Source organism: Primulina huaijiensis, chromosome 11 (assembly GCF_012295235.1).
Source record: "Primulina huaijiensis isolate GDHJ02 chromosome 11, ASM1229523v2, whole genome shotgun sequence".
Lineage (NCBI taxonomy): Eukaryota > Viridiplantae > Streptophyta > Magnoliopsida > Lamiales > Gesneriaceae > Primulina > Primulina huaijiensis.
Genome location: NC_133316.1, coordinates 18299142 through 18371230, shown reverse-complemented (window position 1 = coordinate 18371230; position 72089 = coordinate 18299142). Strand labels below are relative to the sequence as shown.

The 72089-nt window shown below is 33.4% G+C and overlaps 7 protein-coding genes and 2 pseudogenes across 10 annotated transcripts; 6 read left to right on the top strand and 3 right to left on the bottom strand.

The window, feature by feature from the left end:
- The window catches only part of LOC140988661 (serine hydroxymethyltransferase 7-like), a 3733-nt pseudogene extending 3244 nt beyond the window's left edge, over window positions 1-489 (top strand).
- A 426-nt stretch (window positions 490-915) lies between these two features.
- Window positions 916-11545, bottom strand: LOC140988447 (potassium channel AKT2/3-like; annotated as a pseudogene).
- LOC140988919 (uncharacterized) lies at window positions 4767-10629 on the top strand. The gene is made up of 2 exons (XM_073458010.1): window positions 4767-5114; window positions 6095-10629. The coding sequence occupies exons 1-2, from the start codon at window positions 5099-5101 to the stop codon at window positions 7057-7059; spliced, it is 981 nt and encodes a 326-aa protein (XP_073314111.1). The 5' UTR covers window positions 4767-5098; the 3' UTR covers window positions 7060-10629.
- Window positions 11546-17751: 6206 nt separating the features above from the next.
- LOC140988918 (uncharacterized) lies at window positions 17752-20521 on the top strand. Of its 2 annotated transcripts, none has more exons than XM_073458008.1 (3): window positions 17752-18262; window positions 18483-18922; window positions 19326-20521. In XM_073458008.1, exons 1-3 carry the CDS (start codon window positions 18077-18079, stop codon window positions 19768-19770), a joined length of 1071 nt encoding a protein of 356 aa, XP_073314109.1. In that variant the 5' UTR covers window positions 17752-18076; the 3' UTR covers window positions 19771-20521. The 2 variants fall into 2 exon arrangements, with proteins under 2 accessions (XP_073314109.1, XP_073314110.1); XM_073458009.1 differs by having other exon boundaries at window positions 18042-18266.
- Window positions 20522-22447: 1926 nt separating this feature from the next.
- Window positions 22448-26558, top strand: LOC140988446 (transcription factor bHLH160-like). The gene is made up of 3 exons (XM_073457458.1): window positions 22448-23158; window positions 23693-24043; window positions 26484-26558. The coding sequence occupies exons 1-3, from the start codon at window positions 22682-22684 to the stop codon at window positions 26556-26558; spliced, it is 903 nt and encodes a 300-aa protein (XP_073313559.1). The 5' UTR covers window positions 22448-22681.
- Window positions 26559-27221: 663 nt separating this feature from the next.
- LOC140987993 (uncharacterized) lies at window positions 27222-31231 on the top strand. Its single transcript, XM_073456818.1, has 7 exons — window positions 27222-27450; window positions 27870-27969; window positions 28080-28200; window positions 28298-28419; window positions 29515-29636; window positions 29713-29872; window positions 30908-31231. Exons 1-7 carry the CDS (start codon window positions 27324-27326, stop codon window positions 31020-31022), a joined length of 867 nt encoding a protein of 288 aa, XP_073312919.1. The 5' UTR covers window positions 27222-27323; the 3' UTR covers window positions 31023-31231.
- Window positions 31232-31380: 149 nt separating this feature from the next.
- On the bottom strand, window positions 31381-32540 carry LOC140987992 (probable 3-hydroxyisobutyrate dehydrogenase-like 2, mitochondrial). The gene has a single exon (XM_073456817.1). The coding sequence runs from the start codon at window positions 32485-32487 to the stop codon at window positions 31564-31566; it is 924 nt and encodes a 307-aa protein (XP_073312918.1). The 5' UTR covers window positions 32488-32540; the 3' UTR covers window positions 31381-31563.
- A 2011-nt stretch (window positions 32541-34551) lies between these two features.
- On the bottom strand, window positions 34552-48123 carry LOC140987945 (pentatricopeptide repeat-containing protein At1g10910, chloroplastic). Of its 3 annotated transcripts, none has more exons than XM_073456739.1 (11): window positions 47816-48123; window positions 41733-41817; window positions 39891-40154; window positions 39021-39323; window positions 38649-38753; window positions 37858-37957; window positions 37201-37520; window positions 35953-36129; window positions 35743-35871; window positions 34952-35204; window positions 34552-34820 (listed from the first exon to the last, which is right to left on the bottom strand). In XM_073456739.1, the coding sequence occupies exons 1-10, from the start codon at window positions 48097-48099 to the stop codon at window positions 34974-34976; spliced, it is 1998 nt and encodes a 665-aa protein (XP_073312840.1). In that variant the 5' UTR covers window positions 48100-48123; the 3' UTR covers window positions 34552-34820; window positions 34952-34973. The 3 variants fall into 3 exon arrangements, with proteins under 3 accessions (XP_073312840.1, XP_073312839.1, XP_073312841.1); XM_073456738.1 differs by having other exon boundaries at window positions 34552-34777; XM_073456740.1 differs by lacking the exon at window positions 41733-41817 and having other exon boundaries at window positions 34552-34777; window positions 47816-47955.
- Window positions 48124-58418: 10295 nt separating this feature from the next.
- Window positions 58419-66791, top strand: LOC140987769 (phosphatidylinositol 4-phosphate 5-kinase 1-like). Its single transcript, XM_073456425.1, has 10 exons — window positions 58419-58570; window positions 59805-59849; window positions 59965-61026; window positions 61167-61334; window positions 62155-62320; window positions 62584-62694; window positions 62827-63014; window positions 64767-64921; window positions 65440-65608; window positions 66265-66791. The coding sequence occupies exons 2-10, from the start codon at window positions 59833-59835 to the stop codon at window positions 66542-66544; spliced, it is 2316 nt and encodes a 771-aa protein (XP_073312526.1). The 5' UTR covers window positions 58419-58570; window positions 59805-59832; the 3' UTR covers window positions 66545-66791.
- Window positions 66792-72089: the final 5298 nt, after the last annotated feature.

The window sequence follows — 72089 nt, the reverse complement described above, 5'->3', positions numbered from 1 at the left end:
ATTCGATGCCTAAGGTTGTTGGAATACGTTGGCAGAGGAATACTTTCATGTGCCCAAGCATGTCATCCGCTAGACGTACTAACATGACAACGCTGTCAAATTCTTGTTGATCATTATGATGGTGATTTTATCTGATCTTGTGGCGGATCTTATACACGCTTCTGCCTTTCGGTTTCGGATTATTATAGGCCCAATCTGTTCTGCATCCTGGCATAAATTGCACATATAAACAGATAACTGAGCATGACAACATTGTAGCGTGGCTGAATTCTTCCAACATCTAATCCATGGAGGTTTCGGTCGTCTGGGTAAATTATACGTGAATTTATGCGCAACTGTTCGGATAGGGTCAAAATTTTGTTTTGAAACGTTTCACTCTGTTTTTGTGTTTGCATGGTACAAAATAAACAGAAGCACATTTATGTTCATATTATTCTGGTTTTTTTTCCACAGTAAATGAAAATGAACTTCACCTTTGTTCATCATATATATATATAATTTTAAGTTTTTCTAGTTTCCCATCTGTGTTTCCCACTGTTGCAGAATCTCAAGTTTGTTATTTGACAAGTAATGAACGGGTGGTTTCACTTTGGCACGTTTTTGTTAAACATGCAATTAAAAAATGATGTGTGTGGAATATTTTTTTTTTTTTTTGATAAATACTATATAGAGTAGTTAAAATTTTAATAGTTTGTGAATGTTCTAAAATTTCGAAACCATAGTTTATTGGGTTAGAAATATAGTAATGGGATTATTTTTATAAATAGTAACTCTAAAGAAAAAATGACCTGTTTTTATTTAAGAGGGAAATATCATACAAATTTTGGATCAAACTTTCAAACAGAGTTATGTTTCTATATTCTATGAAAGTATTCATATGGTTTCAGTTATTATCGATCATTTAATTATTCTGCATCAGATGCTCATCAAATTATGCCAATTCTCGACTACAAACAGCTTATCATTATCTCTTTATCACTTCGATTGAGTCGATCTCAGCGCCTTCTTCATTAGATAATGATGCAGTAGTGGCATCGAATCCAAATTTTTGACCTGCCAGAATCGTTGAGATGAAGCTAAATAACACATTTCAACACTCAAATTCTTTTAACTCATGGAAAAACTGCTGAAAAGAATGCACATATTTTGATCAAAATACCTGCGACAGTCTTGAGCTCAGCCACTGAGCTTGGCAACCTAATCAACCTCCCTGGTCCGGCGGGGGACTTTTTCTACAGTTTTCGGGATTTCCTTTGTATATAAATGATCCCCAAAGAACATCGCGACTTGGATATTTCCCAATTGCATCTATCCTGTAGAGGTACTCAAATTGGATCAGATGTATTATAAAATAAAACGAGATCGTGAAATGATCGTTTCCTCTTGATGAAACAGCTCTTTTTGACGCCTTGGGCATGACTACACGATGTCCTACCTCGAATTCTTGAAGTATTTCATTCCAGTTTAATGGAGAGAACTTTAACTATTTCATAAGCTTCAGCTCCATTTATCAAAAGAAATTTCATCGTTTCCACATGGTTTTCAATGTTTGCAACCTGAATCGGAGTCGTTCCAGAGCTATTCTTGGAGCACATTAAATCCATGTTGGAGAAAATCTTTCATCACTATTAGGTTATTTCTTTTTGCTGCTGTACATAATGTTGAGATATCGTATTCTCGCACCCAAGACGCAACGGAAGTTTAAAATTTTTGTTTTTGGGCGTCGTGTGTTCAAAACATTCATAGGACGTTTAATATCATACCTTGCGTATATTACGCCGGACTCCAAGCTATTCCGGATTTTAAGCTTATATAGCCCTTCTTGTATATCCCTACGAACGGCTTTTCAACCTTGATCGTTTAATTAAGTCCACGATCATAAGCTTTGTTCCTCGCTTGGGTTGCACTTGAAATCGCAAGCGATTTGTGCGTTGAGACTATAGACTCCGAATTTCCAAAATCCAGAGATAACGCAGCGATGGCTACAGAAGAAAAGTGCAGACAGAATTTTAGATGAAATTTGTTGAATTGGCCGTGACTTTTCTTGGTGTAAGATTATTGATTCTTAATCAATAATTACTTGAAGCTAATTAAACCATTAACCATTAATAGCTTGCATAAATTGATTCTATCATATCCTTCAATTCAACATGGCCGAATTTTCTTTCTTCAAAACTTGTGAAGTGGCAGAGAGCTTCAAGGGGAGGGAGAGGAGGAGTTCTGTGTTGGTGATATGCAATTTTTCATTATTGAATAATGAGCCTTAATGGTGTATATATAGAGTGAGACTCTTAATCTAATCAGGAGTCCCTCTCCCACTATGACTCTACATGTATCATTATATTAAAACTCCTATATAATTAATATATAATGTATTTATTAACTTTTAATAATACATGATATAATAATACCATATACACATATTTTATATCACCATATAAAATATATACATGTATATGTACATTAAATTAAACTAAATAATCATTATTTAATTTATAAATTAACTCCGTGGTTAATTTAATTCTAGACTCCTCTAGAACATTTATGAGAATTTTTACATGTTAGTAGTCGCTATTTAATTAGTAAATTTCAAATTCACTAAATAAATAATTATGAACTCATTATAACCTCGATCGACGATCCGAGAACGCCGATGTATCAAGGATACAGTCTTGTTCATATAATGAAAATCGAAAATTTTGAAGATCAAAATTTTCACTTACCATATTGGGCAGCTGCCAGTTTTAGTGAAACCCTTCACAAAAAAGACAGTTTCACTCTCATTCTTTATTTAGCAATCATGCTAACTTTCATTTCTTTCATCCTATGAAATCAGCTAATAAACTCCTTTATAAGCATCCAGTTTGATCTCAATCAAACTGTAGTCGTTAAATTTCAACTCCTTAAAATTTGACTACTCAACGGAAACACAGAATCCGATATTTATGTGACCCTCAATGGTTTAGGAATACAGCTAGCTGTGGGTTTACATCTCCATGTGATTCAGAATAACATTTATTCTTATTCGAATTTGCCCTAGTTAAACTCATTCTTTACATCAACTTCTTGATCAAGAATGTCAGAACTCATTTCTGATTGCATTCATCAGATCATGGTAAGAACGTCTAGTAGTATCGCCTCATGATCCCCTAGGTATCACTGATAGTATCTGCAAGAACCTTTAGTCATGGTTAGTCCACAGTACGGTCCCTTCAACACATATATCCCGATCAAATCTGCAACCATTGGTATATCGAGGTTGCATATGAATTCGATAGCGATGTGATTTATCTTAGAGTAATAGTGTCATGGTATGCGCAGCTGAGAAAACACTTTTCCAAACTGCACATGTCTTACTCCGATCATAGATTTCTTGCACTATTGACTCATCAGACCACATAGGATATCTTTATCCGTAGGCAAACGGTGAATTCCTGACTACAATGCATTTGCTCCTACGTATTTCGAAACTACACCCAACATCGCCACCTGATGACCCTCGATGGAATCGGTAAACGGATCAAAGTGCATGCTAGTATGTATAGCCCCAACATTGTCCCGGGTCAAAGGACGACTAATGGTGTACAACCATAACTACGGACTATTCCACTCGATAAGTGAGAACCACTTGGACAGTCCGAGAGAAGGTTGTTCAGTGCATCATCATATGATCACCTATCTGTGTGAATGGACATCTCCATGCCCTTACAAATGAAACATGGCGTTTACATAACATATACTAGTCTCAAGCTCGAGCGACATTTATCCTTGTTTTAGGCGGTTGAATCGACTAGGAACCTGTTTAAAATATAAGTTCCACGATATTACGTTGTGACGCAGACCTCATGGTACCTATTGTATATTGAAGGACTTTATCTATACAGCTTGCATGTGTATACAGATAAAGCATAATGCCATAATCAAATAAAATCGTAAAATATTATTAAAATAAAGATTGTTTTACATTAGAGTCAATAAAGCCCGAGCCACAAGTTGACTTGTCGGACACCTACTCTAACACATAAAAGGTCACCGGCCACATGAAGATCAGAGATGGAAGCCCAATGTTACAGAATATTGAACATGGAATGTCGCTGCTATGGCATCCCATAAAACTGTGTTTTCCTTCGAATCTGTGGTAAAAATCTTATAGTTTCTGACAAAATAAAAGATTATTTGCCAATTCAGACAGAAGGGCTGTACTTTTACCTCTCAGATGTAAACTACAAGCATGCTTCAGCAGCACCAAATCACAGACACCATCAGGATCACAGGATTGGAGTATATTATTTTATTTCTGATTGGCACATTTGGCTTCTTTCCTCTTGAAATCATACATTCTATTAGTACTTCTCATGTTTGGTTGCCAACATAAATCTTAACAAACAAACACGTTTTCGAGAAACATACCAACGGGGTCCTTCCATTAACATCTCCAACATAAGAGTCAAATCCTGAATCGAGTAACTCATCAAGAAACACATCATTTCCGGTACAAGCTATACTCAACATTTTAATCGACACGTTAGAGTCAACAATGCCTTCCACGTCTTCTAGAAAAGAATCCTGAATATGTAAATCTTCGAGCATCTTGTGACGCCGAATTACCATGACAATACATTAGTTTTCCAGCCAAAGCTGTTTATTACTGGTGCAATATATAGGCAAAATGTAAATTTTTCGAGGGACTGAATGATCGATCTATTATGAGTAGATACTGCATCTTAGACTCTTAGTTACACGGTTAATAAAGTCCTAAGTGTTAGAATTTTTGGGACACTTATATAATTAAATGAATGTATATGGTCATCAATTATAATAAGTCAAACATTATGTGGCCTATTTTGAAATAAGGAATTTGAATTAGGGCATAAATATCATGAATATTTATTGTGGATACCATATACGGAATTTCTAATTTGATGAAGGGGTCAAATTAGAAATAGGCAAAAGTTTTATAACTGCTTAAAAAGGCAGTTAGGTTATGGTCCCCAGATGTAGAAAAAAGGTATCTCTTCGTATCCCCATCAACAGAGAGAGAGAGAATTAGGAACCATAAGGAAATTCTACATTTTGGAAGATCAAACCGCTATAAACCATGGCTAAAGATTCAGGTACGCTTCCGTATTCGTTTTTATATTTAATTAAGAACAGGATTGTGATTCTCTAGTGTAGTTTCATTTGGGATTAGGAACACGGAAAATCTAGAGAAATAATTTTAACAATTGGTATCAGAGCCCTTAATCTTGTTCTTGATTTGAGGATAAAAAAAAATTTAATTTTGGTGTGATCTTCCAAAAATTTTTTTTTTCTTTCTTTCTGTTGATGAAATCCTTTCTCCATTGAAGCCCTTTCTCTGTTGCCCGATAAAACTTTTTTTTTTCCTTGCAAAGAAACGCCGCAATCTGTTTTTTGGATAAAAAAAAAAGGATAAGGTGCAATGGTTTGTGTTTTATCTCACTGCTTTGTCTTTTTCTGTCGGGCAATGGCGGATGAATCCTAGCCTTCCCAGAACAATTTTTGATGGAAATTTATTATTCTATTATTAATTTTCATGCAACTTTGACCAATGATTCAGTTTTTTGGGATTTATTTATTTTATTATTATTTATTTAATTCGATTGAATTCATTTAATTGGCATACTATATAATAAAGTTATTATAGTTCATCATTCCGATTGGATAAATTGAAATAAGATGTCGTCAAAATGACCTCTCTTTTGTAGATTGTTCATGACGAATTTTGAATGTTTGTAAGTTTGTAAGCTCATGCGATTATTAATCGGCTCAAAGGAAGGTTAATAGTTTGCCGGACTACATAATTACCTGTGATATTAAACACGTAACGATTATAAGGATTTTACATGAGAATAATAAATCAATCCGAAGAGAGGTTTGTTATTTGTCATGCATTATTGTTAGTGTTTGATTATTACAACAAGAATATCACTTGCAGTTAATTTTAATGTCCAAAGACTTGAAATTAATGGTGCGTTAGGTATCTTGAGATGGGATTTGCCAATTAATTTTGAATTTTATTGATAATTATGGTTGTGAGCACGTTATTTATTTATTTTTTAATGTTCTCTTTCAGTGAATGTTGCTAATATTTCTGCCAACTTAAGTTCAGTACCGGTCCTTAATGGTACTAATTTTAAGGACCGGAAGGAGAACATTGAGATAGTTCTCAGGTGCATGGACATGGACCTTGCGATTCGGATGGAGAAGCCCACTACTCCTACGGCAATTAGCTCCTCTAAAGAGAGAGATAGATTTGAGAAGTGGGATCGTTCCAACCGCATGAGTCTGATGATCATCAAGCGTGCCATTCCGGAGGTGTTTAAGGGTGCAGTGTCTGAGGACATCACCAATGCCAAGGAGTACCTTGCAGAAATCGAGAAGCGCATTGCCAAAAGCGATAGGGCTGAAACAAGCACTATTCTAAAGAGCTTGATTTCAATGAAGTATAAGGGCAAGGCAAACATAAGGGAGTACATCATGGAGATGTCTAATCTTGCTTTGAAATTGAAGGCACTAAAGTTGGATTTGCACGAGGATTTACTTGTGCATCTCATCCTGATTTCTCTTCGGGTTCAGTTCAACCACTTTAAGGTCAGTTTTAACTGTCAGAAGGAAACGTGGAGTTTGAATGAACTGATTTCTCACTGTGTCCAAGAGGAAGAGAGATTGAATCAAGAGAAGACAGAAAGTGCTCATTTGGCAAGCACTTCTAAGGACAAGGGCAAGAAAAGAAAGAATGTAAATGTTGCGGGTCCGAGTGAGAAGAAACAACATAAAGGTGGTGACCTTTGTTTCTTCTGCAATAAACCCGAACACATGAAGAAAGAGTGTGCCAAGTATCGCGCGTGGCGCGAGAAGAAAGGTACATTTCTTAATTTGGTTTGTTCTGAAGTTAACTTAGCTTCAGTACCTAGAAATACTTGGTGGTTAGATTCCGGTGCTACTACTAACATCAGTATTTCAATGCAGGGTTGCCTGAGATACCGAAGCCAAGTGATGCTGAAAGAAGTATCTATGTGGGCGATGGAAAATCGGTAGATGTGGAAGCAATTGGTCATTTTAGATTGTTGCTTTGTACTGGTTTCTATTTGGATTTGATGGATACTTTTGTTGCACCGTTGTTTAGACGGAATTTGGTTTCTGTTTGTTATTTGGACAAATCTGGTTACAATTGTTCCTTTGGAAACAATCAGTTTATGTTATCTATTAATTCTAATGTTGTTGGAACTGGTTCACTTATGCAATATGACAATCTCTATTTGCTTGATACAAATGCTTCATATCATGAAACCCTGAATCGAAAGGTACAAAACGAAAGCTAAATAATGATAATTCGGGTGCATTATGGCACAAGCGCTTAGGTCACATCTCTAGAAATAGAGTTGAACAACTTGTGTCGGATGGAATTTTAAATTCCATTGATTTTACGGACTTTAATGTCTGTATTGAATGCATTAAAGGAAAAAAAACCAAAGGCAAGAAATTAAGTGCATATGGGGCTACGGAAGTCTTAGAATTGATACATACGGATGTTTGTGGACAGTTTTCAACACCTTCTTGGAATGGTCAACGCTACTTTGTATCATTCATAGACGATTTTTCGAGATATGCATACATATTTATTATTCATGAAAAGGCTCAAACATTGGACGTGTTCAAGTCATTCAAGGTTGAAGTTGAAAACCAACTCGACAAAAGGATAAAGAAAATAAAGTCCGATCGTGGTGGTGAATACTATGGTCGGTACGATGGTTCGGGTAAACAACGTCCAGGGCCTTTTGCCAAATACCTAGAAGAGTGTGGTATCGTCCCACAATACACCATGCCGGGCTCTCCAAGCATGAATGGTGTAGCAGAAAGACGAAATCGCACTTTACAGGACATGGTAAGGAGTATGGTTAGCCATTCATCTTTGCCGGAATCACTCTGGGGTGAGGCACTAAAGACGGCAGCGTACATTCTAAATAGAGTGCCGACAAAAGCAGCTGCTAAAACATCTTTTGAGCTTTCGTTGGGGCGAAAGCCCAGTCTGAAGCATTTTCACGTTTGGGGATGTCCAACTGAGGCGAGGCCTTATAGGCCACATGAGAATAAGTTGGATCCCAAGACTGTGAGCAACTACTTTATTGGCTATTCTGAGTGATCAAGGGGCTATAAGTTTTACGAACCCAAATCAAGGTCAATTTTTGAGACGGGTACAACTATATTCTTCGAGGATATTGAGTTTGGGGGGAAGAATAAAATAAAGGACTTTGTCTTTGAGGAAGAATCAACTTCCACTACGATTAATGAGGAGTTGATTCCTATTCCGATTGCTTTAGACAATGATCAGGGTCCCACTCTGGTCATTTAATATCGGAATTCCAGAAAATCAAGACATCGTTGATCTCCCAGAGGTACAAACTCAACAACCTCTTGAAGAAATGATTGAGGTCCAAGTGCCATTGCGGCGGTCCACGAGAAAAAAGAGAAGTGCTATTTTGAATGACTATGTAGTATTTCTTCAAGAACATGAGGATAATGTTGGCATGATGGAAGATGACCCTATCAAATTTCGTCATGCCATAGAAAGTTCCAATTCGGTAAATTGGGTCGAAGCAATGAATGAGGAATATAAGTCAATGCAAGACAATAAAGTTTGGGAACTTGTCCCACTACCGGAAGGTACAAAACCTGTTGGTTGTAAATGGATTTTTAAGACCAAAAGGGATTCAAACGGTAATGTGGAAGAGTATACAGCTCGTCTTGTGGCAAAATGCTTTACTCAAAAATAAGGGGTTGACTATAAAGAGACTTTTTCTCCTGTTTCAACTAAGGAATCTTTTAGGACAATCATGGCACTTGTTGCACATTTCGATATGGAGCTACATCAGATGGATGTAAAGACGACGTTTTCAATGGCGACATTGATGAAACGATTTATATGGTACAACCAGAAAACTTTGTGTCGGGAGACCCAAAGAATATGATTTGCAAATTAAAAAAATCCATCTATGTGCTTAAACAAGCGTCTCGTCAGTGGTACCATAAGTTTCACGAAATAGTTCTCTCATTTGGTTTTGAAGGGAATTTAATCGATGATTGTGTGTATCACAAGTTCGGTGGGAGTAAGCACATATTTTTGGTTATATATGTGGATGACATTTTGCTTGCCACAAACGATATAGGCTTATTGCACCAAACCAAGAGTTTTCTGTCAAGAAATTTTGAGATGAAAGATCTTGATGAGGCCTCATTTGTATTAGGAATTCAGATACATCGAGATCGTTCTCGATGTGTTCTTGGATTGTCACAAATGAGCTATATCGATAAAGTACTTAAAAGATTTGACATGCAAGATTGTAAACCAGGAAACACCCCGGTCGCTAAGGGAGATAAGTTTAATCTCAAACAATGCCCTAAGGGAAGTCTTGAAATTCAAGAAATGCAAAAGATTCCCTATGCTTCGGCGGTAGGAAGTCTTATGTATGCTCAAGTTTGTACGCGTCCGGATATTGTGTACATAGTAGGTGTGTTGGGCAGATATCTAAGCAACCCAAGCATGGATCACTGGAAAGCAGCCAAAAGGGTTATGAGATACCTGAAAAGAACTAGGAATTACATGCTCACATATAGGAGGTCAGATCATCTTGAGATCATTGGGTATTCTGACTCCGATTTTGCGTGATGCCAAGACAGTATGAGATCCACTTCGGGTTACATTTTTATGTTAGCTGGTGGAGCCATTTCTTGGAGAAGTGCCAAACAGGCACTTACAACTTCCTCCACTATGACGGCAGAATTTGTTGCTTGTTACGAAGCATCAAATCATGCGATATGGCTGAAGAACTTTGTCACTGGGCTGCGTATTCTGGAAGGGATTGAAAGACCCCTTGGATTATTTTGTGACAATAGATCAGCTGTGTTATATTCCAACAACAATAGGAGCTCGACAAAGTCGAAGCATATTGACATCAAGTTCCTTGTTGTGAAAGAAAGGGTACAAAGTGGACAGATTTCTATAGAACACTTAGGTACAAACTCCATGGTAGCGGACCCCCTGACAAAAGGTTTGCCGCCTAATGTCTTTCATGAGCATATTGCTCGTATGGGTGTCGTAGAAATGGATGATCTCTAGTTTTAGTGGGAGTTTGTAGTTTGGTTGTTTTATAGACAGCTATTTATGTATTTTTTATTCTGATCAGAAATGAAGTATTATTCAGTTCATTACACTTTGTACAATTATGTTTAAAAGTTTGATCTCACTAAAGTTAAGTAGGACCAGTTGAAAATTGACATGAACAGATCACCTTGCATGTAATTTTCATGCCACTAATTCATGTTTGATCTATGTCATTTAGTGATGTTGATGTACGTGACCATTGATGAGTTTAGTTGTGATTGATCCAACGAAGACCACTTTGATCCTATGTCAATATGATTAATGGACGAGAGTGTTTGGAATGTCCTCAGATTTGATGACACGACATGTGCACACTAAGGATATCACATTCATTATATTGTATATGTGTCCAGTGGGAGATTGTTAGAATTTTTGGGACACTTATATAATTAAATGAATGTATATGGTCATCAATTATAATAAGTCAAACATTATGTTGTCTATTTTGACTTAAGGAATTGACTTAGGGCATAAATATCATGAATATTTATTGTAGATACCATATGCGGAATTTCTAATTTGATGAAGGGGCCAAATTAGAAATAGGCAAAAGTTTTATAACTGCTTAAAAAGGCAGTTAGGTTATGGTCCTCAGATGTAGAAAAAAGGTATCTCTTCGTATCCCCATCAACAGAGAGAGAATTAGGAACCATAAGGAAATTCTACATTTTGGAAGATCAAACCGGTATAAACCATGGCTAAAGATTCAGGTACGCTTCCGTATTCGTTTTTAACACTAAGTTGATACATCATATTTAACCGGTTATCTCGTATGTGAAATTATGTATAATATTATGGTAATATATACTTATCAACCAAACTGAAGAAAGTTTTCAACCATGGTTACATGATCTTTTTCTCTGGTCTTCACTGCTTCAGTTAGTGATCTTGTTTTGAGCCCAAGAAGCTGCGAAAATCATCTTGGTTCGGCATGTACGTTTACACAAAATGCTCCAAAAATTTCTCCGGATTTAAAAACCCGAAAAACTAGTTCTTTCTCCATCTCACAATCTATCATTTATACTTCTCCGGACACGATAACATAAATATATAATATCATCCGATTCCTCATCCTGTGCAATAATAATGTCCTCTCTTGGAGGCAGATATTCTGCTTTCATATCTGCAACCTGATCGTTAAAGTGATGAAACTTTATTTAGAAAAAAAATCCTGATATCGAGCTGAGTACTCAAATAGACATCGGTGCATGAGCTCGGCCAGAAGAATGTATATTGCACTTTCTTATAAAGCTACTAAAACCCCTCCCACAAACCGAAGTAGCATGATGTATTTCAGGCACAGACAAGAAAACTTGCAAACTCCATGGTTCTTCGTGTGCCCTCGACTACCAAGTTCGTCATGTTACCGATGATGTAAGATGTTAGGCCGAGATTCAAGAGGATGTAGAGGATGATGAAAACCATTTCTAAAGAGTTTACTGCATGGATCATTATAGTGCTGAAATGTATCTAATCCAAAGGCTTTCGTTCTTGAAATCTTGGTGACAGACTTTTTGAAAGAAATAATATTTAATCGGTGGTTCTAAAATAAGATGTTACGCTAGAAGGGGTCTAGGATTAATTTAAGATGTTAAAAACATGTGAACTAAAATCATATGCATGAAACTTTAATTGTTATTGCGTTTCTCAAAACAGCATATTGTGTGTGTATGTGTGTGTATATATATTATAATTTATTTATATTTTTTAAAGATATTTATAAAATAAGTTATTACATGTGCTATTATCTTTGGTACTAAAAGTACAAGCAGTAGGTCTCTTGTAATACGATCTTATAGATCTTATTCGTGACGCGAATCAATTCTGTCCATATTTATAATAAAAAGTAATGTTTTTGACATAAAAAGTAATACTTTTTCATAGTGACATAAATATAATATATGTCTCACAAAATTGACCTATGAGACCTTCTCACATGAGTTTTTATGAAGTTGTCAGATTTATTGACAATTTTTTTCTCAAATATTCAGAGAGCAGGATAATTACAATGAAAACTAATCCAAATAGTGCGCTGCGAAAAGCTATTTTTGTGGTAGTGAGTAATTTTTCTCATAATGCAAATGATCTGCCTCCCCATATATCTGAATATTAGCTCTTTTTTTTTAATCGATGAAGATTAATTGTTTTGTGGTACTTACAAACAAGAGTCTCGTACAGCTGACCCAAAAATAGCTGAATCTGTTATCCTTTTCAATTCTGCAATAAAGGTAATGCATGTAATATTTAAGAAGTGTGTTAATCTCTGTATAGTATTATATCATGTTATAATGTTCTAAAACGTTTAAAAAAATGAATTTTTGAAAGTAATTTCACAAATCCGAAATAATACTTTTCAAGCAAATTTTTTAAAGGCTATATAAAGATGTAATTTTTTCGTACCGATACAAGATTTTTTAACTACTCAAAGAGTACTCACGATTTTCCAATTCATTTCAGTTTGTATTTTTTAGAACATTAAAGTTGGTATCGTCAGCTTCATTTGAGCACAGCTTTCCGTTTTCCTTGCTTTGATATTTTTTAATAATGCTTGGGATACTTATATTAACGATAAAGGTACTCTAATTCTGAAACTGTTGATGGGTTGTCATAGAATATGTTTAAACAAATGTCAAGACAAGACAAAGACAAAAATCGAGTCAGACTAGAGTTTAACTATATTTTATTAAGACCAATTTGTCCCACGTACGGTGTTGATGGATGTTAAAATCACGTGCTTATCATTAGGCTAAAAGTTATAGCTGTTAGTCAAGGCGTAACTTTATTTCCTTATACTTGTGACAGTGCAGAGTGCATCTACTTGGGTGTTAATGGGTCGGGCTGTTAGGCCCATGAGACCGGAGAGATACGTGTCTATCTGCCGGTGCTGTCTCATATCCCTTAGATATCAGTCTTATCTTTTCTCTACCGTCTGTCCTGTCTTCAGCAAAGACAGTATTATCCGTTAAGATCTGGTGTCACTATTTTACGGTCCACTTAATCAACCAGATCAAACGGCACAACGTCAGCAGCTTGACGCATGAGAACTTCCTAGGAGTTGACCCATCCCAGTACTGCTCTCACTCATGCATGCTTAACCCAACATCCCCCAAAGAAGTATAGAAATATATTTCTTGGAAGACTTAAACCCATGACCTCGCTTTGACACCAATTGTTAGCATCAAGCGCTTATCACTAGGCCAAAAGCACTCGGTCCTACAATGGAGAATGGCAATTGTCCCACTTTCATTTTATAATCGGAGCACTGCAAATTACAAAACCAAGCGAACTAAATATGCTTTTTGAACTTTCAGATATGAAGAACAAAATTGTATGCAACAATATGTATTAAACGAAAATATATGTATTTTATGTTAGGAAATATAGCCAAATTAAATAATTTTTTGTACACTAGAAGCATTGATTCTTTTCCGTTTAGCGGTAATTTCATATCAAAATATTTTCATGATATCAATATGGATAATAATTATGAAGAATAACGACACAAAAATTTTTACGTGAATAACCCAAATTAGAGAAAAAAGTACGAAACCGAAGTCCATAAAAAAAATCTTTACTATATCAATAACGGGTACAAATCATTCTTTTCCTTTTAGCAGTAATTTCGGATCAAAATATTTTCACGATACCAGTAACTTAATTTTTTTTATTTTAACTTATTTTTTAGTTCCCACCTTGTTACTCGTTAATTTGCAGTTGATGAAAAAACCGCCAAGACGTCCAAAAACCACCTAAAATCGACCGTAACTGCTCATGTAATATATTATTATCTATACTATTATATAAAAAATGAGATCATCATAGTAACTATCTTGAAAGCCATCAAAATATTTAATCTCACAATTATCATTCTTACCTATTACCTCATTAAAAATATCTTCATATCACTGCAGATTTTTTCTAAACAAAAATTCCATTTAATTGAACAACTCTTCTAAATTAAAAATAATTTTGTGTTAATTGTTTAATGTTATTTGATCAACTTAAAAAATAACAACACAGGTACTGCTTGTGCATCTTCCACTAGTCTGTACTATATATAAAAGTTGAGGCTTTTAGTGGTCCGACTTTGCACCTAAATTAGTTTTTACAAAAATCTTCTATATATTCATTTAAATAAATAATGTTTTCATATAATTTACTCAAAACTACAATATCTAATNTTAATAATATTCCAATTTTCAATATCATTAATTAATTAATTTTTTTTAAAAATATTTCTTATTACTTCTCATTTTTTTTAATGTATTGATTTTGAAATAGTATTAAACAAAAATATATTAATATATTTATATATCTAATTAAAGTAATAATTTATATTAAAAGATAAGAATTAAAATATTTATTATTTAACTAAAAACAAGTTTATTCGATAAATTTAAATATACAATGACACATGCAATAATTACGAGCTATACAAGTATTTACAATTTTCTTTGTAATTCATTAAATTAAACAAATAAACATTATAAATAAAAATAATTATTTGAAAACAAATACGCTATCTTAAAATTTGCTACAATATATTTTGAAGAGAAACAAATAACAAGGTATTTCAAAAATTTTATAAATCAATAGTTTAATTACACTGTTTATCAACATTTTTATGAAAATTACTCAAAGTAGAAAAAAGATAAATTTACATAAATTAGTTCGAGCAACTTTCTTGTGAGATGTTCTAACATATCTATATTCATGGGACGAGTCAACTCGGTTCATATCTTAAGTGAAAAATAATAATTTTGACATAAAACAATATTTTTTCATGAGTCGCATAGGATAGAAGATCTGTATCATAAATTGATTCATGAGACAATCTCATAAGATTTATTGTGAATTAGTTTAATATTTTATTATATTTAATAAAAGAAAAATGTATAAACACATTGTATATTTATATCAATATTTTAAAAAATAATTTGAGGATATATTAGACACTTTAAAGTAAAGAAAGAAATATGAAGTGTATTTTGAAGAAAATGAAGTGTAAATAACCCTTTCTTTAATTCATGCATTGTGAGAGTTCATTTCTCCAAAGCCCAAACAAGAAGCTCAGCCCATTTAATATATACATATTGTTTTGTTTTTAAATAATTATAATTATAATAAAAAGAAGAATCGTGAATTTCTCTCTTCGTCTGCTTTGCTTCTGCTGAAAAGCTTCTTCTTCTTCAACAATTTCCGTCCGTCTTTGACCGCCTGTATCTCCACCGTTGGTCACCGATTTTCGAAAGTAAGCATATATTCGGAAAGCACTCGTCATCTATGGAGCGACTGGTAGGATTGGATCACTCTTGACATTTCATCGATGGAGCGAGTGATAAGATTAACACACTCCTGATGACTGCACGAGGAATGACCGGGTCGCTACCGGACCTTCGATGCTACGTGCGTGGATGAGCGGCGGCTTGATGTTNTATACTGTTATTTTTACAATGTTTTGGATAGATAGTTGTGTGATCGAGCCTTGTCAATTCTGCATGTGTAAGTCCTGGCCAGTGCAACGATAGTTTTGTGAATTGATGTTATGACTTTATGTCGAGTAGATAAATGTTGTTCCTGCTTACGGGGAAGTCATGCCGAAATTTCTATTGGCCCAAAAGGAAAATTTTTAATCGCTTTCGCTGTTTACATTAACGAATCCTGGTTGTTTAGTCGTTAAACGCTAATCAGGAGCACGGCCCCCACATGCATTGATCATATCACATCATTTAATTTTGATTATTGTTTTGGAGTTTTTGTTATTTTTATATATTTAGTTCTTCATATTCTCTAAAATATTAAACAAACTATAAATTTTTTTATATAATAGTACGTTTTTCAACATTTTGGTAAAAAATGTCATATGAATTTTTGGTATATTAATTTTCCATGCATAGATATTATTATTATTATTTAATTAGAACTTTAGTATAAATATTTTTTAAAATGTTTAAAAAATAATTAAATTTTTTAATAAAAAATTCATCTAATAAATGATTATTTTTTATTTTTGGAAAAATATGTATTTGTTCTTTAAAATTTTGATAGAAAAATAATATATGATTTTTAATGTCTTTTTCTATTATCTTTATTAGTAACAATTTTATTCCATCAATATATCGAATGATTGTAAATAATTCAATTTGATAGTATGATTGTTATTCTTATTTGAATATGATCTCAATTGGTATAAAAAAAACTATAATAAATAAATATATTCATTCTATCAATAATTTTAGGTAATTATTTAAGTAAGTCTCTTGTGAGATGGTCTCACGAATTTTTATCTGTGAGACGGGTCAACCCTACCGATATTCACAATAAAAAGTATTAATACTCTTAACATAAAATGTAATATTTTTTTATGGATGACCCAAATAAAAGATCTGTCTAACAAAATACGACCCGTGAGACCGTCTCACACAAGTTTTGCTTTTAAACAATCATACTCACTAATTTTAATATTTCATGCATCGCACGGTTGAGATACTAGCTATCTCTATAAATCACATATTTAATATAGTTGTATTATCCTTATCAAAATAATAATTTAAAACCATAACAAAATTTTATTAATCAACTTAATCGATTAATCATAATGATCGTGATTGATATATGTAATAATCATTATTTTACACGCATATTGCTTGTTCGTAGTTAGTTAATTATTATAAAAGTTGAATCATAGATAATAACAACTTTTGATATCTCATCTCATACCAAATTCTCTCCCCCCAAAAAACATTAAAAAACACTCCTTCATACATACCATTATTTTGTAAAATAAAAAAGCATAATAAATTATAGATTATAGAAAATTAATACATTAGAAATTTAAACATTAACTTTAGATAAAAATTACTCAAACGTTATTATATTTCATATAAAAATTTATTATATATAAATATTATAAATCTATATTTTAGATAATTATTTTTATGACATGAGAACCATAATGCTACGATAAAAATTTAATTTACTTGTACACACATCGTGTGCGAAGGTTTACTAGTACTATTAATAAGTTTGAGGGAGGCTTTGGTACGTATGAACTCCCTTTTATTTTGCCAACTATTTATTTACAGAAATGTCACATTTGTAAAATTGATAACATCTATTGTATTTTAATGGATTTTTTTATTACCAAAACATCATTTTAAAAATTGTTATATATTTATGTCTTATTTGGCTCTAATATATATAATTTTGTTTTTAAATTTGATTCTTTTAAAAGATAAAAAAATCATGGTGTTTTATTTATTTATATTTTTATTTATTATAATTGAGTGTGTTTAAATATTTCATATTACAAAAAATAATTTTACTAAATCTCATGTCATATTTACAAAATTAAATAAACAAATCAAGACTCGAGAAACAAAATATATGCAATAATAATATCCATGTATTATATTACACAAAATATACATGAGTAGGTCTTTCATAAGACGGTCTCACGGATCTTTATTCGTGAGACGGATCAATCATGTCCATATTTACAATAAAAATTAATATATTCAACAAAAAAAATAATACTTTTTCTTGGTGACCTATATAGAATATCTGTTTCACAAAATTGACTCGTGAAACCGTCTCACAGGAGTTTTGTGAATATACATATAACAAAACAAGAAATAGTGCCAAAAAAAAATAATGACAATGTCGAAGAAAATGACTCATTCTTCCATCTTAACAAAACATGCCCAATAAAAAGCTCCTAACAAAGCGCTTCATTCTTGGAATATCTTCTTTTTTCTTTTATCACACATTTGTTTGGACAAAATCTCCATTTTCTTGCATTCTTTCCATTTCCACTCATCTCCCCCAACCTCTGTCTCCCTCCTTTTCCCTGCAACCTCACTTTCCTTTCTTTTTCCTCTATCTTCCCCTTTCATGGGAGATCCTCCAAAGTCACCTCCGCCGAATTTTTACGGAATTCTTGGAATTTCAAGAACTGCATCCCTCTCTGATGTTGGCAAAGCATATAAATCACTTGTAACAAAATGGCATCCAGATAGAAATCCATCGAACAAAGCCGAAGCAGAAGCCAAGTTTAGCTCCATCAATGAAGCTTATAGGGTGTGTACGTCCCCGTTTCTATGTATCTAGATATCTAAGAATTGGATCGAATATTGTTATTAGGAATAACATCGATGGCATATAATAATTCTCGTATTCGGGGTCCGGCCCTGCGTTGTACGATCAATACAAGCTAATGAATTCCTTCTCATATATATTGATGTCACAATGGGACAAATGAATACTTTTGTTCACGTTATTTGTTTTTATTAATTATCAGGCTATTAGCTCCAAGAAAAGAGAAGAAGCCAATGCCTGCAATGGAGAGCATTATGAACCACAAACGCCAAAGAAAAAGTTATGTGATATTCAAGAAGATGATGAAGAATTTCACATTTCTAGTCCTAAGCTGCTTTCTCGTACCACAAGCCGGATCAGCCCTTTAACAGGAAGCATAACGCCTACATCAGCCGAGTTCTATGCATCATTTACTAAAACTAGTCCGAATGGCACTCCTCCGACTCCTAGCACACCAAAAGAACAAGCGTTTCTATCAAAAGCCACAAGCCGTCGAAGCACAACCCCGATTTTCTTTTCACAATCAGCTGTTCGGAGAAAACCTCAACCAATAGAGAAGAAGCTTGAATGCACGCTTGAAGAGTTGTGCGTTGGAAGTGTTAAAAAGATCAAGATCACGAGGGATGTCATCTCAAATACCGGGTACGAAATAGCGTAGCTTATTCATTTCTCTTCTTTTTCAAGGTTTTTGGCTTTCTCCCTCTACATATGTCGCTCTCCCGGCCCTTTCAAATTTTAACTTGAAACATTGAGAGAAGAAAGTGATTTTGATTTCACGGCGACCACAAGTTTGGAATGACATAAATACAAGTAAATCCAAACATAAGGGCAATATTTTAAAACAAATTACGCAGGAAAATGCGATTGTTCACATTTGAAGAGAGGTAAATGCCATTTCTATCCTTAAATTCCATCATTCCGGAAGGAAATTAATGAAAATAAGCTCTCTCTTCTAACTGCAATGCCAATTCACACATGAGAGTATTAGTATAAATGAAATGATAAGTCCATTGGACAAGTGAGACTCATTATTTTAAAATGACAGGTTCCTTGTTGAAGAAGAAGAGATACTAATGATAAGAGTGAAGCCAGGATGGAAAAAAGGAACAAAAATCACATTTGAAGGGAAAGGAGACGAGAGACCGGGCACTCTCCCAGCTGACATAATCTTCGTAATCGATGAGAAAAGGCACCCACTTTTCAAACGGGAAGGCGACGATTTGGAACTAGGAGTTGAGGTCCCATTGGTGCAGGCCCTCACAGGATGCACAATTCCTGTCCCCCTTTTAGGAGGAGGGCATATAACCTTGTCAATAGATGATATTATATATCCCGGATACGAAAAGACTATCCCGGGACAAGGCATGCCTAAATCCAAAGAAGAAGGGATGAGAGGTGACCTTAGACTCAAGTTTCTGGTTGAATTTCCCGAAGAATTGAGCGATGAACAACGTTCGGAAGTCGTAAGTATTTTAGAAGAATGTTCTTGATGATCATTTGATTTCTTTCTCATTCTTTTCTCCTAGCTATGTCATGGCTATTTCCTCATAAGGGCTGGGAGATTGTGTAGATGCATTTAGTGTTAGGTGGTTAGAATTGTAATTATGTGTATGTATACTCGCATCCCAGAAAATGTAACACTGTGAGACATGGAGAGGAGAAGATGAAGCAAAATTGGAGATCAATGAATTTTCTTCCTTTTCTACTACTACTACTATTAGTTCTACAACTTTATATTTACTTCTTATGATTTTATATCTTACAGAAACCACAACTACCCTAAGTTATCGTTGGGCTCTTGTGATGGCTTGTTGAGTTAAAACCGATGATAAATCTATATATATGAATGACATAATGATTTATAACTTTAATTCAAAAGTTGAATGAAACAAGTATGGCATGTGTAATCAATTAATGTTTCATACTTCGTACCAAACTAGCCTAAATATAAGAATAACAAGAAGAAGATCCGCTAAAAAACTCCATGACCTAATTAGCTAGAAAGAATCCCTAATTCCAGCCACAAAATAACCGAAATCAGTGAAGAAGGCAAGGCTATTGGCACTGCTTAATTTTTAACTGATCGAGTCCATTTCTTTTAATTTATCTATTTAGACATATCAGTTATATCGGTGTCCGATTTTAGCGCAGAAAATTGAAAACAAAAATCCTGTGTGCGTGTCGCATGCACTTGGACGAAGCAAGTTATCAAAGGTTTTGCAGATGCAATAAATCCTGTTAATTTCCTACACCAAACGAAATATGTTGAATTCTAAATAAATCAGCGCATAATTAAGATACTATCATGATTGCGTTGTGATCGTAAAACGTGTCGAAGTGAAGAGCTTACCAGAACCGCGAGTTGTAGGTGGGCAGAGACGGCTCCTTCTCCGTCCTTCTAGTAACAGCTGAAACGCAGTGTTCTGAAGCTACGGAAGAGGGCTTTCAGTCGATATTTATTAGTTTAATATACCTATAGAAGACATTTGTAATTATCAATTAATATTATCAATTATTTGAGAAACCGACGTCTGCGACAGCTCACTTTAGACTTCGTTCACTATTTTCATTATCTAGTACATGCATTATGTATCTTATATCCAACCTATAATTTTTATAAACATTGATATGATGATAGCTTTTTTCTAAGTTGTCCATTATGTTATACCGACTCTCAACGAAAGCACCAATGTTAAGTTATAAACTCGAAAAGATATAAATGTACCATCTCAAAAGATTTGTCTAATCATAAATTTAAAATCCTCATTATTTTTTCCAAAGATTTTTCAGTTTTCGTTTGGTAACATGTTTTTTACATCTCTAAAAAATTACAAGATAATAAATTATTTTCTCTATTAATTTCCTAGCTCTTCCCTTTTTTTTTTTTTGGGGGGGGGGGGGGGAATTAGATAAAATAAGTGATTTTTTATTGAATTTTATTTAGAGAATATGAATGAGAGGTAATTCTGGAAAATTTAAGTACATGTACTTCAACCTGCATGGCAATGTACTCGCTTCCTATGTATTGTACTGCTTGTATATCAAAGAACTCGATCAAAGGCTACCAAGCAGGTTTATAACTATAAGATATTAATTTTATACTTCCATTATCTTCTCTTTAGAAAAATATTTTAAATAGTTTTTTTAAACAAATATAGGTTTCACTTTATTAAATTGTAAGAAATCATTACCTAATAAAAAATTGCGAATCCGTCAAATCATGACAATTGACTAAGAGCTTATCACGAAAATATATATAATAATATAAATACTTAATTCGTACAAATTAATATTATTTTATTATAGTCTGAAGGCATAATTTGTCATTCCCATTCCACCCGATATTAAATCGTTTATGGGAAAATTGTGAATTTAGTGATGTGAGTTGATATTTTTGAGTTTTAGACCTGTAGTTTGTTAAATTTTGGTTTCCATCTAATAATTTGATTATTTTTCTTTTAATTTTGATCTTTTTTTGTCCGAAACCACTAAATCTATCGGATATTGCTTATTTGATATTGATATTCTTTTACGTGATTGTAGTTTGTTAAAGTTTGGTTTCCATCAAATAAATTGATTTTCTTTTAGTTTTGATCATTTTTTGTTTGAAACCACTAAATCTATCGGATATTGCTTATTTGATATTGATATTCTTTTACGTGACTCATGTGATAAGAATAAAGCTTATGTTGCACAGGATATTCGCATTCGCACCCATATTAAATCTTTTAAATATTTTCTATATATTCATTTTGCATTTGACTTTGGCATTTTATATGCCTATTACAATTGGTTTTGGCATTATTTTACTTTGACTTAATGAAGAGATGTTCTTCTTATTATTCTTTCCTCTTAGGCTTTTCTTTCATTTTCTCGTCTAGATTCTTCATTCTTCAGACATTCTTAAAATTAGAGATTTATCCGTTGCATCTTTTGTTTTTTGTTTAAATTCATCTATCTTCTCATTGGTAATTTCGACGTAAATATCATAATTTGTATGCATGATCCCATATATAGTATCACAAAAATTTCTTGGTTTTAAATGATCTTCCTCAAGAAAATCTTATTTATAAAATTTATCGATCTTTTCTTGAAATAAATATGTTGCAGATGCTACAAAACTGTTAATTTCTCCATCAAAGTCCCAAAGTTCTTACTTTGCAATCTATAAATTAATTGTATATCGGTGATATACATACATAGATATATAGGCTATATATGCAGACAAACTTATAAGATATAAAGTGAGTTTTTCTGTCAAGATATTTCATCGCAATTCGAGTCCAACAAAATTAGGTTTTTCACAAGCGCTAGCTCGTGGAAGAAATCGAGATATCATATTATTTAAAAAGCTTTCTGATATTTATTTTGGAAAATTTCCCATTTATTATATGCTATAATATGTCAAGTTTACCTCTTAGTAATGCTTACGGCATCAGTAACATCGATTCTGAATTCCTGAGCCATTTTGATCCATTGGATGATTCATTGCAAACATATCAAGAAATATTTCGGCCATCGACCGCGAATGGTCAGCCTTACTGTGCGACTAACTTAACCGGTATTCGGGAAAGGAAGATTGATTCGGAAGCGGTTTTTGAAGATGAGCAACAAAATTTGGCGAGAAAACAAGAAGGGACATCGGGTAAGGGCTTGAAAATGAAGAGAATCAGCAGCCCTAATCTCAAGAAAATGAAGCGAAAGAGTAAAAATAGTAATTGTAAGGAAGCTGCAACATTGGAGCAAAGTGGTGCGCAGGAAGGGACATCGGTTGCAAAGAAGATGGACCATAATGCCAAGGAGAGAATCAGAAGGATGAAGATTAACGCATCCTTCCTCGCTATACAAGCATTGCTTCCCGATTCCAGACGATCAAAGGTTCGTTTATTTTTGTGGATTAAAGAATTTTGAAGCAAAGAATCTTCCATCTGTAGCTAATCTGTTTATTTAAACTTTGTTTTAGTTATCAGTTCAATTTTTTTTTATGGATTATTTAGTGCAGTGCTGTGATTGAAAGAATGGCACATAAAATGATCATATAAAGTCGATCCATTTAAATAAATAACTGTCCAGCTGATCCAACTCTATCTGCAAATATCTAGGTTTTAAACAATTATTTTCAAAAAATCTCAATCTTGTATCAAAAAGGAGCCTGATAAGGAGTGATAATCCCCTCTACACCGTTTGTTTTTCGCTAAAAATCCAAACTTTGTCACAAAAAATAATCTTTTTACAGCCCCTCTTCTCGTATCATCAACTTGTTCCAATTTCAGTGTTTCCCTACATATTTACTTGGATATCATTTGGTACGAAGAATAAATTAAGTATATCACATCTTTGATTCATTCAACGTTTGACTCGAACCAAGCGACAGTTAAAAGGGGGCATCTCTCTCTCAATGTAATCTTGCAGAAGAGGTGGAGTGCACCATCAATAGTGGATAGAGTACTGAAATACATCCCAGAGCTGCAGAATGAGATCCAAGAATTGGATTCCAAGAAACAAAGCTACGAGCAACATGAATCATCCTCGAAAAACAATGAAAATCCCACTTCAAATCTTGATGAAGATCGCTCCATTACCATTTCTAGAGTCGATCGAAACGAAGCAATCGTCCAAATTTGCATGCCAAGAAATGGTGAACGAAAGGTTTCGGTGTTCGCTAATATGCTGCGGAAAGTGGAAGACGAAGGATACTTTATCAACAGTGCTTCGACACTTGGTGTGGGCGAGAGTAGAATCTGCCACCATCTGCATATCCAGGTATTTGATATGTACATTCTTTATACATAAATTGTACGTCTGTTTACTGGTCCCTAGCTAAGATTTAAATTTCCTAGGAAAAATAATGTTTAAACATGGTGAGGATGAATGAGCTTGTAGGGCATCTTTTTGGGAGTGCTTAAAAACAGTTAACAAATTCATTCTTAAAATGCAGTACTCTACAACAAGTACTGCTTGTACTATACGTACATACATATATTTGTACAATCTTACAGTGTATTGCTGTAAATGCTAGTGTCTTGAGGGTTTGAAGTCTAAANTATATAGGATGAAAGTGTCTGAGGGTTTGAAGTCTAATACTTATTTTAGAGATGTGATACGCTACAACCAATAGGATGAAAGTTGTGTTTATAGTAACTCTCCTTCAATAGCATAGCGGAACGCTTCCATGCCTCGTTATCCAATCTTTAAAACAGTCACTTTTGGTGTCGTTAAAGCACAGTAAAGAGAGTTAGTAACAATATACCCTATCCGAATCCTAATCTAACATACATATAGATATATATACCACTTCAATCGTGAATTTACTTATATGTCCTTGTTCATTTAAGTTGACAAATTAAATTATTAGGTTATCTTAAGGGTTTTTTTTTGTAATTCATTGTCCATCTTAAATGAATTTGGACATTATTACACATTTCTCTTTCTTTCCTAATTTTATGCCAAAAAAATTATTTATTTACATTTCCTTATTCATTTGAGTTAGCAAATTAAATTAATGTCTTTTTAAGGGTTTTTTTTGTGATTCATTGTCATTTTAGATAGATTTGGACATTAATACACGTTCTTATTTCTTTTCTAAATTTTATGTAAAAAAAGTATTTATTTACATTTCTTAATCAATTTTTGTGATTCATTGTCCATCTTAGATATATTTCTTAGTCAATTTTTTTGATTTATTGTCCATCTTAGATATATTTGAACATTAATACACTTTCTTTTTTTTATTCCTAAATTTTATGTAAAAAAATTATTTATTTACATTTCTTAGTCAATTTTTGCACAAGTTGATTTGTAAATATGAACTAATAAAATCATATATTTCTAATATACTACTTCAATTGTGAATTTTCTTAGATATAAATATAGCATTTCAATTGTGAATTTTCTTATATGTTCTTGTTCATTTAAGTTGGCCAATTAAATTATTAGGTTATCTTAAGTTTTTTTTTTGTAATTCATTGTCCATCTTAAATGAATTTGGACATTAATACACATTCTTCTTCTTTTTTTCTCTAAATTTTAAACTAAATTTATGATATAATCTTTAAAAAAAATTTAATCAATGTAATCCTTATAATAAATATGAATTATATTGATAGTTTATTATCATTTGTTATATATTACAATTTTACATATAAAATTTTTTAACTGAGTATTACATATTATTTTATTTATATACATTTTTTACTATATATATTTATTTGGGTGGTATTATGTTAAAATTTTATTTCTCTTAAATTATTAATCACCAATATTAATTTATAAATGATTGATTCTGATATAAAATCAATTATATATAATATGTATTCTAAAAAAACGTAGAAATTAAATAAAATCCGCAATGTGTTAAAAGTTAGCAAAAACAAAAGTGATATTTACCTTAATAACAAGTTTAATGATTTTATTTTAACATTAATATGATAATTTAGTAAATTAAGAGAATTTTATTTGACGTTTGTCTATGTGTACTCTATTTAAGTAAATTTTAATTTTGATTTTGGTATAATTCACTATAATGTTAATTTTATTTTTATTGTTTTTTTTCATTTTGAATGATATTTGAATGAAAAATATTTTTGCTGATTTATCATTTAAAAGAGTTGTATAATATCACAGATTAAAAAATGTCATATAAATTAGTGAATATATATGATTTATTATCATGATGTATTTTTATGTATTGTGTTTTGATATATTTAGATTGATAAATACTTATAAACATGATGTTATTCAAATGACTTTAAACATTATCTAATTCTCGTGATTATATTTTTCATTACTAGTAATTTACGTGCATCGCACGTGTACATTCCTAGTTATTTCAAATAACACAGTTATTCGTAGAATATCATAGAGATGAGATGTTAAAAACCCCTGTGATGTTTGGGGATTGCTTCTGCCTGTATGTGCTTTCAACTACCGCCCACTAAATCAGGCGGTTGACTCAAATGTCCCTGAACCTATTACACACGGATGCATTGATTAAATCTGCAAAAGCAAATGAATATAGGAAAAAACAAATAAAGATTTTTAATTACAAATGGAGAAGTATATATATATATAGCTTTCATGATTTGCCTCATTTTGGCACATCTTCAGTTTAATTATATTTTAAAATTTCTAGAATCATAGCATCTGAAAACTTATAATATCTTTTATTTTTCTTTAAGTATGTTCTTTTGTTTTTTTAACTCAGGTTAATGGAAACTTGTCTGAAGATGAAGACTATGTGGGAGAATTGAGAGAAAAGTTGCTTTCTTGGCTAAGATGATGAAATTATTATTTCATGTATGTTTGTGTAGAAATGTTGTTTCTAAAGAGATGTTAAAAATAATTTGTACATCCTGTATGTGTTCGATTAATTGAGTTAGTAAATATAGGTACACTATGGGAAAATGATTTTTTTTTTGTTCAATTAACTTGTCGAAATTTGGGTTTTGGTCTATTAAATTTTTAAAGTTTTGTTTTGGTCCACTAAATTTCAATTTTCGGCTATTTTAGTCTGATCGTTGATGTGATATCTGACAAATCAAAAATTTCGATATCGGATCAGCATTTTTGACGTCATATCAGTATTTTATGGTATCACATCACCAGTTAGACCAAAATAGTAAAAAAATAAAAAAAAAAATTAGTGTACCGAAACAAACTTTGTGAACTTAGTAGATCATAACCTAAGACTGAACAAGTTATTTGAGGGAAAAATTATTTTTTTTCGTGTAATTTACAAATTTTTCATTTTTTATGAAGTTATCGATAAATTTAAAATTCGTTAATTTGTATTTTTTAAATATTTTTTTCGTAGTAAAAAAAAACCACGTAAGCAATGTTGGGAACTATGTCCAGAATGTTTCAGAAAAAACTCCAATCAATAAAAAAAATTTATTTTTTATTTTAAAATAACAAAATAGTCGGCGGCCAATATGAAATTGACTTTTATCCCATTAGCCAACAAAAAAAAAAAAGTAAAATCGCCATTTTTCCCTTTGATCGACTTTCCTGCCGTTGGATTCCCCACCGTTCTTGATTTCTACAGATGAGGAAGCGGACGGCGTTAGTTTGGGGAGTTGCGGTCGTGTGTTTCGTTGCACTGATGTTAATCACTCCTGCAATTCCTCAGTCTCAAGAGTACCATGATTTCGCTGATCAACGCAATTTTTTTGGTCAGTTTCGATGTTATGCGTTTGTGTTTTGATTGATGGATGGATTTTTTTATTTTTTATATTCTAGCTTTTTGCTGGAGAACTTGTAATTATCTAGTCAGAAAGTGGTGATAAACTCTGTGTATTAAATTTTCAAAATTTGCTTCCTTCCGTGTATGCAACTTGCTCGCACCGTCTGCTCTGCAGTTTATAGATTTGCTCTTTTTTCCCCCACTTTGGTAGCTGATAGAGTTAGATTCTGCTTTAAAATTTGGTACTTTTGATGCTGGAGAAGCCTTTAATTTGCAGTGTCTTACTGGAATTGATTGGTTTTGTTTGTGGTAGAGCCACACAGCCATTGTTTGTATGATTAGTACGAAATATGTCAAAACCTTGGATAGGGTTGATGCTTGATTTGATTTTTTGATTCGATTTTTCAGGTATACCGAATGCATTGAATGTGATTTCCAATTTCCCCTTCTTCGTTGTTGGTGTAATAGGCCTTGTACTATGCTATTATGGGAACTATTTTAAGTTAAGGTAATGTCAACGTTCTCTCTTTTTATCCCGAATTAGGACGCATTTGATGATCATTTACATCGAGTTTTAGGGGTGATAAAAATTTTGTGCATGGACGGGTGCATCAAAAGTTTGCAGGGTGAACTATGTGGTTGGACATTTTTTTTTATCGGTGTGGCAGCGGTTGCTTTTGGCTCATCTTACTATCACCTCAGGCCTGATGACTCTCGCCTTGTTTGGGATCGTTTACCTGTGAGTTTTTATCTGATGCCAACTGCATGACTTGTGTTTGAGTTAATTAATTGTTTTTATGTTACAAGTTTAGCCTTTCACCCTTGAACTGTCACAGATGACTGTGGCATTTACTTCCATTATTGCGATCTTTATCATTGAGAGAGTAGATGCACGAAAGGGAACTCTATCCATTATCCCTCTCATCTTGGCTGGTGTAGTCAGCATTTTGTATTGGAGGTAAGCATTGCCTCTCTTTAGTCAAAATGAAACTTTTCCCTAACTAGTAATCTGTTGAATGGCAGCAATTTCCAACTGTCCTGTGTCGTCGTTGCTTGTGAGTCAATTGAAACGTCACACTCAAAGTATCTAATATCTATAATTTTTCATATGTTGCATATGCTCGATCAATGTCACTTGTTTGGTTGCCATAAGTTGCAAGTTGGACCAATTAGGGGGAGGAGGAATGTGAAGTAATATTAATTTTCATTTGTCCGATGTGGTTGACTGTGTAGTACAGTGGTAAAAAAATGATTTTTAGGCTGCTACACAGTTACAACAAGCTTTCATTTATAATGTAATCGATAGCTGAAGCATTTTATATAATGATCTAGGCCTGATGAGTGGCTGAGCCACGTTGCCTTTGCACACCCTCAATTTTGAAAATGTTTGCTAACTACACATATTGATATTGCACAATTCAAAAGGTTCAAGGGTGCAATAGTGTAACTTGACTTTATGCCATTAACATAAATTTTGTTCAAGTATTGAAGTAATTTGTCTCTTTATACAATACATCCTTTTTGTTTTTCACCATTTTGAGAATGAGCATGTGTTATGTTTTGTCGTACAATTTAATACTGATTTATTTATGAATATTATACAATTTAGAAATAATAGTTTAAGTTTTAACCTGCAAGAAGGTTCGTAGAAGTCAATTGCATTAACCAACGAAAAATAAATTTTTAACACTATAAAACGACATAATTCTATAAAACTAGATTTATGATGTGTGTACCGGTCAAGAAATCTATAATAAATTCTACTAATGCACACATTGTATTTAAGATTTGAAATTATTTCACGCTAGGGTAGGCGATTAGTTATGTAAATGATTTTACGTATTAATGTAAGATAAAAGTCTCTCGTCAAGCAGGATTAGGTTTTGGAATGATGAATCTTGACTCTGCCATAAAATTTTTACGGAACTAGTGTTGCTGAATTTGGAGGTCTTAAATGCTTCTTTCGTCACTGAAGCAGAACTTTTGTGATTATTATGTTGTAGAGCTAATTTTTTTTAATATCTTTAGACTCATTGACGACAACTTTTTGTAGATTTTTTGATGACCTCCGTCCTTATGCCGTTGTACAGTTTGTGCCTTGCATTGCAATCCCACTGATGGCTATATTGATGCCTCCTATGTACACACATTCCACCTATTGGCTTTGGGCAGCAGGTTTCTGTCGTTAATTGTTACTTTGTGCTATTAGATGTCTGATATGATTACAACAATTTCATCAAAAAATTTGCAGGATTTTATCTCCTAGCTAAGATTGAAGAAGCAGCTGATGAGCCAATCTATAATTTGACTCGTCGCATTGTGAGTGGACATACGCTCAAGCATTTATGTGCTGCTATGGTCCCGGTTTTCTTGACCCTTATGCTTGCAAAGAGGGAAGTGGCAGAAGAAAGGTATTACAATTCTATCAACGATGCTCTTTATTTCTTCCCACTATGTAAATGAACATGAGACTATTTCTTGTGCATGATATATTTTTTCCCTGAACCATGGGGCTGCATTACTTAATGAGGATCTACTATTTGCAATTAAGTCGAATCTCATTTTGAAATTATGAACTTAAATCGACACCAAGTTGGATTGCATACTTGTCATGCAAGTGTGGTGTTGAAGAACCGCTGTTGAGCCTCAACCTGAGCTGGTCGTGATAGATGCACACAACCATTCAAACGTGCTGATGTTGACTTGAAGCTAGTTAAGCACGTTTGTTAAAAATTTGGGTAACTTTATGAAGTCTTGACTGTGTACCTATGTATCGCTGCTACAGTGGACCTCAGGAGGAAAATTATTACATCAAGGCATTAGAATAGCAGCATACTAGAATAATGCAATCAAGTTCATGTGTTTGTTGATACTATTCCTTTGCCTTAAGATGGATAAAAATTAATGAATGCTGTAAGGTATTGGCACAGAAAGGACTGTCTTAATTATCATATGGTCCAATATATTGTTATTTACCCCCCAAGATTTTTCAAGTTTACTTTGGCCCCCACGAAACCTAGGGTTGTGCTTGGATTCATGGATTTAAAATTTCATCTTGTTTGGATTAACAAAATTCAAGTGGATTTCAAATCCACTCCATATCAAATTATGCAATTTTAATATAAATTTATATGATTTTCAAATATACCAAAGATGGTGTCATTTGACCCTTAAATCTTCGCCAAATCAAACCCTTCCCTCCAACTAAAATCCATCAATCTTAGCGCAACTTAAATGCATAGTTTTAAGCTACTTGGCTTCCACTTGAATGATGGAGATGCAACGATTTGCTTTGAACAAGGTATGTCATGTCTTGTGTTGTATTGTTATTGGAAAGGTATCTGATTCTTGACTTGAGCTATGTACTTATACCAAAATAATGCTTATTCCTGCTCATTCGTATTTACACCCCATTAACATGGTTTGTTTTTACCTTTTCACTTCAGGCTCAGTTTACTGCAGTCGTGGAGAATATCATGGACCAAGGCTAAGGAAAACGGGACCAATGTAGAAACCCTTTCGTGTACATATTCTGAAGTACCTGTGGATGAATCACGATAAGCGTTGTGAATATCCGTTACATGGAGTAAAGATACGTAATCTTACAGCATGTACATTCACAGGCGAAACCTTTTGGGTCGCTGTTTCAGTAACTCGAAGTAGAATAATATTTTATGTGCTTAGAATGACGTAGTTTCTTTTTCACCTTTTTGTTGGATCTAACGTTTGCTAACATATCAAAAGCTATAGATGATAAATTTTAACCACTAGATTTCGGTCGTACTAGATCATTGTTGTATCCAATAATCTATTCGTATGCAAGAACATGTAAGTCCTGGGATATCAAAATGAGAACTCTAAAAAGGGCTAATTTTCAAATCCAATAATTTTTACAGCTATGAGACCGAAAAATGAAGTAATTAAAATCCAATAACATATGCAACCATACAGGAAAGATCCTACGAGGGCACGAAAGTTTGAGACATGTTCCGGGTTCGAAATCCAATTATAACTAAAAACAAAACAAACCAAACAAGATCCCACAAGGGGTGGAAGAAGTGAGGACATTGCAAATTGCAAATTGCAAAAAGTTTGTGCTGAATCAATCTCTGATTCCATTGATCCTCTCCACCACAGTGATGACTCCCTGAGTACCCAGCTTCCCATCTCCATTGGCCACCATCCCCGAATACAGCTGCTTACACAGCCCAGCTCCGGGCAACACCACAGCCTCGTCCCTGCGCCTTTCCTCCTCTACATCCACTGCCATTCCCAAATCTTTCACCATATACTCTGCGAATCCCCCAGGCCTAAAATCTCTGTCAATCATCCTCTCTCCAAACAATTCCAACGCCATAGACCCAGCTGCGCCTCCCCTTATAGCCCCCAAGAACTTCTTCTTGTCCAGCCCCGCCTTCTCGGCGAATACAAGCCCTTCGCTTAATCCCACCAAACTCCCGCCGACAACTATCTGGTTCGCTATTTTACAGCTCTGCCCCTTCCCCGCGCTGCCCATGTATGTAACCTTCCCGAGTACATCGAACAATGGTTTTAGCCATTCAACTACTTCAGCATCTCCACCGGCGAAGATTGCCAACTTCCCTTCCCTGGCGCCGATATCGCCGCCCGATACTGGGGCATCGATTGCATGGCAGTGTCTCTGGTGGGCGGAACTGTGGATTTCCCTGGCCAGTGCGGGGTGGCTGCTGGTGTGATCTATGATGACTGTGTTCGGTTTCAGGGAAGGGACAAGGGTATCGAGAACGAGATGTCTGACATCTGAGGGATGGCCGATCATGGTGAAGATGACATCGGTGGAGGCAACGAGGTCAGCCGGGGAGGTGGCCAGGTGGGCTCCGAGGGAGAGCAGGGCAGCGGCTTTAGAAGGTGAGCGGGCATAAATTGAGAGGGAGTATCCGGCGGAGAGAAGCCGTGAGGCCATGGCGGCTCCCATCACGCCGATACCTATCCATCCTATCCGGGTACGGGTCGGGTTAATAGGGACCGGGTATTGAAATCCGGCCATTGATGTGTCGATGCTGCACAAGTAATATGTTGTGCTGCGGACAAGACGACAGATAAACGTGTGTGTATATATATCATGAAAATTGAATCATTTGTGTTATGAAAAAGTAAAAATTTACGATAAAAAATAAAGATTTCAAACTCTCAAAATTATCTCACTACACACTTTATAATATTTTTTTCTCAACTCAATTGTGATTTTCTTCACAAATGAGAGATATATTTATAGAAAATATTTGAAAATAATCCAAAAATAATTACATCATTACATTCATCATCACACACTAATTTTAAATATTTATAACTCTTATTTTCAACATTCAACTTTCTTATTTTCAACATTCAAATATTCAATATTCAAATATTAATTTTCAACAATTTGATCCATTTTATTTAGTATAACTCATATTTCAAATTATTAAATTCGAGTTAGAGCTAAAAAAATATTCGAATTTTTCTTCGAGTAGAACTCGAACTCAAATTATATTATTAATATTTTGCGAATCTCGCACGAGTTTTAATATTTTTAAAATAATATATTTTGAGTCATTATTTTCTAATAGCTCGTGATATGTTCGAATGTTCGAGCTCAAAATCGAGTTTATTTAGAAACAACCTAAAATCATACATATTAAAATTTTCGATCTTTGAATCGAATTCGAACCTTAAAATTTTGGTGATATTCGATTCGTTTACACTACTAATCAGCACTATTCCACACAATTTTCATTTCTACTCTTTTAATTATTAGTTGTAATTTGATTAAATAGATAAAAGTAAATAAGTATTCATGTGAGTACGTAGATTCTAATTGTTATTTGATATTTACATAAAGATGTAGGGACGTAATCGACCGGTTGTGGTATATAGGGCTACCAAATTTATCCGATTAGGAAAAATTACTCATCCTAATCCTAAACCAAAAGAAAATTGGACCCAAGTAGAAAATAATTGTAATAATTTTATTTATTTATTTTTTGACAACTATGTACATAAAAGAAATTATTATGGAACAAACTTAAATAAAAAAATATATATTATTCAATTGGATTCAAACCAATCTAGATTCAAGTGGTTCCGGATTTGTTTTCAAGCAATCCGGCCCGATTCAACATTAAAGTCAAATTTAGTTCAATTTGGAATCAATCCAGATTAAAATGGATTAAATTAGATCAGATTCTAATATGTTCCAGATTGATCTGAGTATCACTATAAAAGAGTAGATCTCTTATCTGTGAAACGGATCAACTATACCGATATCCACAATAAAAATAATGCTCTTAGCATAAAAAGTAATACACGTGAGACCGTCTCACACAAGTTTTTGCTACTAAAAAAATTTAATCATTCAGTAGTTTCTTCAAAATATTTTTTTATTATTGGCTTCACTGAAAAAATGCCGAAAATTCATCAAACGGGTTGACAAAATCCATAATTATCATAAAAAATAATATTTTTTTATATAAAATAATACTTTTTCATAAGTTAAATCGAATCAGAAATTCGTCTCACAAAATTTATCCGTACAATAATCTGACAAAAATTATTGTGAATAAGTTTAATTTCAATGGTTATCTTTTCCCATAAAATATTTATTCCGACTTTGTTATATATTTTTTTAAAAAAACTTTACTCTTTCCTTCTTTTTATTCGAATTTTTTATCCCATATATTATCATTTTATATTTGAATCAACTATTCAAAGCACAACCCTTTCATGCCATTATCACATTGCTTCATTATTATATTTTTCTCTTCTATCTCCATCGTATCAACTTTCGAAATTTATAAGCAAAAAAAATTTTCAAAATTACATTTAAAAACAATCGAATATAAAGTCCAACCGAATGCCACCAATTTACATGAATCATTCATCCAACACCGCAGTTCAAGAACTTGAACGGGCTTTTCATGATGAAGTTTGTTCTTCAAGGTAAGAAGCAGCTAAAAAGTTAGTCCCAAACTGACATGCCTCTAGATATTACTCACAGGGCACACATCTACGCAAAATTTGTGGTCGACAGAAAGCCGTTTCTGTCCAGATATGCTCATTACCAGGATCGGCGAGTGTCGTGTCCACCGTTATAGTACATCTTTCTCAACTAGAGCAGATATTAGTGATTGTTGTACCTTTTGTCCAGATTCCACATGAACTCTTCATAACCATATTAAAAGCATCTGCCTGCAAAGATCGCTTTTCTGATCACAAGAAACTAGTTGAGAATTTGTAGTCACCTTAACATAAATGAATCAGTCCGTCGAACCAATTTGGGAGGACTTTCCAAGTTGTATCTGTTGGGACACAGGTCCAACTAGTATGAGGCGGCTAGGATATCTAAAACATTAGATGATTTGCTAAATAAGAGAAGTATTGGCAAAGTCATTGCTTATGAAATTGGATAAAGTGGCCGCCCTTCATCAAAACTCAACTTTAAAGAAAAAGGTAATCCAAGGACGATTGCATACCTGAGACACCACGAGCTCTAGTTTATCTGGCCTTCCCCTCACGGGATTTATTTGTTTTCAACACTGCATAATGCTTACACATTAATTCTGTCACAAATTGACGCCCGAACAAGTGGGAATTTTCAAGGATCAAATTTCTTGCAGACAAATCAACAGCATAGCCTCGACCAGGCATCCACTGAAGCAAATGAAGAAGCAGCTCTTTCTTTTCAGATTGCTTAATGTAACGAGAAATGGCCATGTGAAATATGTCCTGAAACAGGAAATGAAACAAAAGCCAGAATCTTGAAATACAACAAATGCAACCGAACACAAAAGAACAGTAATTCATGTAGTGCCAAACACTTTTCTTTTTTATTGTAAAAAATGCTATAGTTGAAAATGTTGCTGCAATATAAATGTTTAAACTGTGTAGTAGATCGAGCTCTATGTGTCAATTTTTATAGTACATAAATAACTATTCCGCAGGCAGCTCCCCAACAATCATCTTCCCAATATTTGCACTACCCAACAATCCATGATAATCAGACGCGTATATTTTAGATATGATGAGAATAGAGTGATTGTTGTGCCAGAAACTATAACTAGCTGCATCAAGAAAAAAAAAAGAAAAAAAAAAGAAACTATAAGTAGCACTAGCAATGCGATTCAAATTTTTTAAATTGTCAACCCCCAAGAGAGATCAATTGCAACCACATAAGATAATAGGATAAATTGTTGTTTCACAATAGTCTACATCCAAGACAAAAACACCCAAATTTGATGATATTGCTAAATAATCAAATTTTTACCGGATCAATATTGCAAGCGTTGCTGTGCAAGGACTTGATCACATCATTCACCAAGTTTATATTGCCTTTATCCATAAATGAGGTAGCAAACTTCTTAATAGCATGCTGAGAAATCAGCTTTGCATTGTCCTGGAAAATATGGAGTGCTCAGAAATGTAAAACCACATGAAGTGATATTCTAACGAAGATTGTCCCAACATAATTACATACCTTGACCACTACATATGCATCTTTCAGAAGTCCTCCTGCAAGTAGAGAGTGTAAAATTCTTTCATGGAGGTCCTTGTTTATTGTCCTTTTGCTATATTTCAGCATATTGTACACCGAGAATGCTTCTGAATGCGCAGCAACTTTACCAAGACAATTGATCAAAGCAATGGAGAGGCCCTGCACTAGAATAACCTGTAAGATACTAGTAATGTTCACTGAGTTTATAGCTTGTTTAATGTCTCATCCTAACAAACAGAACATGTTCATCAAAATTAAAGTAGCATTCAGTTGCTAGCAGCATAAGGTCTCAAAATAACCCAGCAATATAGTTGCGCAAGTTTCGCATAGTTTCAGTGCTTTGTTGTTCAAATTGAAGCATGTTAATCTCCACACATTTGAGAAATACCAAGAACATGCAAGGTTCAGTTCCTGATAAAAATAAATTCAATAGATTTTAGGTCTTTAAATCATAGAAGGTCAACTTCGAGTTACCCTATCACTACACTGGAAGCAAGCATCCAAAAGAAGACATATGAAAGGTATTATTCCTACAATAGCTGAAGTTTTGAGAGAGAATAATTCTAATCATATTATTCACAATAGAAGAACACAGTCCATAAATACACATTAGTGTACAGCTAATTCCTAAAGAATAGGAACTGATACAACAAGATCCCCAAAATTAGGGGCCAACAAATCAGCCTAAGATACATGACTAAAAATATATTCTAATAAATGATAAAGACTGATACGGAAAAGATACACAATAAGGTATACGCTAGTTTGACTAACAACAATAGCTAACCAAAACTGAGGAGAGAGGTTCTGTTACGGACCCAATTATTATTTAGCCTAGATATTTAACAAAAAAAGGCCCAAGTCAGGAAGGCCCATAGGCAGTTACAGATCACGTGGAAGGGGAGAAAAGGAGAAGAATAAATGAGAGGAGAAGGGAGGGGACATTCATTCTGTTGTTTGTTTTTAGGGCTGTGACTAGCTTAGCTAGGGAAATACTAGCATTTGGCTAGAGTTTGTGCAGAGAGTTTCTTAATTTGTGGTTGCAACAGGTTCCATAGACGACGACAAAACAATCAAGCAAAGCTCGGTAAGAAACACAGGCATATGGTTCGGAAACGCCATGCATCATCAGGCATCAATTTGTAATTCCAAATTGTTTATTTGTTCAACCAAATATAAGAACTTTTATGTAAGATAGCTCTCCAACAAGCAACAGTAGTCGTGACTTACCTCATCTAGTTGATGACCTTTTTTGTGCATGTCTTCCATTGTACGGTAGGCAAGTAAATATAACTTCTCCTTGCAGAAATATTTAATCAAAATTTGAAATGTCATCCAATCGGGACTAATTCCAGATTCATCCATTTTCTTCATTATGCTCATCACATTCTTCATGTCCCCTGACCTACAATAGGCACAGAGCATTGAGTTCAAAATAACCACATCATACTTGTCATATTTGGCCTCAAATTCACAAGCCAACTCCTTGGCTTCTTCAATCAGGCTACTTCGGCAAAATGCTGAAATCATAATACTGTAGGAGTAACCATCTGCATATTTTGAGCGAAAAATATAAGCAGTGTCACTTGAGTAAAAAAAGATGTGTATTTATATTACCAAAAGAATCAAGGAGATATTAGTACTCAGAAGTACTGTATTACTGAGTGAGGTTTCTGAGTATCAGTGTCACAAAACATTGTATTCTTCGACCAGTTTTAAAGTCATCGGGAGTTGCACATTAAACATATAGAAGTAATCTATATACTAAAGAAATAACATGTAATTTAATACCTTTCTGATTATTAAGAAGAACGGGATACAGACAATATACCGCCTGTAACAAAAAGATTCCAGCTAAAAACTATAATTTTTTTAAAAAAAAAGTACCATTTTTCACTTCTTTTTGCCTCATTTCATCAAAAATTAGTTTGGCTTCCGTCAGTTGCCCAGACTTTGCAAGTCCATCAATCAGCAAACAGTATGGCCTCTGCAGAGAATGGGTTTTGATTAAAGATGGTCACCTGCTAAAACTATAGAAAATATTTTGGAAAGTAGTAACAGACAGGTATTGAGCAAAAGTCCTATCATAAAGTAAAGTAAAAATGGCGTGATAGGAATATAAAATTTAGCTCATAACTCCATATAGATCAGTTTAGTGGAATTGACAGAAAAAGGATAAGAAAGGTTTTGGATAGTTTACTTCATCCATAGCATTGTCAATTTAGAAGGTAAATATATAAAAGACTTCCTTTAAATTAAAATGATTATTATTTTCATGTCAATACACGTTGATGGCATTAATTTGATATGGAGTTGTTTTCTAGGCACTGTAGGCCTTTTATCTTCAGTTTACTTTTAAGTTCCAAATACACATTAACTGATTTAGAGACCAAAAAATGGAAATATATATATATATATATATATATATATATAGATTAGCATAAAAGAAAACAAGAATGATCATAATATCATATGCATATGATTTTTCAAGTGCCTCTTGTCAACTCTTCTTAACCTTGCTGGTAGGGTAAAGTTCTCTTATCAGATAATTAACAAGCCATTTGTAAAGTACATATTCAGGAGAACAAAATACAGAAAACAAATTTCAGACAGACACGGAGACAAAGGGTCATCATTTTAAATTATAAAGGAATCGCGTGAAGTCAATGAATGATTACCTCATCTTCAGCATAGCCTAGAGCTTGCAGTTCATCCAGTAGTTTTCTTGATTTCTCAAACAATCCTCCTTTAACATAAACTTTTAGCAGTGTTGATAAAATAACCTGCAATAGGGGAAGCAAACATAGTTTCAGCAAAATTGACAAAATGTGGATGTTCTCTTTCTCGCATTTATTGAATTTGAGGTACGAGCATTCTTATAAGAATGGCCTCACCATGGTTTCCGTATAGCTTACAAATCTGAAATGTCATATTCATACTGTATAAAGTTCCATCTATTCTGTACATCCTAATTAGCATGTTAAAGTGATTAACCCATACAAATAGAAAAGGATTTTGTTAACCGGTCAAGGACAGACTTAGAAACTCACTTTATTCAATTCCAATCCTGCAGATTTCATCTCGTGAATCAACTCATCGGCCTTCTTATAGTTGCCATCAACAGCGTATGCATTAAGCAGAGAGCTGTAATGGAAGACATTGGGAGAATGACCTTCACTCTTCATCGCGTCAAAGTATTTTTCTGCTTCTTCATGCAGATTGTTTGCAGCACAAACTGTCAACAATGTTCCATACATTACAATATCCATATGCAACTCTTGAGACTTAATTTCCTGAATCAATTCCATTGCCTTAGAGTAACCACCTTTAACTTTGGCGCATCCCACAAGTAGCTAAAGATGCAAACATTGTTCGCATTGGATTAAATGAAAAAACTACAAAATTGCACAAAACAAGGATAGAAATAAGAGCAGAACAGAGGCAGATTTTCTTTAAGGGGCCATCAATCTCAACGAGATCTCATGAGAGCTTTGAATCATTAAGCTCATAATCTACGGCTCAATTAGCACCATTATCTATTTGGGTTTTACCTATATGTTTTTTGCTTTTGAGTCATATCTATCCAAAAAATTAATACTTCTTAATAGTATAGTAATCATATTACATATTAATACTGCGATGCCAGTTCCAAAAACTTGACATGATCCCGCCACTCCCACCAAAAAGATACAGTAAAATTACAATGACACCTCTATGTCAAAACAGTGATACAATCACGTTACTTCAATAATCAGCGCATTTCGCAGTTCACAAATTCAAAGGAGCTGTGGAACTACACATACATGATAAGAATAATATATTATCCACAGAGAAGGTTGTGGATAATATACATGGAAATGCGATTTGCAAAACTTCTCCACTTGAATACCAACAGATTGAGCTGAGAATAAGGTGCATACCGTACTATACGTCACAATATCAGGAACCAAACCAGCCCCCTTCATTTGATTAAAAAGCTTAAAGCTACTCTCAATCTTGCCGCTCTTTATTAAACAATAAAGAGTGGAATTACAAACTGAGACATTTCCCCTCATGGTCTCATCTTTAATATTACTGTATATCTCAATGGCCTTCATCGAATTAGAACCCCTCCCTACAAACTTTATATAACTGCTGTAAGATGCACTGTTGGTTTTACCATGTTGCTCCATCCAATCAAACAACTGCGCAGAGATAAAATACCAAATTAAATGCAAATAACTGATTAAAATACCAAAATAACAGAATGGCCATGTCATTCCCTAGGCAATATAGGTCATGCATAGTTACATAAAGCAAAGCACAAACATGGAAACTAAATTAGAATTTGGAGACTCTTAAATCTGTCTTATTCTAATGTTATTTTCTAAAGCAATTAAGAAATCATTGATCAAGATGTGTAAAATAATTATTTCACCTACAGACATACAGATTACGACTTTTTACTTGAAAAATACTTATGTTCCCAATCCGTTTTCTGAACCCAATCACAACACTTGTTCTTTAAGCTTTGAGTTATATATACAAACTCCACATTATCTCGGAGGACAATACTAAATGTAGGCATGGGTCTTAAAATTTTCGTTTGAAACCTAAGTTTTTATAGGCAAAATGTCAATTTTAGTCATGTATGTATGTATTGAATTGTGACTTTTTTAGTCCTATATATATTTTTTTGAGTCAATTAAAAATTCACTGGGACATGCACGTATTTTTAACAATGTAACTATAAAAATTTAACAACGATATTAGTCATTTAATTATATAAGTTTGAGAAAAATGACTAAAATTGATCAACGAAACCTCATAGTCATAGGTAGGGGTGTAAACAAACCGAATCAAGCCGAATATTAGTAAAAATTTAGGGTTCGAATTCGGATCGAAATAAGTATATTTGAGTTCGAACTCGATTCGAAGCTCTAAATTTTTAAATTTTTTTGCTCGAGTTCGGTTTGAAATCATAGTTGACATTGAATATGTCCCTACTTCCCAACAACCAGCAGATTTACTCACCGAAGGACTGACAGAGCAAGCTTGCCCTCATAAACATCTATAGTTTAGCTTGAGGGGGAGTGAAGAAATATTTAAATTAGATTAGATCAAATCCTTTATATTTGGTAGGACTGTAAATAGATATAGATTGATTTTTATAACCAAAATCATGGAATTTTGATTTGTATCTGAAAGTATAAAAGATGGATGTATTCCAAGGATTATTGTATTTAATTTATAAAAGTTTTTAATCTCTTTCACTTCTGAAATGGGTATTGTCAAAATAGTTTCCATACAAAAGCGATACTTTTTTTACTTCTAGATGGGTTAATTTTAAGCACAAATTAATCATCTATGTTCGTATCAAATTTCTATTCTTAACACCAACATAGTTTTCAATTTCAACATTGCTTGAACTGAGATTTTCAAAATTCTTTAATCTAAAAGATGCAGGGATGATTTTTTTTATCATGTACTTTTAATAGTATCAAAACCATATTTAGAGAGTAAATGGGAAGTGTAAATATTTGAGTGTCGTACGTAATCTTGAGAGAACATTATCGATGCACCTTACATGAAAAGCATGGGTCAAACCTATGTGATTCAGGTCAAAACAAGAAAAGAAATGGGGACAGGAAACATTTAACAGTCTAAGTGACCTTGAGAGAATTATGTGTGCCTTGCACGAAAAGCATGGGGCAAACTATGCGATTCAGTTCAGCAAACATCTCAAAATATATGAAACTTTATCTTATATTACTCCATGAGACCTGAGAAAGATCCTTCCATCTCTTTAGCTCCCCAAAATGACGCAAAACAACATTCAGGTCTTGTGCTTTCAACACTTCTCCTAATCTGTACAGAAACTGATGTCATCTCTCCATGTAAAGATCGAAATTTCATTTAATAGGACATGGATATGCAAACTCTGTGAATGCAAAAGCCTTCATCTATTTATACATGAGAGTACACCATTTAAGTGGGTATAGGACATGTTATCTTCGAGAAAATAATCCTTGGTAAAGTAAATATTGAACGTGCAAGCTCCATCACAAAACAACATTAAAATATTGAGTACAAAATTCAATGTATTCCCTTAGTTAAAGAACAAGCCCATGACAAATGTAGATATGTTCCAGCCCAAATGGTTGATACATGTCTAGCTCTGGCCCATGACAAATGTAGAAATACGTTAGCCCAAACTCATGAAGATTCGAGAATTTCAGAACAAGAATTTAGTGGATAAAGTTTTCTCCTTACTAAAAGGAATATTCGCTTGTTATAACAAGCTAACAAGATTTATTAGGTCTTTCAATTTTATATTAGTGATGATGATCAATAAATAGGAATGATCTTTATTGTATTATGTGAGAACATTTTATGCAATGAATATATTGCTCATTTCCGATTTTATCATTTTCTCCTTTCTCTAACTTGGTATCAGAGAGCCAATGGCGGAAGCCACATCCTTTGATGAATCGGTCACCCACGCACAGTCCACTGGTGGCAACAACGTCCCTATCATCAACCTTGCAAACCAAATCAACTCAGTCAAACTCACCGACGACAACTATCTCCTATGGGATTTGCATGTCCATTCTGGTATTCGTGGGTTGGGTCTCAAGCTGTTTATTCTTGCTAATCCTCCCGTCCCTCCCCAAGTTCTCATCGATGATAAAGGGGCAGAGATGTTTGATTCGAACTTTATCACTTGGTGTCACCAAGAACAGCTTTTATTTTCCTTCCTTTTAGCCTTCACGTCTGAAGGTGTTCAAAGGCAGATGGATCGGTTGTTTAACTTCCACTCAGTTATGGTCAAGGGTGTCGAGTCTTTTAGCCTCTCGATCTAAAGCCAAGGTGATGCAATATAAACTACAGCTTGAAAACATTAACAAAGGGTAATCTCTCCATGAAAGATTACTTGGGTAAAATGAAGCATTACATTGATATTCTGGCAGTCTGTGGTCACCCTCTTTCTGAAGATGATCAGATTCTTCATGTGCTTGGAGTAATTAGACTTGAGTATGACTCTATTGTTGTCCATGTTACCTCTAAAGTGGAATCTCTCGCCATGTCCGATGTTGCTACACTTCTATTAGCTCATGAAGGGAGGATTGAATCATATTCCCCTGTTGTTGATACATCATCTTCTTCTGTCAATGCTACTGTGTTTCAACCACCAAAGAAACCTCATTTTCATCCTCCGAATTCTGGTTTTTCCCCTCGAGGTCGTGGACGTGGCAAGAAAACTCGAGGAGGTCGTCGAGGTCAGAATCCCAATTCTGGTCGCGCGGTGTGTCAAATATGTGGTATTTCTAGGCACATTGCTGAAAAATCCTACTATCGGTTTGATGTGGATTTTGTTCCCTATCGTCGATCATCTAGAGGTCCTCCTTCTCATGATCCCCAAAGCTTGCATAATGATAGGCAGCGGTCTCCAGTTGCTGCTGCAGCTTCTTCGACATGTGAACCACCAATGGATGATTGGTGGTTTTTGGACTCGGGAGCATCGCACCATGTTACAAATGTCTTGAGCAATTTTGTTGGGTTAAGCGTGCATGAGTAAGAGTAGTATTGGGATGGGTGACCTCCTGGGAAGTTCACATACGTCAAGCTGCTGACGTTGCGCCGCTTGACCTGGTTGACTAAGTGAGCCATAAAGGATTGACACTAGATCTTAACGGATAATATTGTCCCTGCTGGGGACAGAGCCAACGGTAGGAAAAAGGTAAGACTGATCTCTAAGATATGAGCCAGCACCAGCAGATAAACACGCACCTCCCCAGACTCATGGGCCTAACAGCCCGACCCATTAACACCCAAGTATAGGTGCATTCTACGTTGCCACAAGTATAAGGAAATAAAATTGCACCTTAGCTAACAGCTATAGCTTTTGGCCTAATGGTATCTTAACAAATCTCTTTCTTGTCTCAGACTACTAGGGTAATGGTACAATTCACATTGGAAACGGAGCAGGTCTGTTCATCTCTCACTCAAGACACTTGAATTTTTGGTCCTCTTCATCTAGATTTTTTATTCTCAAAAATCTTTTACGAGTCCCACAAATAATCAAAAATCTTATTAGTGTCGGTCAGCACGTTAGCTCGTGACAATAATGTTTTCTTTGAATTTCATTTTACTTTTTGCCTTGTGAAGGATCAAGCCACTCACGGTGCTTCTTCGAGGGAGTTTGCATAAAGAACTATATAAATTCAATCTCGGTCAGCCTCTGCCGTTTCATGAAGATCCAGCCACTTGTTTTCATGCTGGTTCTTCCTCTTCGAGAAATTCCAGTTGCTCGGAAACACACTGCACACAAATCGAAGACACTTCTCATTCCCTAAAACAGTGGCCTCTTATGTTAGGCCACCCTACAATTTCCACTGTTAAAACAAATTTTGTCTCAGTGTAATGTTCCTTTTCCTAAAAATGAAATTTTCAATTTGTGTTCTTATCACCTGGGAAAAAGTCTTCAAATTCCTTTTGATTTGTTTCACACGTCTTTTTCTACACCTTTTGAATTAGTTTATGCAGACATATGGGGACCCTCACATACAACATCTCGAATTAGTTATCGTTATTATGTTAGCTTTGTTGATGCCTACGCTCGTTTTACTTGGATTTATCTTCTTAAACGTAAATCTGAAGTAAGTCGAGTATTTCAATTATTTAACACTCAAGTCGAAGTTCAGTTTAACACAAAAATAACCGCATTACAAATTGATTGGGGAGGGGGGATTCAGATCTTTAACACCATTTCTCCAAAATCATCGTGTTTCTTGTCCGTATAAAATGGGGTTGTAGAACAAAAGCATCGCCATATTGTAGAAACTGGTCTTACTCTATTAGCTCATGCTTCCACGCCTCTTCAATTTTGGGATGATGCTTTCTTAACTGTTGTGTTTCTCATTAATAGACTCCCCACTTCAGCTCTTTCAGGTGAAATACCTCATACTAAAATATATAATAAAAAAGTCGATGATTATTTACTTCGAATCTTTGGGTGTTTGTGTTTTCCTTGCTTACGATCGTATAATCACCATAAACTTAAATTCAGATCAACACCCTGCACTTTTCTTGGTTACAGTGATAAGCATAAAGGATACAAGTGTCTTAGTCGAGATGGTCGCATATTTATTTCAAGGCATGTTAGATTTGATGAAACATCATTTCGTTTGCTCAAAGTACTTTAGAAAATTCTGAGAGTTCACAAACTCAGTGTCTCTCTTCTTCTCCACTTTATCTTCCATTTCTTTCCTCTTACTCACAACCTTCTATTAGATCCATCCGTTCCGCAACCTCAAACTATGTTCCTTCTACAGCTGTCCCATCTAGTCTTGGTCTTCAATTTTAAGACCAGCCTCTCATACTACCTCATCTAATTCTGCTGGTCCTACTGAAGAGGAGAGATCAGCCTTGTTCCCTGTGAATAACCATCCTATGGTTACTAGATCTAAAGCTGGAGTTTATAAACCCAAGGTTCTTGGTGCTCTATTCTCCACCATTTCAGAACCACAGACAGTTTTGGATGAAAAGAAAAGTCCAGATTGAGTTAAGGCTATGGATTCTGAATATAGTGCGCTGATGAAAAATCATACATGGTCGTTAGTTCCACTTCCTTCTGCTACGCCAATAATTGGTAGTCGATGGGTTTATAAACAAAAAATAAATCCTGATGGGTCGATTGCATGACATAAAGCGAGACTTGAGGCTAAAGAGTAAACGCAAACACCGGGATTGGATTACACTGAAACGTTTAGTCCAATTGTTAAACCAACGACTATTCGTATGGTTGTAACTATTATTGTTTCTAAAGCTAGATTATTCAGCAACTTGATGTTAATATCGCTTTTTTGAATGGTTCTTTAACAGAAACTGTCTATATGCTACAACCTCCGGGATATGAGGTTCAAGATGGTGCTACTCCTTTAGTTTGCAAGATGGATAAAGCAATTTATGGGCTTAAACAAGCCCCTCGAGCGTGGTTTGATCACAGGCAATGATCAAGCTTAGATTAAGCAGATTATTTGTTATCTGGACAAGCAGTTTTCTCTTAAGAATCTTGGAGACTTGACATATTTTTTGGGAATTGAAGTTCGCAAGGATTTGCTGGTAAAAACAAAAATGCCAATCCATTGCCAACGCCGATGTCCACAGGTGTGAAACTTTCTTTCAAAGATGGAGATCCTTTTGAGGATGTTACATTTACGAAGCACCATAGGAGCTCTACAGTATCTGACCATTACAAGACCGGATATAGCATACAGTATCAATCGAGTATGTCAGTTTATGCAAACTCCTCTTCTTACTCATTAGAAGGCAGTTAAGAGAGTTCTCAGGTATCTTAATTGCACCATGGATTTTAGCATTAGTTTGACAGCATCGTCCAATCTCTTTGTTCATGGTTATTGTGATGCAGATTGGGGGAACGATCCAAATGATCGGAGGTCTACTTCCGGGTTCTGCTGGTTCTTTGGAAATTCTCCAATCTCATGGAGTTCTAAAAAGAAATCTGTGGTTTCATCTAGTACGGAGGCGGAGTATAGTAGTCTTGAAAATGCAACTTCAGAATTTTCATGGATTCAATCTCTTTTAACAGAACTCGCTTTTGTTGTTAGGGCACTCCTATACTGTAGTGTGATAATGTCAGTACAATTGCTTTAAGTGCAAATCCTATCCTTCATGCTAAAACTAAACATCTGAAGTTAGATATCCATTTTGTACGTGAGAAGGTTGCCTCCAAATTGCTCAGTGTTCAATTTGTTCCGTCCTATGATCAAACAGCGGATGTCTTGAGAAAACCATTATCAGCAATTACGTTCAATCGATTCCGCGGCAAGCTCAGCGTGATCTCCAAAACCCCACTCAGCTTGAGGGGGAAAGTTAAGGAACAAGCCCATGACAAATGTAGATATGTTCCAGCCCAAATGGTTAATACATGTCTAGCTCAAGCCCATGACAAACATAGGAATACTTCAGCCCAAACTCATGAAGATTCGAGAGTTTCTGAACAAGAATTTAGTATATAAAGTTTTCTCCTTCGTAAAAGGAATATTCGCTTGTTATAACAACCTAACAAGATTTAATATGTCTGTCAATTTTATATTAGTAATAGTGATCTATAAATAGGAATGATCTTAATTGTATTCTGTGAGAAAAGATTTTACACAATGAACATATTGCTCATTTCCGATTTTATCATTTTCTCCTTTCTCTAACTTCTGTACGCAAAAGAAAAAAAAAGTAAGCTTTAGCCACCCTCCAGGTCAGCAGAAAATCAAAATTTCAACTTATTTGATGCCCCAACCAAGCAAATGACTCCAACATACTAGCCACATATTACAGATATTTCAAAGCTTCAGTAAAGTAATGAAGAGAGTATAAAATCTCAATCAACCCAATAGTTAGCTCATCAGCATACGAAACAATATGTCATCATGCTTGTTGATGATTAGCACTAAAGCAGATACGTTAACAAGACTGTAAAATGAAATTTAAACTCTATTCCCCCAAGAAAACAACCGAGAAAATTCATAACCAAATGGAAAGAAACGCAAACTCTCGGAAAGTAATCCAACAATAGCAAGCCTGGCCACCGAATTTATACCCAAAACGAGAAGGGATTGCAGGATTCGAGCTAGTAATCTAATGATTTGATAACATGGAATTAGAAATATGTTTGGCTAATGCTCGAGCTCCCGGAGGAGAACAGTACCACTAAAATTGAAACTGTTATCTCTTAGTCCAATCGAAAAGACAAACATAACAAGTATTGGCACAAAATACCACACAATTAAGTTCAAAACACAGTGTAAGATAGCTTCACATTGAACAGAAACTGAGTCAAACAAACCTCAAAAGAGCAGGTGCCAAATCAGAAGTCTGTAGAACCTCAAGAATTGCGGATTGTCTGATTTTATAAGAAGCCGAATGATTCCCAGAAAAACGTGTGGAAGAATTCGTGGGCTGGGTTCTAACTTCGCCTTGTTTCCCAGTGCTAGTTGAGGTCGAGGCTGTCCGCCGCGGCGGAGGCACCACTGCTAAGGCGGTAATGGGTGGAGAATTCTTGATGGGTCGGGTTTTCGGGAGACATAGCACTGATTGATAGCCATTTCCAAGCACAGATGACACCTCCATTGTCTTAGGATAGCGATGCAGCGGGGAAATGAGGAAAAAGGTAGTGTTGCAAGTGTTTATTCAATAAAATAGAGTGGAGAGTAATTTGTTTTTGTATCTTTTATTTAAAATTTAATTTTTTTATTAGTATATTTTAATTTTATATTTAATAAAATTTAAATGAAAAAAGTTAAAATTTTCACGACTCATTTCTATCATGGTTTACAGAAACGGTATTGGAATGGTCGTTCCGGAACGAAAACGAGGCTCACTTTGACGAAGTTCCGGGGTGTGAACGTTGATACTTTGGATCGTCGTTACGTATATAGAAAACGCCGTGTTATCGGTGGAACGACGCGGATCGACGAAACAAAACATTAAAATTTTAAAAAAATTGGGTCGAAGTGGGTCAAGCTCTTATTTTGGATCGAGCTCGACCCAAGAGCTCTTTACAAACTCTTCACATTTTGTGAAGAGCTTGGGTCGAGCTCTTCACAACTCACACCTGGGTCGAGCTCGACATAGGTCTGAAGAATGGACATTGCATTGCTGTAAATTTTAATTGATTTCAATTTGGGTTAACATATGTACCTACAATTAAAGTTTTTTCAAAATTTTAATTGATTATAACCCAAAACTTTTTTAATAGTATATTTCAATTTTGAGAGGGTTGTGAAAATTTCGATATATAACAACTTGGGGTTTTGGGTCGAGCTCGACCCAAAGTGGAGTTTTTGGAGGTAGCTCGACCCACGTTCAGTACACGAATAACATGGAAGCTCGACCCATTGAGAAACATTAAACATTCATTCGATTGGATATGTTGGAGTGAAATTTGTTATGAATTTTTTAGATTCCACAATTGTTATGAAATTTGATATGAATTTTAGATACATTAAAACATTCAGTCGATATTGAACTCACATTGCTCGACTAAATGATACATTTTTAAAATAAGTTTCCACTATTGATATGAATTTTTTAACAACTTACTTAAATTATAATATATAACTCGTATTAAAATGTTTACATAATTATAAATTTTTTATATATTTCATATATGTAGGACCGAGTGCTTACCGTTTTACCAAAAGCTATAGCTGGTGGTAATGGTGCAACTCAAATCTTTTAAAACGTACAGCAACTCAAGTACCACGGTTCGAACGCTCTACCAAGCAGGGACAATTATTGCACCCAACAATATACATTCTAATTATATTTAAATAGATCATCATAAATATCAATTATATATAATATCAAAAGCTCAAAATCCACCAACTCTATCCACTCGACCCAAAATCGACCCAAAACCTAAACCCTAAACCAAACCCTAAACCAAACCCCAAACTCCACTCACTCGACCCAACCCACACAACTTGACCAAACCTTCTCAACTCGACCCACTTTTATGTTATTCTATCAATTTGTTAAAAGTTCAAATAATATGTATCATTTATGAAATCTATACAAATTAAGAAGAGTGGGTCGAGCTATACAAATTATATGTATCATTTATAAAATCATTTACCCACAATAAGAAGGGTAATATGTGTGTATGTGTGTGTGTGTATATATAAAATAAAAAAAAACTAGAAGAGTGAGAGCTCGACCCCCTCTTCTTATTTTTTTATTTAAAAAAAAAATTAAAAGAGTGAGCTCGACCCACTCTTATTTTTATTTTTTTATTTTTATTTTTTTATTTTTCTTTTGAAGAGTTCGACCCAGCACCTCGACCCACTTGGGTCGTGTTCTTCACACCTGGGTCGAGAGTCTGAAGAGTGGGTCGAGCTCGACCCAAACAACGAGTTCGACCCAGGTGAAATCTAACTAACTAATTAATGAGCTAATTTATGATCTTACCTAACTAACATATTCAACTCCTTTTTCTCAATTTAAAAAAGTCAAAATCCATTTTATTTAATTAAATTTTAAATGGATCGTATATTTTTTTATTGACCCGCGATGCAGCAAATAGACTTCCAAACTCTGCACAAGGATTAATGAAATTGGATACCTTTTGGTTTATAAATTTTATTTTATTTTCATTTTATATGTTTTCCCAGAAATAATTATGATAAAATAAATTTTTCTCCTCACAAAACTACTCCAATTTTTCTTGGAACATATTAAAATTTTCATGAAATGTCTTGACATAAAATTAAATTCTTTGTAAAGGTTGTTAGGCAAGTGGATATAAAATTGGGGCTCAGGCTGAATAAACAATTCAGGAAATTGGAATCCCACATCTGGAATTTTTTCGATGTTGGCTTAGAAATTTGTTATAAATTGAGCCTTCCTTATTTGCTTTTTGTATCCCAAAATAAAAAAGCTTTTCAGCTTTGATAAAAAGAAAGTGTATAGAAAAAAGAGTGCATTTTTTTTCTTGAATGGTGGAATTCTCTTGTGTGAGTTAGAGAAATTGTTTTCTCGCTATATTCGGGTTGGGAGTGAGAAATATTGAGTGTATTGGTGTATACACTTGTTGTAATATTTCTTCAAGTTATAAAAATTGCGGTGATCCGTGGACGTAGCCTATCTTGGGTGAACCACATAAATCTTTGTGTTCTTGTTGATTATTTTATTCCGCAACATTTTCGATACTATATTATCATCGTGATCGTCATCGCTTCGGTGTAATTTCTCATCAAAGGTGTCAAAATCAGACACGACCTATCAATGCGAAACGGTTCAACCCGAAAAAAATCAGGTTTGGGGTTTTCGGGTTCGGGTCAGATCGTGTTGGACCCGTTAGCTGACCCGAAAAAAATGATCGGGTTGGGTTGGGTTAACCCGGGTTGATCCAAAAATTTTATTTTTTTTAAAAAAATATAATTTATAAATATTGCCTACATTTTTATATATTATATGTCTGAAAAAATATTTATTGTATATTTATATTATAAATTTTCATAATTTAATATTTATTTTGAACATTTTTTATTTTTTAAACAATTTTTTATTTGATTTAGTAAATATAATTTATTTTTCTACAATTAGATTTTCAAATTTAAATTATATATATGAAGGAGATTTTGTTATTATGTGTTTAAATTATATATATGTTTTAATTTTACTTAATTTTCTTTAAAAAAATTCAAAATCAGGTTGATTCGGGTTTGGGTTGAGAGTTTTCGAGTTGACTCGGATTCGGGTTGGACAATTTTTGAATATTATTAATGCTCAACCCGACCTAACCCACCGGAATTGACACCCCTACTTATTGGCCTCATTGTTGACCAAGCGTTACTTTGGTTCAATTGAATGTCAAAATATCATTTGCGGAAAATTTTATGCATGGTGTAAATTTGAATCACTCGACATCTTGGACTTCACATGGTTTATTACATTCAATAATCGTGACCGCACGCTATATAAATTCAAGAAAGATATCATCTAAAAAAATACTTGTTTATTAGATTATTTAATTAGTCGGTTTTTAATAGTTTTAATATTCGATAAACAACATGATGATGAGAGATTCGTGCTAGTAGAGAGCCAGCTTGACAGCAAAATTATGTTACAAATCACCTGGAAGCACAAATGCTACAAGAATGAACTAATGTATTTAAATTCCCGAATAGATGAAAGGCTTATATCATTTGCTTAAGAATTATTTTCTAGTGTTCTTCCTCCCTTTCTGGAGTTCGGGCATCATTGTAATTACCCACGAACATATCGACATAGCTGTCATATTTAGTGTATGTATCATGCATATGACAAAAACTTGTGTGAGACGGTCTCACGAGTTGTATTTTGTGAGACAGATCTCTTATTTGGATCATCCATGAAAAAGTATTACTTTTTATGTTAAGAGTATTCCTTTCTATTGTGAATATCGGTAGGGTTGATCTGTCTCACAGATAAAGATTCGTGAGACCGTCTCACAAAAGACCTACTCAATGCATATTTAGTATTTGTTTCATGATATGATGACAGTTTTCTCTAGGTCGTCTCTTTTGTTATGCGACTCTCAACTAGAACACTAATTTTAGATTATAAACTCAAGAAATATACAATTTCAAAAAGTTTTGTCTATAAGGTGATATAATATTGTTGGATTTTGTAAATCATTCATTATTAATTATAATATTTGATGTAAGATATTTATAACATATAAAAAATATTTACTTGCACAGTATTGGGCCAATTTTATCCTATACCAAGTGTAGTACACTTATTTATTTTTCTTACACATGTCTTATTATTATTATTATTATTGCGTTTGACGGTACTTTAACCATAATCAAACAAACTAACCATCAAACTCATTTCGTTTCTTTATATTATGTATTTAACATGTGCCATGTTATTATTATTATTATTATTATTATTATTATTATTATTATTATTATTATTATTATTATTATCAATTTTTAAAACTTAATATTTTATATTTAAAAATTATATGATTTTTTTATTTCATTGTAAAACTTTTACGTTGAGATTTAAAATTTTCACTTCTATTATTCTTATTTTTGTGGTAAAATCATATAGAATGTCAAAAATAAATATTTTAAAGTTTAATTATTATAACAAATTTATATAAAAATATATATTCTACCCATTTATAAATGCTAAAAAAATTACTCTAGTCATTGTAAATGCTACAGTATAAGATATACAATTACTTAAAGCTTCAAAATTGCATAGCTTGTTTATATATTTATTCAATTTCTATTTTGGACATTAAAACTTATACTTAAATAATAAAAATATATCTCTTGCCTTTTCTACTTTAACAATATAAAAATTTTAAGCATATCCAAAATATAAAATCATGTTTCTTCAATAAAGTATAAAGCATGTGAATCAAAATCACATAAAAACATGATACCATAAATCGTACATGAAATACCAAAAACATGATAGGTCTCTCAACAAATAATTGAAGTTGCAAACATTTTCATTCCGAATGAACAAAAGACATGTTCAAGCATTGTAGCCCAAAATCTCTAAACGATGTCCCCACAACATCAAGGTTTCCAAGCATTCTATAAGAAATACATCCGATTTACAATAATTAATTACTACTTCACGTAATAAAGTGTTCATTTAATCTAAATGCATAAAACAAAAACCTGAAAAGTTATGACTTGAATTTTGCTTCAAATTTTGACTGAATTCATTAAAGTTGTTATGAAATCCATGTTCCTTAATAATCAATTTATGAGTCTAATATCAATGAATTTATTCATGTATACCTACAATAAAAAAAATTTACTTACAGTGTATTAGAGTGCTCAATGATGGAGTTGAATATGATACTTAAAATGACCAAAGCATAAAAGTAGGAGACATTTCTTGAGTTTGAATTTGATTGGCATGAAATAAATTATGACTTGTTGCTCCAATAGAAAATTTATCTCTCGCCTGTTGAGAGTTCTTTATCACACATGTTATACTTTTCACCCTCATTTCTACAAAATATAAAAGTATATTTTTAAAACAATATGGAGGTTAAAGTGTTATCTTTTAAAATAATATAAAATCAAATAATTCACAATATAACTAAAATATAAAATTGAGATAGTGTGACTTTTTCTTTTCTTCCCTTTTGAATCCCAATGACTTGTCATAAAAGAGTTTTTAACTCTATTTGTTTTAACAAAAGAAGGATCACACATAAATATTCGATCCATGTCACGACCATCTTCACCAACAATAATCTCATCATTTAAGTCCAAGTTCTCAAACATCTCATTTACCTCTATAGAAAGGCCTTGAAGACTTCTTCTTGTCAATTTTTTTCACATTAGCATGAACCAGACTTTTGGTGACAAGATCATAACAAAGCCTCATCATTTGATTTTTGTACACAACATCAGACTCTTGCTCACATTCCACATTAGATTTTTCACTTTACTATACCCTATTTCTTATCGCTTTGTCCATATCATTTTTATATATTTTGCTGATATCTCATGCATATTTATAAATTTAAAACAAACAATATGTGTCTACACAAGACTCCAGCCATTTCAAAATAATGACAAGTGCATTAATTCGATCTCATTATTTTCTTCATCAAACATAACATTTCGAATTCGTTCTGATTGTCGAAGAGATTTACATCAAACTTCAACGGATCGTCATATAATGAATGTAAAGAATCAAAATCAATGTTCAAAGAATTCACCAACTTCTTTTCTAATATTTTGTAAATTTCAAGTGTGTAAACAGATGTAGCATGTTGCAACAATGGCTGATTTTTCACTACAATCGAAGACATTTTATGTCGGTATCTATAGTCTTCTTCATTTTCATTCATCTGTCACCGTTTTTTAATTACTTCAAACTTTTTCACAAACTCAAATAAAGTAAAAAATTTTCTCCCCCCGTCTTTCAAAACAAAATTTGTAGACTCACTTCTAGAAGTAGCTTAAAGCCCCACAACAAAAATTGTCAGAATTGAATGTCATTAACCATTGGTGCCTTAATTTGTGTGTTGTCTTAAGCCATGAATGATCTTGAAGACCAAAATCATTAATCATTTTTACCCACATTATATCAAATTATTCTTCAGAATCACAAAATTGCATACATTTTGTAAAAATGCCTTTAAATGCAGGATTGACGTTCAGACTACCTAAATGCGATGGAGGATTTTTTGAAATGTCCCATTGGCAAATGTGATGTTGTGAACCGGGAAACACTGATTCAGTAGCATTCATTATTGCTTGACATTAATCGGTAAAAGTTGTTTCTGGTTATTTTCCTTTCATAGATTCAAGAAATGTTTTGAACTATTGAAACGAAGTCTCTCTCATCAGACATAAAAGCTAACCCAAACATCATATTATTTCTATGATGATTTATGCCAACAAATGGAACACATATCAAATTATATATATTAGTCTGATAAGTCCTATTAAAAAAAATCACATCACCAAAGTACTCATAATCAACTCTAGCTCGACTATATCTGTAGACAAATTAGACAAATCATAATTTGATTTGGTTTTGAAATACCACATCAACTCAAAAGCATCACCATTTTCAACTCTTGAATGCCCCTTTGTCACAATATTCAAATAATTATAAGCATCTTTTCGAATAAAGGTTAAATTCTCCACTCCATTTGATTCTTTTTCCATATATGACAACACACTAGAAGGTTTTATCTCAGCTTCTGACATTGCTCTTAAAGTTTCACCTTGAGCATGTGAAACTTTACGAGCGGATCTTAGTAAATATCTTTGGCTTTCATCAACCATTCATGATTATGTTCAATTTCAAAAATCGTCACTTTCCAAATTTCATTTTTTTCCTTCGAATTTTTAATCTCACCTTACATTTGGTTCTTGTTTCTAAGTTCTGATACAACGGTCTATTATTATTTATACTCTGCTTTTCATCATTTACTCCATGAGATGAGCACCCAAACTCTTTCATATAAAAATTTTTAGAACCACTAAAATATTCTTCTTTTCCTCTTCGATCACTAAAACATTTACTGTGTGCATATTCACAATATAATAGATATATACGCATCATCAATATTTTTAATGGTTTTGATCAACTGCTTACCTTTGTTCAAATTCTTCAATCGTGGATGTATACTTTTTCTGATCAACATTCGACACATCACATTCTTCTCGATCGTTAACCATCAAATTTAAAACAAACAATTAAGAGAAAACTTGGAAATGTTAGCATTTCATATATATTAGAATCTAATAAATTAAAATAAAATATAGATTTTCCAATACTAAAAAAATACAAGTTTACATATTTATTGTGATAATTTACATAGTTGAAAATAATCTTTATATATAATACACAAAATAAATTATGCATTAAATATATAAAGTATAGTTAATTTTTTTAAAAAAATGAAAGTCCCTTATCGATTTTCATTCTAGAGCACACATTTGATCATGACAAAAGGTATAGATAGTGTCACAAGCAATTCTAAATTTTTTTTTTACTAAATTTACAAAACCTAAAATTTGGCTAAAAAAATAAAAAATTATATGTTTCCAAATCGTATCTGGAGAAAAAAGTCGCAGAAGAAGTTTTGATGAAAGTGCTAATGTAAGTGATGAGAATAAGAATATATATTAGTGTTAGAGTAAGTTTTTTTTATACATTTTTTAATTTATATTAACTAATGATATATTTTAAAGAAAAATGATTTCAAGGAAAAAAATAACTAGCGACGGGAACAGCAGAGGCATGAATTAGCTAATTATATAGTTGTTTAACCAAACTAAAATTGATAATAAATTTTTTTTTCAAAGTTTATTTTAAAAAAAAAAAAAAAAACTTTGACACGTGTCAATTATTTAACAGCAGTGAATAAATCTCCAGTATTATCATAAAATTGGCCCATGGTATTGAGCCAATAACAAGATTATGAGGCTATGTCAAAGGATTTAACTACATTTTAGGTAGAGGTCATGGTTAAAACAAATATTCTTTGATCACTTTATTTTCCAAAAAGTTTCTCTTTGGAAATGAATTGTAGTTTCCGATAGAATGAGCTACGATTGCTAAAAGGTTAAAACATCGAGTAATTCTAATGGGAATCTTACTTTAGCGATTTGATATTGACAACTCTATAAATTAGTGTTATTGCTTGAAGATTCATCAATAAAATTCAATCAGAAGCTCAAGGCCATGAATAAAAAGTTATAGAATAAATCCAAATCTTACTCAAGTATCGTATCCATAATTATATAGTCTACGCAATCGAATCATGCTCAAAGATAAAAAAAAAAAAAGTAATACGTTTTTCTTTTGAAAGTGAAAGTATTAGAATTTTCATAATAATTTTTGTGAGACGGTCTCACGAGTCAATTTTGTGAGCCCAAGAAATTTTTTTATTTTTATATCAAAAATATTATTTATTATTATAAATATGGATATAGTTGACATATCTCACAAGAAACTTACAGTAATATTTTATACATACTTGTATGTATATATATACTAATTCTATTGTGTAAATTACAAAAGCAGGCATCGCAATATTCTTTGAGTGTCTTTATGTGGTTGTCCTTTTCTTAATTTTCTCGTTCGTGTCCAGCCAAATCCGCGGTCACTTTTCCCGAATTATCGTATAAACAAACCTAATTATTAATTAACAAATATATAAAATGACTTGTTCAACGTAGGAGTTCTCCTATCAAATCCTTGGTCCTATCAAATTTGTCTATATTATCAATATTCTTAATATATATATATTGGTTACTATGCACACACGATACATGTATGTACAATCTTTTTTATTATTATCGGTGGACTAAAGAGAAATTTGATAAATTATGGAAGGACTAAATTGATATTTGAATTATTGAAATACAAATAAAAGTGTGTGTTGAAATTAAAAAAAACAAAAAAAAAATGTAATATTAATATCATATAAGAGTAAAATTGGAAAAAAAACGTTGGTGTCATCTCTAGGTAGTTATTATCATGTCCTCACACTTTATGCATGTTTTTATTAAAAACTATACTTTCATTATATAATTTAGAAGTGGCAGGAAATTACAATTTTGTGACTGATCAATTTTCTGGTTTAATCCATATTAAAAATAAATTAAGATAAAAGATGATAGGTTCTCTTAAATTTAGATTTATCACGGGCACGGCTAATTTTTTAAATTTTTAATGTATGGTAAATAATTCAAAATATATAATAATTTTTTGGAATCTGAAAGTTTGCACTATAATAATTAGATTGAATTTATACAATTGAAACATAATTATCATTTACAAAGGGCTCGATACACATCCAAGAGGGGGCCGAATTTTATATCAACAATGCAAATTAATGCTGTAGGAAATTATTTTTTTTACTTACTTAAAAACATAAAATTTAGATAAGATTTTCAAATAATTTGGATACTTATAAATTTTAAAATTATATTTTTTTTCTTGAATAACGACTGTCAAATAAAATAACAGTAAATAAAGATATTGAATAAAAAGATAAGTCGTAAGAGTTTCAATTATATATGAGCATGTTTTTTGTGCAACGGTTTCACATGTGAGGCGGATCAATCTGATCAATATATAAAATAAAAATAATATTTTAATTATTTTTTTCATGAATTATATTTAGTTTGATATTTGTTTCACAAAATTAAATTGTGAGGCCATCTTATATGTTCATTTTTTTAATAAATATATAATCTATAATATTACTGCTTTGAGAAAATATCTTTGACAAAAGAGCAAGGAATCATCTACAACTCAGCACTGTGTATGGTTCGCACACCAACCACGCAAGAGCGGCTCATCAAGGACCACCCTGGCTGCATGGTTTCCACGTGGCTAAATATGCCCCGTCCCGATTTGTTTATATATCTAGATATAATAATGATAATGACATATAATGAAATTTCTTAAACTTCAAAGTTCTGAACTTCATGTTACTATGAATTCTTTGGATTTTCTTCCACTGTTCGATTTCAGATGCGAACATATATTGCGTATTCAACTCTAGTAATCACGAATCCTCTCGAGATCGTCTGTTTTCCTTTTTCGGGTGAGCATTTAGTTTTTTTTTTAATCTGCTGTTTTGTATTTAATTGAATTAAGTGCACAGAAGCATGGATGATTGAGATGAGATATTTCACCGTTAATAAAATTACTTGAAAATTAATTGCTGTTGTTTGGTGGTTGGATTATGAGATAATGCAATCACAGTAAGTAAATGCTAATTCGTTATCGGATTCGATGAATGTACGTTAAGTAATCTGCTGTTTTCTTTTTGTTGAATTTTACTGCGAACTTATTGCGGTGGTTTGATTTTTGGATTGAGATGTCGGAAAAATGAGTAAGTTAATTGATGGAATCGCTCCTGAATATTTACAGGAAATGAAAATTCCGCATTATACCAGTTTTTGTATCCATACTGGCCGCAAGCATATTGTATTTTTTCAGTGTATACATGTTTTTTTTTTTATATTATTATCGTGTCAAATAAATAATATTTGTGAAGTTGTTGCCTTGTATTTTGAACTAGTTGAATATCAGTGTGTGGTAATTGTAGAATTTATTATGATATTCTCGAGTAAATCTCTTTATCACATTTACTTGAAGTCACAAAGGAAATATTTTCTCTTTCAAACCATTGTTCAGATTTACTCTCTTTTGGTTTTCTCAAATTTAGTTTATTATTTAATTGGTCGCATGGTCATATTGTGCAGTAAGCAAACTCCGATTTCTGATATGTTGTAGTTGGTTACAAAATGCAACATGAAATCCAGTCGAAGTTGAATTTTTTCATCAATAAATTGTATTCCATGCTGGTGGTCTTTTGCGGTTTGTAGGAGGTTCTATTCAGCCGGCTTTTATTGGTTGATTCTCTATCCATTTTGATATTTCCATTGCATAACCTTTGACTTGGCACAAATGGAAATTAGATCTCCAGATTTTATCTTATGCCGATGATAGCTTGTAGCTGTAGATAGTCTATAGTTTGATGCTTCTCTTCTCATTTTGGTTTAGAAATTATGGGCTGTTTTTCTAAATAGTGATATTTCTGTATAAATCATTACCTCCTTCAAAATATTTTCATTTAAATAATAAAATAAAGAGATTATTTACCTCAGTGATTCAGAAAAATGAAATAACAAAAATACAGAAAAGTAAACTAGAGTGATGAAAATATTTTTTGCTGCTTATTAGTGTATGGAAATACATTTTCATTTGGTACTTCAGTTGATTGATTTATGTAAAGCTTGGAGTTTGAGACGTTTTTCTTGAAAATTCTGCAGGTTAGGTGATTAGTTTTTGAAATTTGTCATGGGAAATGCTGAAAGGTATAAACTGCTAGCCTCTGACAGCTCATGAATTTATGACTATTACTCCCAGTAATTGTGCTTGGACTTTGATAGAGCGTTGAATCTCTAATCTTTGTTGAACTTTATCTGCCAGGGAATGTCAAAAGATCTTTTCAAATGGAGATGCGTATCTTGGATATTTCAAAGGAATGCTTCCCCATGAAAAAGGTAAATATACATGGTCGGATGGAACAGTTTATGAGGGTGACTGGGAAGCAGGGAAGATGACGGGAAAAGGAAATATCATTTGGCTATCACAGGCTAAGTATGAGGGTGAATTTTCAGGTGGTTATTTTCATGGTTTTGGAACTTATATTGGTTCTGATGGGTCCGTTTATAAAGGTTCTTGGAAAATGAACATTCAGCATGGCATTGGAAGGAAACAATACCCAAATTCAGATGTCTATGATGGTTGTTGGAGAGAAGGAGTGCGTGATGGCAGTGGTACATATGCATGGAACAGCGGTAACAGATACATTGGAAATTGGAAAAAGGGGAACATGTCTGGTAGAGGGGTTATGAAATGGTTCAATGGCGATGTATTTGATGGCTTTTGGTTAAATGGGTTGAGACATGGGACAGGATTCTATAGATTTTCTGATGGAAGCTACTATTTTGGAACATGGACTAAGGGGCTGAAGGATGGACCTGGAACTCTCTATCCTTCTGGAAGCATGCATATGAGCAAGCGTAATCTTGAAGAACATGAATGCAAGAGAAAAAAGCAGCTATCTTATAATTTTTCAAAAGAGTCGGGGAAATCTGTTATACCCAAGCGTAGTCTGTCTGAAAAATTTTCGTCTAGCTTTATGAGGGGGTCCATAAGACTTTCACGTAAGAATACAACATCCCTGGGTGACGGTGATCACCATTCCAATTCAGCTAGAGAAAATCTGTCGCATGAAAGATCATGCGCCATTTCTCACGGCATTCCTGATGGTCAAACAGAGTGGACAGATGATATGACTGTGGCTTGTGAGAGGGAATATATTCAAGGAGTTCTAATTAAAGAACGAGTTAGGAACATGTCCAAACTATCCAGAAAAAGCATACATCAGTTCAAATTTTCTAACGAAGTTAGAAATAGTTCATGTATGGACATATTTGATGGCCAGAGGAGCAACTACCTGATGCTTGGCTTGCAACTTGGTATAAGGTAGGCAAAATAGGGCCCTTTCTTTTACTTTTCTCTTTTTCTTTTCTTTTGGCAATTCTTAACTAAGAAAAAGTTGGTAAGTACAAAGTACGGTCTGGTGGTGAAATCTCTTATCCAAATATCTTATATGAAGTTGACAGGTATACTGTTGGTGAGATCACACTGGTTCCAATGCGCGAGGTCAGATCTTGTGATTTTGGAGAACAGGCTAGAATTAAAATGTACTTCCCTAGAAAAGGTTCCCAATTAACCCCGACTCATCATTCTATGGACTTTTACTGGAAGGACTACTGCCCCATGGTCTTCAGGTATCTATTATTTCATATTGTGAACTTTACTCTAGACTGGTACAGGGGCCGAGTCAGGATCTTGGTTCAGTGTAGGTAACAATATATTATAATTAATAAAGCAAAAAAAAAAACCATGATTAATCGACAGCTAAAAATAATGTGTCATAAAGTTTGAAGCCAAGTTACGCACAGCCAGTAGCATTGATAATTGATGGGAAAACGTCAGAAAAACGACGAACAACAGCGTGTACAAAATCCGAAATCAAAACAAAATATGATATAAAATATAAAATATACGTTCGAAAAATAAGCATAAATTCATTATCGATTGGAAAAAGCATAAAATTATAAAACAATTGAATGATCGACCAACATTGAACAAAAAAATGAACCTAAAATTTGGTAACATTTTGGATTTTTTAGAGATTATGAAAGATGAAGCACTAATTAAAATGAATTGGAATGATTCTTAATCAAAGTATATGACGTTCGTGACTCGAGAAGAGAAAACACATACAGAAGGCTATAGAGTGTATACTTAGATATTAATAACATGTAAAAAATTGAGTCTAAAATTTGGGTCTACAAATTATTAAAGGAAAATTGGATCAGCAAAGCATGTAATAATAGCATACACAAATTAAAAATTTAAGACATAAATATATCTAGGGTGCAGTGAGACACAAATATATATAAACATATAAATTTTTTTTTGGCCCAGTGTAGGCTGCTGGCTCCTCCAGCGATAACTGCCTAAGTGTTCTACATCTATTAGTACAATTGGATTGTGAACGTAGTTTATGAGTGACCTGAATTTTTGTGTGGCTTATCATTTCAGGAAGCTGAGAGAATTATTCAAGCTCGATGCTGCAGATTATATGATGTCCATCTGTGGTGGTGATGGTCTGAAAGTGCTTTCTTCCCCAGGAAAGAGTGGAAGTTTTTTCTATATTTCTCATGACGACAAATTTGTTATAAAGACGTTGAAAACACATGAGCTGAAGGTTTGAAGAATCGGAATTAGTTCCCCTCTGTGCATGGATCTTTGTGAATATGAATAATGTTGTACATCTAATGATTAATGTTCATCAAATTTATGTACTATGTCTATCAGGGCTTTTCATTTAGTTATACGTATTCCCCACCCCTTTTCCTCTCTCTCTCTCTTAAGTTGTGCACTCGTAGTGTTAATTACAGTTGGTCTGGAAATGTATTTCTATACACCTCCCTTTCTGGAAAATTAACACGGGTTCCTAATGTTGTGTAGGTGTTATTGAAGATGCTACCCCACTACTATGACCATGTACAAGCACACGATAACACTCTCATAACTAAGTTCTTTGGGGTGCATAGTATAGCACTGGGACATAGAAAAAAGGTTGAAATATCCACAAACTTGAAGTTACATTTATGCTATGACTACCTTCTTTGATATAAGCACAGGGTTTCCCAGTTTCCCTCTTAATTTAAATTATTTTGATTTACAATGCAACTACTTTTGCTAACCCAGGAACACTTTGTTGTCACGGGAAATATATTTTGCACCGAATTGCGCATACATCGGCGTTATGATTTGAAGGGTTCATCTCATGGGAGATTTACCCATAAAGATGATATAGATGAGAGTACCACACTGAAAGATCTTGATTTGAAGTATGAGTTTTATATGGATAGATCGCTGCGCGAGTCCCTTTTTAGGTGAATTCCTATTCACCAGACCTTATATCTGCTTTTATTTTGTTTGACAAAGCATGAAGTTTTTCTGAATCATGAAAATACTTCAGTTGCTCATTGCAAGTTCTTGCAAATTCAGAATTATGAATCGGTTTTCATGTATATGCATAGCAATTTTCCTAACCTAAACTATCTCAGCGTTATGAATGTATACATAGGATTTGCAATTTAAGATAGCAGATTGTTTGACCTATGCTCATTTGTTCTACACTTTGGCAGCCATGTGATGATGCATCTTCAATTCTTTGTTAAAACTGTGTTTCCCTTTTAAATGAATTGATATCATTTGCCACTTAGCAGCTACAATGATTTATATTGGTGATGTAAATGTATAAAATCCTACCTATTGCAGTGTGGGGCAAAAAAAAAAAAACGCACGCACACACCAGAGAAACATATTACCAAAATAATATACCATGTGAAGAGCCTTGGAATTATTTCATTGAGGTGACTTGTCTATGGGAACTTCGTAAACCTTTTGGGACTCTTTACTTTCTTGACTTATTAGCTCTTTTCTATGTAAGAACTACACTGAAAAAACTTACATTGAACCAGGGATATTAAAAACTCTTAATAAAATATTCATGAATTTGTAGATGTTATGATTATAAATGAATTTCCTCTTCTTTAAAAGATGTCTTCGTACAAGTCTGGATGATGTCAAATGTCGCACAAAATGACTATCTTCCTTGTAGCAGCTACTTATAGGTAGTAGGTAGAATGACAATTTAGAAAGTTAATTGTTTTGATCATTACTCAATTGTCATAGTAAATAACATAAAGGCCCATTACAAATCGACACATTTCAGATATACTATCGCACTGCATTGTATTCACTCCCATGATTTAGGTAAAGCATCTAATTGCACTTCTGACTTTCATATGTATTGGCCAATTTTCATTCTTTCTGAATAAATTTTTTGGGGATAATGATCCTTTGTTTGGAAGTCTAGTCAATCTTCTCGATTGCAAGAAGTGTATATAATGCACTTAATCAAAAAACCTTTTCTGGACACTGAGATGATTCATCTTTATAACATGGATTGACACTTAAATTTAGCAGGCACTGCCTGTGTATTTCAATGGTTTCGACAAATTAAGGTTTTTGGAAGGCCAATGAAGCTATGATCTACTCATTCTCAAAGCTGATAACATAACGCCAGCTGTAAATTGTTAGTGAAATCATACAGATTTTGAGGTCAGTGAGAAAGGATTGGAGAATTAGCATTGTTTGCATAAGGTTCTTCTCTTGGACTCGTAGAATAGTGAAAAAACGAGTTTAAGTTGTTCACAGAAAGTTCTGTTCCTAGTGGAAGCGTAAAAGAAGAACTTGTAAGCTTAAAGTATATTCATCAAATTTATCCGAAGAAATACAAGAGGTATGTGATTTTTTCCTGTGAGTTTTAACATTGAATTTTTTGTGGTGATGGACGATGGCTTCTACTTCAAAACACTTGCGAAGATAATGCCGCAGAAATTTCCAGCATTCTTGAAGTCCATTTTCTCATAGTTCATAAGGAAATCATATTTTGACCATTTTCATACTTCGAATTTTTCAGTGATTTCATGATCAGTACATTTATTTCTGCTGATTTGTGAAGAGCCTTATATTAGAATTTCCTTCCTTCTGCTTAGATTAACATTTTGCTTGTGAAAAATAAATTACTTCTGTATTTTAATTATGAACTTGACTGTTTTGAAATGGGTTGTTTGCAGCCAACTATCTCTGGACAGTGCATTCTTAGAATCTCTACAGATCATAGATTACAGCCTTCTACTCGGGTTGCATTTTAGAGCTCCCGAGCATCTAAAATCACTGTTGGAACCTCCTCATTCACTGCATAACCCTGAGCGTACTACTTCTGTTGATGGTAGGTATAGCATTTTAACAGGAAAACACTTGGGCTGGTTATCTCGTCATGGGGATGCTAAGTTAAAAGTGCATGTTAAAATATGAATCGTAGAGCATATAGAACTGGTAACATATAATTTCTTTTAAAGGTCGTAGCAGCCAAGTAGACGGGAAAAAACTAAAGATAAGACAGATTTGTGTTTATATGTTGCAACATTTGTTGCAATTGTAGAACCGAGTAGCAAAGGCATATAAGATATCAACATAGTGCATTGACCTGTGATGCTCTCAGTGATCTATATATAATTTCCTTATCATTTTTCATTATTCTATTTGAAACGGAAAAGTAACAAGCTTTGTTTCCACTATTTTATTCCACTATTTTATTCTTCCTATCAAGGCCATGTTTCCACTACAAACTCTTGCTAATTTAACTACGCTCTGTTTTGAGTAGCATAATTTGCTTTTATTTTCTTAGTCATGGCTCACTCTAAATTTTTTTTTTTTGTGATTGCTTGACACACCTTGCTTTTCAAGGTGTGATATCTGAAGGAGAGCTCTTAATTCCACCGAAGGGTCTGCTCTTAGTAACCCACGAGCCTACCTCTGTCAACACGACTCCTGGTCCTCACATCCGAGGAAGTTCGTTGAAAGCGTACTCTATCGGTAACAAGGAAGCTGATCTTCTTCTGCCTGGTACAGGAAGGTAATTAACTTGCATTTAAGTTACCATTCTTTCTATTTGGCTTTAAATTTACTCCTCTATGGATAATGTCGATATTCCTTTGTGATTCTATTTAATTGAGATTCCCTGATCAATGTTATTAGTACTGCCAAACCAACAATATTTTATCAACTTGCGGCATTTAGGGTGTTGGTTCTTATCTTTCTAAATCACATCACTCAGCGTGTTTCTGCCGACCTTTCCTGACATGAACATAGTATGTGTCGACAAACTAGCATCACCTCTCAATATTAAATAAACCATGTTGGTGGAAGGGGGTAGCCACTGCATGGGCAAAGTCGGGCACTTGCCTAGCTGAAAATTTTTAAAATGGTATAATTTTACCTTCAAAATTTTAATTTTGTAGTTAACAAACAAATTTGAACATAATAAAAATATTATATTTTAATTATTGAACCTTTTTAAGATGGTATGGTTTTACGTTTTACCTATAGTTTCTTTATTTTTTTCTAGTAAAAATATTGGGAAAAAAATGTATATTACATTTTGTCTACTAGAAAATAATATTCAAGTTTTTGCACATCTGACTCGAAAAACCTGGTTACGACCCTTGTCGTAGTTGATTGAACGAATGGTTATCTTGTAATGGACTTAGCTGCTTATCTTGTCTACTTCAGGTTAAGGGTGCAATTAGGAGTAAACATGCCTGCGCAGGCAACCCACAAACTTGCGCATGATGAGACAGACACATCCGAAGTCGAACTTTTTGAGGTTTATGATGTCATTCTTTACCTAGGTGTAATCGACGTTTTACAAGAATACAACCTCAAAAAGAAAATGGAGTGCGCGTTCAAATCTTTGAAGTTCGATCCTATCACGATTTCTGCTGCCGAGCCTAAGATTTATTCAAAACGTTTCCTTTCTTTGATAGAGAGAATTTTCCCCCTTCATCCATAGCATTTTTTTCCCCTTCATCATAGCTTTTGTACATTAACGCCCGATGTATAACAATACATTGAACTTGGTTGGTTGTATTTCACATGACTCCTCGTTGTCTGCTATTCTTTTTTCTTAAAAAACACACAACAATTTTATCCGCATCATAGAAATAGTTTGTAATACGGGAGAATATATAGCACGATTATTTCGTATGATAAGAAATAGTTTTCTACTAATTTTGCATACTTTCGTTTATATACTTTTGGACACTGTTTTGTCTCAAGGATGAGATTCGACGGTCTTGTATTATCTTGTATTTGGTTCAAGTTTACAATAATCAGAGATTGTCCTTTTCTTTTAACTTATGATATATTGTTACTGGATATGAGTTTAAGAAACACAAAAAATGATTTTGCTTCGGATTTGGGGTTAAGAAACACACAAACTATTTTTTTTAAGTCAAAAGAGAAGATTTGCAAACGCTTTCCTTAATTTATTTTTTCTTGTTTTGGGTTTTCATGATATCTTTTTGTTTATAAAGGGTCCGATGTATTAAATATAAAATGCATTTTTGAATGTGTATTAGTCAAATTCTTGGTCAATGATCTGTACAAACCTATACTTATATATATGTGTGTGTGTGTGTGTGTGTGTGTGTAATGTAAAAGCTGATTAAGACGAAGCATGACACGACCTAACCTTGTTAAGAGAGAGCTGCAAGGAATCTAAAGGAAGTCATTAAATAGATGCTCCAAAACATGTCATAGGCTCAGTGTGCGAATTGAATGCTTGCTTTTTCATTCATATCTGCACCCAAAAAAATGACATTAAATTCAATCTCATAACCCATTCAAACAAAATTCGTCCATCTTTTCAGATGCTAAAATCGATGCTATTAATCAATGCACTGGTGCATTGATTTCCCTCAATGTTCAAAATCATGGTCACATGATTTTCACCTTTTCTCGTACATCAGAATTTTAAGCATCCACAGAAAATTGCATTTTTTTTTTGTTATTTACGTATATTTTTCTTCTATTTTTGTATTTTATGCTTACACTTAGTCCACTATTTTTTATTATATTTGATAATTTTATTCATTTAGTGCTAACATAACACACGTGTCACATCAATATTCATGTAGAAAAATGGCTTGTCATAAATTGAAAGATAAATGGAATAAAATCGGAAAAGTTGTTTGAGTGAGTTGCTTTTCGTTGCCATTTGGTCTACCTATACATTATAATCAATCAACAACCTAAGTCCTTTAGTTTTGAATGAGTTTGCTAGGCTTACGTTATACGTATTCTATGTCACATGGGGTCGTGAACAGTTCTTCGTCAAGGGAAAAAAATTCAAATTTTATGAATTATTTTTCTGAACTCGTCAATTAATTTCGCACTCTTTTCAAAATGTGTATCTCATTTCATCGAAAATATCCATCCACCGAGCTTCGTTCATACAGGTACAAGTAGTGCAGAGTTATAAGATTTTGTTAGAGGGGGGGACGATAAGTTTAGGGAGGCGACTCCGATCCATGGTTTGGGGAAAAATTATGATCTTCGAAAAGCTTTTAACTTAAAGTTCCAAAATTTTGTATTCATTGACTTGTGAGGGTACAATACATACCGAATAACGTCATTGTATTCTTTTTAATGTACTCATTGTTCATGCTTAATTATGAGGGATTAGATTAAAGAACTAAAAAAACAATTATAAAATGAAATTTAATACACATGAATGAAGGGGGAGAAGTTGGTGAAAAATACACAATCAAAATATTTCTTTGGGTTCAATTGTAGTACTATGTCATACAAAATGTGGTACACTTCATGTGAAAATGTGGTACTAAAAAAGTACCCAGAGATTGAACACCAAAAAAATCGACGGCTGGGGACTGAAGACCTATTTCCCGAATGAAGGGCGCAAATCATACTTATTTCAAAGAAAATAAGCACAAATTTAGTAATCCATTTATGTTCGATCGGCTGCTATGTACATCTTTTTCGCTAACGGAACATTCGCTACGAGAAAACAAAACGAGGGTATTAACAATTCAGGAAATACCAATGCCTCGATATAATATGTAGTTGAATAAGTAGATCAAAGACTGTCCAAAAGTATTTGAATCCAAACAAGAACATAGATTCTTGAAAAAAAATGGACTTGTTTCAGCAGTTGATCAACTTGTCCACGCCAGCAAGTCCGTGTTTTGTGGGTGTCAATTTGTCTGCGTATGTAAGTGTGTGAGAGACAGGAAAAAAGAGAAAGTGAAAAAGAAGAGGTGAATTGAAGAGTCAACAGGCCTTACCCATCTACATCTATAGATTCATGAATATGTACATGTATTTTCAGCCCTAGCTAGATTGCCCTATTTGCCAGCAAACTGTTTGAAAAACACAGACTTTCATGTCAAAAAGTGTGTATGATTCCAAGGAGTCATTAAAAATTAGATCCCTTTTTGAAGTAATCTAATCTGTATCTAATCATATTCTTGACCACTTAAACATACACATCAACATATGGTGAAATTTAAATGAAAAAGACCAACAAAGAAACAAAACTTGTCCAAGTCAGATCTGTTCACCATTATCAGAACACACACACACACACACACACACACACTATGATTGCACTATCATTTAACTGGAACTCCATTTCAGGGTTGAAATCTTGTGCAAGAAAACACCCATCGTAGAAAATGATGCGTTGTAGATCCTCGTAACAAGATCCAATTACCAACTCTTGAAGATTTTCTTAACACAAACAAAAGAAATCAAAAGACCGGGAAGAAACCCACACACTATTATTATTTATTAGGTAATCAAGATCAGCTGGAGAACCATTCAAGGACTAAAATCTGGGAGGTTTGATTTGTCCAAGAAAACCCTTTAAAGGAAATGACCAGATTTCACAGATCCCAGAAAAGACAAATCTCTTAATATGAGAAAGAATTGAAGAGCTTTGAGGGAGAGATGAAATGAAGGGAATTTGAGAGGAATGAAGCCTGGTCCGAAGCATTCACATGAATATTTCTAATCACAGTTACATCAAAATCCATGAAGCATAACAGCAAATTAAAACGAAATATATACATGTGATTGCGTCGAGCCAGACAACATCCCCCACAAAGGCTTCATCTCGATCGTATATGTTAATTATATATATAGCTAGGCGGAAGCCAAAGTAATTAGTTCTTCTCTACAAAAAAAAAAGGGTCAGCCTCTGAGGCTTAGCGAGAGAGAAGAAGAAGAAGATGTAATGCAAACCCTAAACCAAAACCAGTTGATTTATAGGAAAGAGTTTTAGGGATTGCATTGAAGAGTGGTGTGATGGGGTGGGTGTGGATTACATACACCTCACAAGCTTCATGGCCAATTTTATTTTAATTTTGTAACGTGAATAAGGCCTTAATTCTTGCATTTCCATAATCTACTGTAATTTATTTTATTTTATTTATAAAATGGGGTAAGATATTTCTTAACTAAAGTACTCCATATGCTACCTACACAAGTGAGAATCGAATCTAAGACCATATATGTATTGGGACATCACATTTGCAACTAGGACAAAAGTTATCAAAATAGGTCAGCGGAATGAGCAAGCCTGTAACTCGTCACAATCTATCATTTGGCGTAGCATGCCAACTCGCGAATTGTTAGTTATATTTGGTGCAACGGGACGGGACGGGCCGATGTAAACTTCTTATTTTAAAACATGTTTCTAAAGTTAATTTGATAGGTAAAATAAGAGGTGAAAACTAATCAAACTAATGAGTAACATTGAGGTTTCTTGTGGCTCATGGAAAAAGTAAGGCTAGACTCAATTGTAATTGAGCAAGTTATATTAAGATGTGAAGATTTTTAAATTGTTCTTGAGATGATGAATTTGATTCAAATGAAAGGATTTGATTCGAGGAATGAATTGATAGATATATTTCAAATCACACTAACATTGGGTGTATTTAAAATATATCTACGACAATTACTATTGAAACTGCAACTTGATTTGGAGTTGTTTTGAAATTTGCTCTATTTTTTATCATCCAAGCAAATTAAGGAATTTGAAATCCATAATCTCAAATCAACCACAACTTTATACTACAATCAATTTAAATTCATGGATTTAAATTTTTTAATTTCAAATAACTCAATCAATACAATGACTTGGAGTTTTTTGTATAGATATTTTATGGTGAAAGACAATTAAAAAAAAAAAACAACCTCCAAATATATTTTCTCAAATGTTTATTTCGTTGGGTTCAAATCTAAACTATTGTATAAAGAATAACTCCTTATACTAAATAAATTGGTCTCTTAATATCACTATTTACAAATGGTGATACCAACTTTATCACACTAAACAAATGGCTTTTCAAATGAAGATTTTACAAATATCTTACAAAATAAATTGCATATATTTTAATATATATGCAGGCATTGCGTGACGAAACAAAAACTTTTGTGAACCATTTTCACGAGTCAATTTTGTGAGACGAATATCATATTTGATCACATATGAAAAGTATTACTTTTTATGTCAAAATTATTACTTATTATTGTAAATATGAGCAGTATTGACTCGTCTCATAGCTAAAGATCCGCGAAATCGTCTCACAAAAAGCCTATTAACGGGACAATAGACAACAATATATATAAAAAAAAGTCTTCAGCCCCGACAAATTGTTCCTCAATTATGTTGCTTTACATTACTTGTATAAAATATTTAATGAGACATTCTACAATGCTTTTAAAACAATCAATTAGTCATTATTTTTTTAATAAAACTTATTTATATTATAATGTCAACATTTTTATTTATATAAGGTTACAATAAATCATATTAATTTACTCTTTATTTTTTTTATCAACATTAATTACCAAATCAATAGTATATAAAATCAAACTGTACCATAATTTTATGTACTAGTTTATTTTATGCCACGATGAATATTTAGATGCAATATTCTGGAACAAATAAAATTTGATATGTATTTATATACACAAAACAAATATAACGAACTAAAATGTCGTCGCACGATCAAAATTAAATTTTTAATCTTGTTGGATGCAAATATAATAAAAATGATGAAAAATATGGTCGTTGAAAAAAAAATTAAAGTTCTTGAGAACAAAATTATAAACAAATTCCTTATAAAATATGAATAATTTCAACAACTGTTTTTAAGCCTCGAGGACAAAAGGCCTTGTTTTGGATATTCACTTGAAATTTGCCAAATTTAAAAACAAATGGTTTCACCCGACTTGTCAGCGCCACCGGAGGACCCGGAAAACCAAACCCATTTACCCGAATAACGATACCACAGATTCCGCTTCCCCCAGTCTCTCCATTGCACGTGAACACTAAACGCGTTTGTTATTAATATATATTCTCTAATATATGTTTGATACTTAACCAACAAAATTCTTTTGATTTTTTTTTTAAATTTCAAAAATTTGAATGCAATAAAAGTATTAATTTAAGATAAATTAATAATTAAAATATGTCCGAAGACTTTTAACTTTGAAATATGTATAACTCACTGGTAATCGTATATTTTGTA

Excerpts from the sequence above, each read along its gene's own strand:
- LOC140988446 (XM_073457458.1), top strand. The coding sequence starts at position 22,682 with ATGTCAAGTTTACCTCTTAGTAATGCTTACGGCATCAGTAACATCGAT. Across the intron at positions 23,159-23,692 it reads CCGATTCCAGACGATCAAAG|AAGAGGTGGAGTGCACCATC; the intron begins GTTCGTTTATTT and ends GTAATCTTGCAG. Across the intron at positions 24,044-26,483 it reads GCCACCATCTGCATATCCAG|GTTAATGGAAACTTGTCTGA; the intron begins GTATTTGATATG and ends TTTTTAACTCAG.
- LOC140987993 (XM_073456818.1), top strand. The coding sequence starts at position 27,324 with ATGAGGAAGCGGACGGCGTTAGTTTGGGGAGTTGCGGTCGTGTGTTTC. Across the intron at positions 28,201-28,297 it reads TTGTTTGGGATCGTTTACCT|ATGACTGTGGCATTTACTTC; the intron begins GTGAGTTTTTAT and ends GAACTGTCACAG. Across the intron at positions 29,637-29,712 it reads CTATTGGCTTTGGGCAGCAG|GATTTTATCTCCTAGCTAAG; the intron begins GTTTCTGTCGTT and ends AAAAATTTGCAG.
- LOC140988918 (XM_073458008.1), top strand. The coding sequence starts at position 18,077 with ATGGGAGATCCTCCAAAGTCACCTCCGCCGAATTTTTACGGAATTCTT. Across the intron at positions 18,263-18,482 it reads CCATCAATGAAGCTTATAGG|GCTATTAGCTCCAAGAAAAG; the intron begins GTGTGTACGTCC and ends ATTAATTATCAG. Across the intron at positions 18,923-19,325 it reads GATGTCATCTCAAATACCGG|GTTCCTTGTTGAAGAAGAAG; the intron begins GTACGAAATAGC and ends TTAAAATGACAG.
- LOC140987992 (XM_073456817.1), bottom strand. The coding sequence starts at position 32,487 with ATGGCCGGATTTCAATACCCGGTCCCTATTAACCCGACCCGTACCCGG.
- LOC140987945 (XM_073456739.1), bottom strand. The coding sequence starts at position 48,099 with ATGGAGGTGTCATCTGTGCTTGGAAATGGCTATCAATCAGTGCTATGT. Across the intron at positions 38,754-39,020 it reads CAGGATTGGAATTGAATAAA|GTTATTTTATCAACACTGCT; the intron begins GTGAGTTTCTAA and ends CCCCTATTGCAG. Across the intron at positions 36,130-37,200 it reads AAGGTCATCAACTAGATGAG|GGCCTCTCCATTGCTTTGAT; the intron begins GTAAGTCACGAC and ends ATTCTAGTGCAG.
- LOC140987769 (XM_073456425.1), top strand. Across the intron at positions 61,335-62,154 it reads TACTGCCCCATGGTCTTCAG|GAAGCTGAGAGAATTATTCA; the intron begins GTATCTATTATT and ends TTATCATTTCAG. Across the intron at positions 62,321-62,583 it reads TGAAAACACATGAGCTGAAG|GTGTTATTGAAGATGCTACC; the intron begins GTTTGAAGAATC and ends AATGTTGTGTAG.